General features: G+C 40.0%; 1 long non-coding RNA gene across 1 annotated transcript; it reads right to left on the bottom strand.

Annotated features, from left to right (window-relative positions):
• Positions 1-41,510: 41,510 nt before the first annotated feature.
• On the bottom strand, positions 41,511-68,623 carry LOC129014465 (uncharacterized). Its single transcript, XR_008494228.2, has 3 exons — positions 68,516-68,623; positions 67,812-67,866; positions 41,511-43,290 (listed from the first exon to the last, which is right to left on the bottom strand). It is a non-coding gene; the product is annotated as an uncharacterized LOC129014465 (long non-coding RNA).
• Positions 68,624-72,089: the final 3,466 nt, after the last annotated feature.

The following is a 72,089-nucleotide window of genomic DNA, read 5'->3' as shown; positions in this document are numbered from 1 at the left end:
TTTGCCTATATCATCTTAATATGCTTTGTTGGATATAGGCAGAACTATTTTACACCCCAAAGACATTTTGTAAAAAAAAATTTCCAAAAGGATCTCTTGGGCTGATTTTATAGTAAGATGATTCTGTTGTATAATAAAAAAAGTAACAGCCTTTAGCAATTAATCCATTTGATATTTTTCAATTTATATCCAGAAAATTAAGTGAAACTGACAAATATACCTTGGGGACCTGTTTGGTGGTGATGGGAGATATGAAGATGAACAAGCCATTCAGAGCCAGTGCCTGCGAGGAGCTGCAGTCTTAAGGTCTTGAAAAGAAAAATAATTATAAATCGTTTGAGTGATAGTTCAAGGCTGTTCTAGATGAGATGTCTCGAGGGAACTCACCGAATTGATTGATAATTGGAGATGTTTGGGAGAGGGAGAGATGCTTGAATGCTGTTGTGCTAGTTAGGGAGACTTTACTGAGGAGTTGGGCTAGGACATGGGGACTCCAGGTTCCTAGTCTCCTGGCAGACACACTAGAGTATCCTCCCATTGCTGGGGTCTAACAGGCAAAAGTTCAGGTCTGTTTAGTCACTTAGTAATCTCCAAACTTGCTTGCTCATCTGTTAAATGATGAGGAAGCTGCAAGGTGGAAAATGAGACCGCTAACATCTGGTGCAATGCTGAGCTATGGTAGACCCTTAATATATGTTGAAGTCTTCTCCCTCATTGCTGTCTCTTCAGGCAGGGCCACTGATAAGCAGAAAGATAAGAAGAAGAGCTCCACAAATCACATAAAGACATTCAATATGGTGTCTATATTACTATTATACTTGGGCTTATTATACTATTCTATATTATTTGTCTATGCTATTATTATACTTCTGTTTTCTGTAACCTGAAAAGATCCTGAAGGGAGCAGAAGAGACAGTGAAGATAGAGGCTTGACACCCTACTTGTCTGTGCTTGACTTCATGTGGCCATATATTTGCCTACAAGGGAGGAGCCATGTTGGGGGAAGATGGTGAGCAGGCTCCTGGAGGGGATCCCGGAGGATGCCTGTCATCTGCCCCCAGCCTGGGTCCATGCTGGTATCTGAGCCCTGTTGGAATGGTTGCAGGTGGAAGCAAAGGGAATGGTATTGATGAGGTCCTAGAAATTATGGGAACATGGGTCACGTGCTTCACTTCTCAGCTACGCTTTATGCCTGATGTGGTGGACAAAATATAACAAGCCTTTTCACTTTAGTTCAGAGCCAAACTCTGTGTACCTCTCATATCTTAAAAACTCCAAGGAGAAGTGCCAGTTTCAGGTAGATGTGGAGGCTGATGTGAAAGTCAGACCTCACAGAGAACTGGGGGAGTAGTGTTCTTACTGGCTGAAACAGACACAGGAAGATGCTGTGCAGGCACGAGGAAGATGCCACGCACCCCTCGGATTACTTGAGAAGAACTTTCCAGCATGCTGAGTGCCAGTAGATTAAGATTTTTGTTATTATGGCTTCATTTGGTCCCCAAAACAGATAATGTGCAGGTAAAGTCAGATCACCAGCCTACAGTGGGATAAATAAGGCCCAAGCAGACCCCTGCCACCTCTGCCTTCTGCCCCCACCCCAGCACACACATACAGGCACAAGCATTTTGCTGGTGAATAGCTCAGAGACATGGGGGAAAGGTGGTCTCTGGGTACTAGCTTTCCAGGTGCTGTAAGGTGAACAGGCCTTCGCTGCCAGATGCCTCAAACAGCAGCGTCCTTACTTCTAGGAAAGAGAAAATGTCATTTGATTATATTTGGTTTGAAAAAATTTTGGTAACCTCTATACAGATTGAGGAAGAGCCGGTCAAATGCTGTTGTAATGGTAATGAAAAGCAGCAGTTCTTTTTCTTCTTACTTGTATGTAAACTTTTCTCTTTTATTTTTGGTGAAATAATACATGCTTATTATAAATAATTTAAAAACACAGAAATTGAAAAATTAATAAGACATCCTCAATCCTAGAAAATGACATTTTGATGCATATCCTTTCATGCATATATAACTATATGTAATATTTTACACAAATGATGTCATAATGTTGCGTAACCTGTAATCTGTTTTTTTCCACTCTCCAGTATGAAAGGATATTTTCCAGTTGTCATCAACATAAATTTATATCATTTTGAATGGAAGCTTATGATTCTGTTTTATATATACATACTATAATTTGTTTAACCAATTCTAGTCTTATGAAACATTTAGTTTAGCCTTATAAACTTTTCAGAACATTTAGTTAGACGAAGACGAGATGAACATCCTTGGGAAAGCTTCTTTGGCTGCTGTTTGATTATTTTATTAGGTTATAGTCCTGGAAAGGGGATTGCTGAGTCACAGAGTATGAGCATTTTTCAGGCCTCTGATATATGGCAGTACTTTCAATCTGTGACCCATAGAACTTCAAAGGGGGTGCCTGGAAACTGCCCCAGGGGACCTCAGCAGGAAAGTCTGAGTGGTCAAAAAAACCCGAGGCCCTACACCTCGTCTCAACCCAAGTAGCTCCAGTTGGATCAGTTTGATTGGTTGGGCTCCATGTAAGATGTTGTTTGAAGAAATAATTTACTGCTCTGAAAATATGTGGATAGTGCTTGAAAAACATAGGTAAAGTCATATTACAAATGATTGCAACTTGGTGACACAAGTTGGCTGACAAAATGCATGCTTGCTTCAATCTGTGTTTCTGAATTGGTAGGTTGTTGATTTTCCAATGATTCAGGGAAATTATGTTCTTAATTATCGTAATAATGATGATGCTTTTCATTGAGATAAGAGGCCAAAAATTAGATTATCTTTAATCAGGATCTGAGGAAATGCTTATAAAGCAAAGATTGGAGGAACTTCCAAGAAAAGGACTGGACATTTCAAGATCCCCAGACAACTAATATCTTGTTCCAAGCAGTGGAGCAAAGGGCAGTCACTCCCCCTGACTCTCTCCTTTCTTTTCATCTCTTTTCCCCATTCCTGTACAAGCAAACACACAAGTAACCACACACTCACACAGGAAGCCATGACCTATCCTCAGGACAAATTGTCAACCACGTTGAGGGTCTACTCACCTGGGAACTCCGAGGCATTTCTAGGATGAAGCCAGAGCTCCTGCCCAGCCTGGCCAGCCCTGGCTAGGGACTTGGTTGGATTGTCAGTGTCCCTGGCCCTTGAAGAAGGAAAGCCTTTCAGATCTTTAGTCAAAGTGAAGGAACAACAGTTCTGCCTAACTAGTCAATTTTCCTAATGAGCTATTAGGAGCTGTTTTTGTGCTGAACACTCTGCCCTCATTATAACTGTGCTTTCCCAGAAGGAAAGCTCTCTCTGTCCATTGTAATGAGCAGAACGCTGGAGTGAAACACAGTTTTAATGAGTTACAGCATGGAAATAAAATAGAACAACTTGCATCTGAGAGCACCTCAAAGTATAGCTAAGGCCGGTGCATACCTTTACATCAGTGGAGCAAACCACTTGGATGTGACTTCCATCATTGGCAAAACTGGAAGAAACCAAACAGGCTTCACCATAAATGGTGCCCTGGCTGATGAGAGATAAAAAGATGGAGCTGGGAAATCCCCTCAAGTTTAAATGGGAAAGAAGGAAAATTCATTGTAACTCTGAGAAGTAGAGCAAGTAGTTCTAAGTAATAGACATGGCAGTATTTATGTTACTTTATAATATACAGTATTGACATCTGCCCCAGAGTATGCTGGGAGTAAAGGTAGACAGCAAGAGAGAAGGGATTTATTATCGAGATATAGTCAATTGTGACTGGAGGTCAAATGGAGATGGAAGAGACTAATAGTGTGATGGATCTGGCTCATACCAGTTTGTGAAAGCTGATGTTAAATTTTCAGGAATTTTTCAACGTGTTTGCTAAATATAGCCATTAATACTTACATAATCATAATTAATCATTATATTGTAAACAAACATAAGAAATACTCAAAACTCATTGCTTCCTAATTATTTAACTATATCTTACTAATAATTGTTCTCTCATGGTTATTTATGTCTATTGTATCTATAAGGTAGACAGACAGATATTCAATAATGTCACATTGGTAGCTTGAAATTGTCCATCATGGGAGTATTTACACCATGCAAATCAGCAAATGCTACAAGTCAGGACTTGATTTATTGTGTAGATTGTATATCTAAACTTAAAGTATTGGGAAAAATCTTAATAATGCAGATTGAACTCAAATGTGTGTCATACCTGTGGGTGTTACATTGTGAATGGCACACAAAAAAATTGAACTGTTTTTCTATTATGTGAAAATTATTCGATTCAGCCAAGAAGTCAGCCATGTCCTTGATGAGTGCATGATGTTCCTACACATCTGTTGTTTCATTTCTATCTTACTCACGATATAAACAGAAAATATCTAACAAAATTTATACTGGAATTACACTCATTTATCAATGGAAACCACAGGTTAGCTACGAATTTCAGAGGTGAGCAAGCATTCTGTAAGAATCAGTTGGCTATGTAGACATGTCAATAAAGACTAGTGTGTATTTCAATAAAGAATAGTATAATTTATTTGTAAATTATGTGTTCTGTATCTTTTAATTTTTATAATTATTATTTTTGAGACAGAATGTAGCTCTGTCACCCAGGCTGGAGTGCAATGGCACGATCTCGGCTCACTGCAGCCTCTGCCTCCTGGTTTCAAGCAATTCTCCTGTCTCAGCCTCCAGAGTAGCTGGGATTACAGGAACTCACCACCACGCCTGGCTACTTTTTGTAATTTTGGTAGAGATGGGGTTTCACCATGTTGGTCAGGCTGGTCTTGAACTCCTGACCTCAGGTGATCCACCTGCCTTGGCCCCCCTTAGTGCTGAGATTACAGGCTTGAGCCACCACACTCGGCCTGCTCTATATCTTTTATATATGTAAAGTTTATAATGATTGCATTTACATACATACATACATGCATATACACATACATACTTCTACATGGTTGTTAAATATTTGTCAGCACACAACCAAAGAGACCACACCCTCTCCAAGAAGAGGTGACTACTAAGCACACCAGCATGGTGGAATGGCAGAGCAAGGGTTCTGGTGTTAGGCTCACAAGACTAGCCTAGCATATGGGTTCTGGATTTGACTTGCTGTGTAGTATTGAGCAATCACTTATGCTTTCTGAATTTTAGTTTACTCATTTATAAAATGGAGATAATACTCACATTTAAAGGTTGTGGGTAAAAGAAAATGAGATCAAGTGTTGTATTAGAATAGGCGCTGACGTTTAGCAGGCTGTTATCAATTTATTATTATTATTTGAAAGCAAACGTATTATGGATTCAGTTTAGTTCCAGATATGTGGAATGACCTAAGGATTCTCTGATTTGTAGGGAGAGGAGAAACTTGACTATAAAAGCTTTCAAAAGGGCTGCTGTCCAAAATCACCAAGGAAATATTTTGGCACTTCAACTTAACTTGAGGAGCAGGGAGCAGGTTAATGAACATCTATCACTTGCCAAGGTTGCCTACATGTAATATCTTCCACTTCATGGATATTCTATAGGGGAATATGTAAAATCTATTTTCTAGTGATGGCTGAAACAATATCTTCCTTCCCATGTGTTTTAGAGCTTTGCATTCCTTCATCAAAAGTAAAGACTAATTTCCCTCCGTTTGAATCTGGGCAGGCTTGTGGCTCTTTAGAGCCAACAGACACATCAGAGGTGACAAAGCATAACTTCCACTGTGCTGCAGCTCATATCTCAGCAGTAAGAACAATCACCTTTGGAGCTCTGAGCCTCCATATAAGATGTTTAACTACTCTGAGTCACAATGTTGTGAGGACGCTAAGCAGCCTGGAGAAGCTATGTGTTGGTGCTCTCACCAGTAGCCCTAAACTTTGAGTCCTCCTAATCTAGGCTTTAGGTATCTGAGTAAAAAGACTTCAGGCAATTCCAGACTTCATTTATCAAGTCATGTTTAAACTTTGATCTTCCCAGGTGAGGCCCCAGACACCAAAGACAGAGACCAGCTGCCTACTCTGCCTTTTCCAAATTACTGATCTACAAAATCCATGAGTATAACCAAATGGTTGTATAATGTCACTAAGCTGAAGATGGTTTGTTATACAACAGTAGTTACTGGAATCAGAATTATTATCATTCACATTTTACAGACAAGAAAATTGAGGCTTGAAGAGGATAACAGCCTTGTAGAGTCATGTAGCTATTCATCGGCAAATTTGAAATTCATACTGAGGGCTTCCTGGCTGGAAACTCTATGCTCTTTATAGTATGCTACATTTTCCTGCCCATTGGAGGGGTGAGAACTGTTGCTCTGCTAACTAGATGGATCCCAGAAGGGCAGGGAGGAGTGGGGGAAGGAGAGGATAAGAGTTAGTCACTGTGGAGAATCCTGAAGATTGCTGGGTTCTTGTTAGAAACACTGGCTGGAGTGGGATAAGAGAAGCCAACAACTTAAAAAATGGAGAGGCTAGGTTCAGGCTCTGAAAACAATTCCCTCTCCTCTTAGCAAAAAGAAAAAAACAAGCAAATAAAAATTGTCATCTCAATCCTGGTGTTTTGGTGTTTGCAGCTGTCTCTGTTGTGAACACAGCGTATTCCCAGCTGGGGGTGGAATTGATGAGTCTGTCTGACAACATCCTCTAGGGTTATAATTCCTTGAAGTCTAGATGTCAGTGCTAAGGACTTATAGCATGTCACCCTCATTTCCCTGCCATCAAGAGACAGCAGATAGCCTAGTCTCTCTTGGAGGTCTTGGGGTTCATGAGGGGAGCAGTAAGCCTCCAATCTTGGTCTGCAGCTTCTGTGTAAGGCCTACTGAAAGCTGGTCCAAGGTTGTCTCTGGATATTACCCTCTCTGAGAAGGCAAGTCGTGCCATTGATAGGCATCCCTAGCTTTTTTCCTCCAGTACCTGTGTACACCTTTGTCCCATCTTCAATGGCGTCTTTGCAATCTTAAGTCTCTACAATATTAATATCATTTTCTTTTTAAGCACCTTATATACATCGACCACTTATCACTTTATGTGCTTCGTGTGTATTCATCATCAATGTACAAAATAATCCCATGGGAATGGCACCCTTATTTTCCCCATTTTACAGATGGGGAAAAGGTGCAGAGAAGATACATAGTGATCAACAGAACTGGATTCATTTGCAATATAAAAAACAGCTCTGAATCTTTATTATATATCTTTAGAACATATTGTTAAGTGACATCAGGAAGAAGAGATGAGAATTATGGATTATAATAACTTTCATTTATTAACTGCTTATTCAGCATCAGGTATTTGGTAATCCTCAAAGTTAGCAATCCATATAATAAAACCATCTTAGAGATGATGATTCAGAGGATCAGAGAGAAGTAATTTGCCTCATGCAACAAGACCTGAGTTTATCTGATTTCAAATTCCATGCACATCTCTACTAAACTTCTCCCAAGACAGGGTCTGTCCATTGGAACTTGTCAATCCTAGGTTCTGCCACATCATAGCTGCCTGTTTGTCCAAACTCATATGGTTCGATCCACTTATGTTGTCACATTTCCTTAAATACAGAGCCTACAGGAGGGAGCCAATGCCAGTTACCAAGGTAGCATAGAGGTGGCACCCAAACTGAACTGGGTCATTCCTCATTTCCTTAAATATGCTTAACTATACCCCTTTCCCTAGCCTCAAAATTTCCCTGAACTGAGCTGACTCCCACCCTTGAAGTGCTTGGTCCAGTCTAGTGTTGGTCTTTGGTTTGTGAAATCCTTGCAAGTTCCTTCTGTTCCTTTGAGGCTCATCTCTCACTTATCCTACACTCTGAAGCCTTCTTTCACTCTCCTAGACAAATATGGGTAATTCTTGTGCCTTACCCTAGAACCAAGTACATAATTCCTTTAAGACACTTAGTCTATGTCTATTTGCCTACCTCAGTCCCCGTCAGACTCAGGTTCTTGGGGACAAGGATTATATATATTTTTAATCCTCGACACCTGCATTATCTGGCATACAGGAGGAACTCAGATATTTTATTCATCTAAGTTTAATTAAATACCTAATTCTAAATGCTTTACACAGATAGACTCAGTTCTTAAAACAGCCCTATGAAGGAGGTACTCTTGTGTATCATTTACAAATGGGGAAGCTCAGCCACAGAAAGGAGAAGTTATTGTCCAGAGTTATGTAGCTAGTAAGAGGAAGATCTGGGATTTGAGCCCAAACACTTCTGGCTATTGGAACAGAGTCTGTGTTTTTAAACTTTTAACACACTGCTATCATTCCATGGCAGGGACAATTCTAAGCTTTGGAGAGAACAGTGACCAGAAGACAGACAAAGTTTCTGCTGCTTGTCTTAGCCCATTTTGTGATGGTATCATGGGAATGTCTGAGACTGAGTAATTTATAACAAACAGAAATTTATTGGCTCATAGCTCTGGAGGCTGGGAAGTCCAATATCAAGGTACTGGCACCTTGGGAGGGTTGTCTTGCTGCTTTATCAGCCACCAGAAGGCAAGGTGGTGAGAGGAAGAGGGAGTGAACTCACCATTTTATAACAGCACCAATTCCATCCATGAGGATGGAGCCCTTATAGCCTGATCATCTCTTAAAGGTCCCACCTCTTAATACTGTTATTGGTGATTGAATTTCTACGTGAGTTTTAGAGGAGATAGACATTCAAACCACAGCCCTGCTGTCTTAGAGAGTGGGGGAAATGCCAGATTATGCAAATACGTGTGAAGGGACACATCTGCTTACTGTGTTGTGGCTTACAGGAGCCAAGTTTAGGAAAAGAAGCATTTCTAGGAGTAGAAAGAGGAATTAAAAACGTTCAAGGGGCCAGGTGTGGTGACTCATGTCTGTAATCCCAGTGCTTTGGGAGGCCGAGGCAGGTGGATCACCTGAGGTCAGGAGTTTGAGACCAGCCTGGCCAACATGGTGAACCCTGTCTCTGCTAAAAATACAAAAATTAGCTGGGTGTGGTGACACATACCTGTAATCCCAGCTACTCAGGAGGCTGAGGCAGGAGAATTGCTTGAACCTGGGAGGTGGAGGTTGCAGTGAGCCGAGATCATACCACTGCACTCCAGCCTGGGTGATGGAGCAAGACACTTTCTCTCTCAAAAAAAAAAAAAAAAAAAAAAAAAAAAGGTTCAAGGGCAGAAGGGTAGTGGTAAAAGGATTCTAGAGCCCAAAGCCTGGTTCATATTGGACCATGTTCACCCAAGGCAGGAGCCAGCTTAGCTCAGAAAAGCCCCTTGTAAATGAATCAGTGTTTGGTTCACTGACTGTTTAACTGTTGACTGAGGGAGATCAGAGTTCTGCCTTGCACACTGGATAAGAGATTGCCCTCTGGATAAGAGCTGCTTTATGTATCTGAGTGGGGATGTAATAGTAAGTGATAGCCATGGTACCTTCATCTCAGCTTTTGCTAAATGGAGCAGCTTCTCTACTGGCAGAGCTATCTTCTTTTTCCAACCTTGGGTGTTCCATGGACTCTCAGCTCCACAAAGAAAGCCAGCCAAGATAAAGAAGACTGAACAGGAAGCTTTAGCATTAGAATGCTCTGGGGTGTGGCAGCACAGATGTACAATGGGAAAAAATCAAAACTAGAGCCTCAATCCTCATGCTTCCTGGGCAAGCTCCCCAGCCCTCCTCTGTTTCTTGAGGTTCTATTCATTAGAAGGGTTAGAAGACTTTTATGGTGGCTTATGCTTGCTGGTGGACTCCCAGAAGCTCTCACATACTGAGCTGTTGTTGGGGGAAGAAGAGGTTGTTGGAAGTTCTAAGGAGGATAGGGAAGAGGCTCTCATTCTTGCATGGTCAGCCATAGTCAGCCTGCTTTGAAGGCATCAGGGTAACACGTTGAGCAGAGGAACTGGAAGGCAGAGACCCATGTGAATTGTAGGTGTGGATGATCCCTAGAGATAAGAGTGTGATCACAGAAAACAACTGACTACGAGAGAGGCTGGCTTTAGACAATGTTGGAGTGCTGCCAATTTGAAATCTGTGAGTAGACCATTAGGATAGGTGCAGAGTGACCAACTCATTCTGGTTCAGCTGAAACTCCCATGTGCTGGGAACTCACTCAGTCCTGGGCAAACTGGTACAGTTAGGCACCTTAGGTACAAATCTCACTCTGAGGTACAGTTGCCAGATAAAATACTGCATGGATTCTACTTATACTCAACAAACAAAAAATTGTTTATCTGAAGTCGAAATTTATCCGAGTGCCCTGTGTTTTCAGTTGCTAAAATCTAGGCACCCTCCTCTGTGGTATTTGCAATATTGTAGCCAGTAAAGAAAGAAGGCAACTGTTATTTGGAGAAACTCCCAGATGGGATAGATTGGGTAAGTCTCTTTGTCTTCTTATGTTTGAAGGAAGCTGAACCTGGCCAATATAGTGAGGAGCATCTTCAACTCAGAACTGACAAAAGCATCAGTGGCAGGTTGGTCTAGCTGCCAAGTGCATAGACTCCCAGAGCCAGGCAGCCCAGAGTCCGATGCAGGTTCTGCTATTCACTACTTATGTGGTGTCCCTGGACAAGCTACTTAGTCTTCTGCTTCCATTTCCTTGTTTGAAAAATAGGGTATAGACAGTATCTGTGTCATAGAATTATTGTGATGAGTCAGTGATTGTATATCTAGAAAGATTTTGAAACGGCCTAGCATGTAGCATGGCTATTTATTGCCTAGCCAGCCTTCCTCCTCCTTTGGCTTATATCACTCAGGAGAAAGCTCCCTCCAGACCCTTGGGCCATGTGGGCCCCTGTGGCCATGTGACACAGCCTGGCCAAATGACATATTTAATCTGCAACTGCCCAGTGGGTTCACCTTGCCTATGGCCTAGACAGGGGAATTGCATTAGAGAAAGAGTAATTCATGCAGAGCCAGTTGTGCGGGTGGTGTTATTATTACTCAAATCAGTCTCCCTGAGCACTGGGAGATGAGAGTTTTTAAGGACAACTTGGTGGGTGGGGGGAAGCAGTGAGCCAGGAGTGCTGATTGATTAGGTAGGAGATGAAATCATGGGAAGTTGAAGCTGTCCTCTAGTGCTGAGTCAGTTCCTGGGTGGGGACTGCAAAATCAGATGAGCTGATTTATCAGTTCTGGGTGGTGCCAGCTGATCTATCAAGTGCAGGGCCTGCAAAATATCTCAAGCACTGATCTTAGGAGCACTTTAACCTCCAGCTACATGACTCCTAAACCATAATTTCTAATCTTTTGGCTAATGTTAGTCCTACAAAGGCAATCTCATCCCCAGGCAAGAAGGAGGTTTATTTTGGGAAATGGCTGTTGTTGTCTTCATTTTAAACTATAAGTTCCTCCCAAAGTTAGTTCAGCCTATGCCTAGGAATGAACAAAACTTAAAGCTTAGAAGCAAGATGGAGTCAGTTAGGTTAGATCTCTTTCACTGTTTCAGTCATAATTCTGCAAAGGCAGTTTCAATCCTCTAGAGTCCGTTCCAATGATTGGTCCAGGGAGAACCTGAAGCACAGGTCAGTGCAATCAGAGCCAATTCCTTGGCTCTTGTTAGGACAATTGAGGGAGAGGAGCCCTTTGCCTCTGTATGCAATCATATAGAAAGGCATTATGCTGGACCACCCAGGGTCCTGCACACGGACTGCCTGCCTGAGAGTGGGGATGATCCAACGTAAAGCAAGACCTGAGAATGGAGAAAAAATAGAAGCAGCTATTGTCATGGTTTGAATGTTTGTGTCCACTCTCAAATTTATGTTGAAACTTCATCCCTAATGTAACAGTATTAAGAGGTGGGGTCTTTAGGAAGCGATTAGGCCTTGAGGACTCCCCCTTCGTAGATGAGATTAGTGCCTTACCAAAGGGCTTGAGGGGACAAATTCAGCCCTTCACCTCTTCTGTCACGTGAAGACACAGCATTTATCTCTTTTGCCGTCTCTCCTTCCACCATGTGAAAATGCAGCAACGAGGCACCGTCATGAAAGGAGAGCCAACCTTCTACAGACCCTGAATTTGGCAGTACTTTGATCTTGGACTTCCCAGACTTCCAAGAGCTGTGAGAAATAAATTTCCATGATTTATATTGCCTAGTTTGTAGTATTTTGTTATAGCAGCACAAATGGACTAAGCTAGCCTCCCTAGTGTGAGTGCCTGCCTGGACCCTGCTTTTCCTTGCAAGTGACTGAGAGGACTGATGTGGCATGGCCTTGTGCATTGGAACCTCGAGGCTGTCACTTGTTTCCTGTGCAACCTTGGATGAGTTCCTGTACCTCTCTGTTCCTTGTTCCCTTGGCTTTACAATGGAGAAGGTAATAGCATCTCTTTCATAGAATTGTTCTGAAAATTAAGTGAGTTAATATACATAAGGTGCTTAGAATAGTGCTAGGCAGTAAATATTGGATGTTATGACCACTGGGCATTTCTGTTTTATGAGGCAATAAATCCTCTTTGGGGTTTAAATTGGCTTGAATGGGGTACCTGTCACTTGTTACCAAAAGAATGTTCATAAATAAAAATGCATTTTGAGGAGAATCTGGAGTTCTAGAATAACTTGCAAATCTCCCAGGGAGAACAAAGGGGATGTTTGTTGAAGAAGAGGAATGTGAATGACTGAGAGCCTTGGTTCTCCAGCTCTAGTGTATGTCTGGAGAGTTTGTGAAAACAGACTACGAAGTCCCACCTCTAGAACTTTGGATTTAATAAGTCTGGGGTGTTGCTTCAGGGATTTGCATTTTGGAAAAGTTTCTAGGTGATGCTGGGGGCTTCTGGCCTTGACATGTATACTTTGAGAGACACTGGATTACATAAAAGCCTGAAGCAGTGACATTTATTTAGTTTTATTTAGCAAAGTTGTATGTGTATGTCATGCCTACTGTGTGCCAGACACTGTTCTCAGTGTTTTACAAATACTGATTTAATTTTCATAACAGTTTCATGATATAGTCTCTATCACTATTTTGCAAATGAGGAAACAAGCCTAGGAAGATTAAATGACTTGTCTGAAGCTTGTTGATGGAAAGTTAGAAAATGTACCCAGCCAGCCCGGGCTGTTCCTAACCTTTATTTTAGGCTGCCTCTACACTATTCAATACAAAAAGAAAAGGATATGAAAAATACAGATGCTTAGGCCTCACCCTCAAATTGTGGTTCTCCAGGGGTGTGCAGAAGGCAGGGAGCAGCCCTAGATAGTTGTGCTGGCTTTCAAAAGCCGCTCGAGGGATTCTGAGGCAACGTGAGCCCTGAGGAGTGGAAGCCTCCTCTCTGATCCTAGCTCCTTGGCCTCTCACCAATTATGGATTTTCCCCAGGAAGGGCCTATCCTCTGTAGACTGCAGGGGTGTGGAAAGGTCTGGAGGGAAGAGGGCTTTTCTCCACTGCAGGTGTTGAGGCCTGTGGGGAGCAGCAACCAGGAGTCAGAGGTTAAACACTGCCTCTAACTAGGATCCGATAAGATCTTTAGCAACAATTAGCACCTCTTCAGCTCCTCAGAGCAGAGACTCTGCTTGCTTTATTTCATGACTTTCCTTCCTTGGCTGCCTGTTTCAAATTAGTAAGGAAAACTCAGCTCAGACTTGATAAAGCTGGGCCTGGGGAGTTAAGTCTTGGGCACAGCGTGACATTTCCACAGGGTTTCCACTGGCTCCTTGGTTTATTCTCACTGCTGCTCCTGCATTCTAGGGGCTTGTGTGTCCTTGTGCACAGAGCCAGGCTCCAGAGCTGGAGGAGATCTGTAGAGATACTCAGGTCTCATCTTGTCCTCCCAGTCACCATGGCATCTCCTGCAAAGCCACCCCAGCTCCCTTTACAAAAGAGGGAATTATGATGCCAAGAAGAGAAGTGACTTCTGAAGCCACTGGAGAACAGAGTCAAAATCAGAACACAGAAGGGATAAATATTTTTTAATAAAAATAATACAAAGGTCAACCTTTGAACGAGTCTAGATTTGAAGCCAAGCTCTTACCTTTGCTAAGTTAGTAGAGACATATCGCCTGGACTTCCCTGTGACCTTTGCAAAGTATGGTTTTCCCCTCGGGGTTATTACAAAGTCATTTTGGTCCTTGGGACTAACATAGCAAAAAATAACTCAGCTGGGTCATCGGCCTTTGAGTTTGCTTTTGTTTTTGTTTAAAATACCGCAACTTATGCTGCCCAGGAAGCAGATCAGACGAAATGGTCATGGACTTTTCTTCTATTCATGTGTTTGTTCATTTTTGTTTTCATTCATAATTGGTTTGTTGAATGAGAAGTTCACTTTGGAGCGAGAAAGCTGCTGAATCTGTAACATTACTTCTGGAGCTTACCAAATAGTAAAAGAACCACACTTAGGCCAGTGTATAGAAAGTTGTACTTTCTGTAGTAAACCAGAATTAACATTTCTTATGCATGGAAACTGTACTAGGTGTTTTAATGTTAAAGTATTTAATCTTCTCTAAATCCTTATGATGTAAGTATAACAGATAAGAAAACTGAGAGTTAGAGAGGTTAAATAAATTTCCCAAGATCATAGTGCCAGGTAGTGACAGAATCAGGTTCTAAGCCAGTCTATAGGCTGAATGTTTGTGTTATTTTTGCTCTGCCATGAGCTGCCAGGCATGTAGTTGGGTGATTTTGTATGCAGATATTAACATATATACATATGTATATGTATGATACGAAGAGGGTGGATCTAGAAAAGGAGTCATAGAAATTGTGTTTGAGTAGATCAGAGAGGTGCACTTTTCACATAAAAAACCTAAATATGCATTGGAAATAGGAAGGCACATGGCATGTTTGTAGATCCATATGTAGTTACGTTTGCCAGGAAAGGGATTGTGTGGGAAAATAATGGGACATGATGAATAAGAGAAAATGTACAGCTAGATAAGAGGAAGAATTGGATACTAAGCTGAAGATAGCAGACTGTGGGTGCTGTGGCTGTTGAGTGCTGATAGATGGCCATCTGTCACAATTTCATGCAAGGTTACAGTTCTTTCACTCAAGACTCAATAGACTTCACTTAGACATTTTCCCATGTACCCCCAGAGAACTGCTTCAGATTGCTGACATTGTCCCAATTTCTTATGGACTGATGTTAGCAGCAGCATAAGCTGTTTGCCATCGCCTTTCAGTCATAATAAGCATTAACACATTGGGAAGAAAACCCAAACAGTCTTGAAATTGCCCCTTAATCCCACCCTTCTGGGCAACCTGAACCAGGGACAACTCCTACATAATGAGTATCACTGGGGACATTGCAATCAACTTTCCTGGTCCCAGCAAACGATCTGTCTGATGGCCAACCTCTTTTGTTAGACATCCCTCATTCCCATCCCCTCCACCTACACACCACCTTGTTACCTCTTTGCAAATTCCTCTCCAGTTGATTCCTTCCACAGTACCTCTCAGCACCAGTTCTACTCCAAGCCCCTTTCACTTCTCCAACTACCCCATAAACGGCACTCACCCTGATGTTGACTCATTAACCCTCATGCCATGTATTTCCTTACTTAGTTGAATTCATTTAATTTCTTCGGTGTTGTTATCTGCAGGGAATTGTTTTGAAAGCCAAAGGATTAAAGACAAATTGCATGATGTCTTCTCCATACTGACCACAACATTCATCCCATAATATTTTATTTATGTAACATACAATTGAGAATATATGGGCAAGATTTTAATGGGAATAGGAAGAGCAGGTGTCACTGAAGGTAACAACCTCATGGCTCCAAGTGGAAGGGAAAAGGGAGAGGTAATTGTGTGAGCATATATTGATTGTTACCTCACAGTTACTTGTGAGCAGCCCCAGATTGCCTTGATTTAGTGTGTATGAATACCTTAGGTCTTTATAATGTTAGGTGGTTGTTTATCATTGTCCAGATGCATCCTGTACCCTGTTGGAGATCTACTTTAAGTTTTTTTATTAAAAAATGATTCAACTGTGAACCAAGTGCTGTGCTAGGTACTGGAAGAACAGTGGTATTATACAAGACATCAGTCATGCAATTAAGAGGGCACTGTAGTTAAATAGCATAAGGAAAATTGAGATACAATATGATACATGCAATGAAGATAAAAGGACAATGAAACCTGGTATAAACCTTGGTCTAGAATGGGTTTAGGGCAGGATTTGAGAAAGACTACCTAGAAGTTCTGATATTTGAGTTAGACCTTAAAGGATGTATGGGAGTTCCTCAGAAGTAATACTGGAAGATGGAAAGGGAGAAGGGGATGGAGAATATTCGAGGCAGAAGGAATAGCACGTATGAAGTCCTAGAAGAAAGGAAGAGCAAGGCTTATAGGGAATGGTGAGAATGCCAATATGGCTGAATGTAGGTATAAGAAAGAATGGGATAAAATGAAACACTACCCTCTCTAAAACTTCCTACCAACTTGTTGACCCTTCTTCTCTGTCTCTGCAGGCTCAGTCTCCACTGCCTGGTCATTAGAGGTTAAGGTCTTCAAGATTTGGTCCTATCCTTGCTTTTGTTCCACTCTGTGTCTTCTTCCTGGGCAACTTCATCTATGCCCAGTTTCAGTTACACAGTCAAATGAGTTTTTATTTCTGGTTCAGAGTCGGACCTCTAGCTCAGACCTTCAGACACATATATGCCATATAGGGTCTCAAAGCCACCATATTTGGCTCAAAACAGAACCCATAATTTTTACTTTCTTAACTAGGTTCCTCTTTCAGTGATCACCACTGCCGTCCATCCAGTTATACAAGTTGGACATTATCCTGAACATTGGCATTATCCCTAACATCCTTCCCCAACTCACACATCCAATTCAGCACAAGTAATGTTGATTTTACTTAAGTATCTCTCAAATCTATCCACTTTGATCCAGTTCTATCAAGTACACAGCAGTTAAAGCTACAATTTCTTGCCTAGACTATTGCTATTGCAATAACTCTAACTTGTCCTCACATTTCTACTCTTAATCTCACTTTTAATTTAAGCTCTTCAGTTTAGAACCAGGGAATCTCTTAGGAAGCTGAGCAATATGGTGAACTAGACATCATAAAAATTTCTCCCAGTGTAGAACAAAATACACTGGATTAAACTGCATGGCTGATCTGGCAGGGAAAAAGGAATAAGATAATTTCTTAGAAATAAGACATTAAATAAAAGTGCAAATCTGCAGGATCTGGCTCCAGCCAAGATAGTTTATAATCTGGATTTTAATGGGTCATGTATACCAAGAACAAAAGCAAAAAACAATGCTTGACTCAACACGGGACAGGAGTTAGAAATAGAGACACCTGGAATAAAGTGGAGACTTCCAAAGAATGACATCCTCAAATAAAATAGAAAAAAAAAAAAATTTTCTGCTGAAGGAGACAGTGGGGATTACATACAAGGTTTTTCCTTTTTTTTTCCCCCTAATATTTTCCCTTATCCTTTCATTATGCACCATTACATTCAAAGTTTTGAAATAACTACTCATAGAATGGGGAAAAAAGTATCCTTTAAGAATGACTGAAAACGGATGATCATTTGTAAGTCTTTATTCTAGACTTGAGACATGAAAAACAAAAAACAAAACTGGAAAGAAAAAATGGTGGATAGAAGACAGGACTACCATGTAGCTCCTGCTTACACAGACAACATCAGCTGGAGACTCACTTTGTAAACTTTTGCTGCTAGAACCACCACAGGAACATACTAGGAAAACTGAAATAATTCACAGACCCTTTGAGAGAAGCAGGTTCCTGCTGCAAATGCCACAAGACAGCTGAAAAACTCCTAAGACAAAAGATATAATCTCTTGGGAGCTCTATGGCCCTGCCCATCACCTGAGAAACCCGAGTACTTATCATGGCCATCATAGGGCAAGCAAGATTACCCCTTGAAAGCGCCACCTTGAAAGATTATACACCCCTCCAAAGTGCCATTGTATACTCTTTTGAAAGCGCCACCTCCTGGCTGGAGGCCAACAAACTCAAGTCATTACAGCAACTCAGAACAAACCTGCTCCAAAAAAGGAGAAAACAACAGCTACTTCCACTGCCTGCACCCTGGGCTAATGAGAGGTCCTGAGTTCCATGTGACAACTTCGCTGCTAGCATAACCAGTAATGTCTCCACTTTTATTCAAGATTTTAGTAATTTGAGTCTTCTCTTGTTTATTTTTTCTTGTTCAGTCTACTTAAAGATTTGCCACTTTGGTTGATATCTTCATAGAAACAACTTCTAGTTTTGTTTATAGTGTTTTTGAAATCTTTTATTCCCTTGTTGGTCTTCTCTCTAGTTGTTCTATCCATTATAGAGAGTGGGGTATTGATGTTTTAACCATTATTTTTGAATTATTTCTTCTTACAATTCTTACAGTTTTGTTTCATGAATTTTGGAGCTTTTTTGTTAGGATGAATTTTATATATATATATATTATTGTTATAGATTCTTAATTTATTAGCCTTTTAAATATTTTGTTTTCTTTAATAACTATTACAAATTTTGTTTTCTTTCACCCTTTTAATTTAAAATCTTCATATATTTAAATCAAATTGTGTCTCTCATAAATGACATATAGTTGGATGTTTATTTTATCAATTCTGCCAGTTTCTGTTATTAATGGAATGTTTAATACATTTATATTTAATGCAATTGTTGATAAGATAGGATTTATATCTACCACTTTGCTATTCATTTTTTATATGTCTTAATTTTTTGTTCCTGTATCTCTCTGTTGGTGTATTCTTTGGAGTTAAATAGTTTATAGTGAATCATTTTTCCTTCTAGGTATTTTATAGGGAACCATTTTTCCTTGTCATTTCTTATATCTTGAGCCATTTTCTTAGTAGTTGTGCTGAAGATTACCATTAGCATCCTTACAACATTTTAGTTTTGATTAATATCAACTTAATTTCAATAGCTTACAAAAACTTTGCTTTTATCTAGCTCCATTCCCTCCATTCCTCTTTATGCTGCTAGCATCATACAAATTCCGTCTGTATACATGTGTGGCCATGAATATAGATTTATAATAATTGCATGATGTAGTTTACTTTTAAATCAGGTAGAAAAAATAAGCATAATAAAAATATATTCTTTTATATAAACTTACATAGTTACCTCTATCTGTTGTCTGTATTTTTTTATGTTAATTCCAGTTCCTATTTTATTTTAGTCTAATGGACTCCTTTTAGTATTTCTTATAGGGCAGGATTATTAGCAACAATTTCTCTCAGTTTGTGGTTATCTAGAAATGTCTTACTTTCTCCTTCCTTTTTAGAAGGTTAGTTTTGGTGGATGTAGAATTCTTGGCTGACAGTCTTTTTCTTTCATCACTTTGAGTATGTAATTCTACTGCCTTCTGTTCTCTGTGGCTTCTTATGAGATGTCAGCTATTAATCTTATTGATAATTACTTGTGTGTGAGCAGTTATTTTTATCTTGCTGCTTTCAAGATTTTGTCTTTGGCCTTTAACAATTTAAATATTGTGTATCTACTTATACATTTCTTTGAGTTTATCCTACTTGGAATTTGTTGAGTTTCTTGGGTTTGCAGTATAATGCTTTTAATCAATTTTGGGAAGTTCTTGGCCATTGTTTCTTCAAATACTTTTCTCTTCTCCTTTCTCTCCTCTACTTCTGGGATTCCTATTATGCATACGTTGCTATGCTTGATAGCATCTTTCAGTCTGAGGTTCTGTTCATTTTTGTTCTTTCATTCTTTATTTCTCAGCCTATATAATCTCAATTAATCTGTTTTCAGGTTTGCTGCTTGTTTCTTCCACGTGCTCAAATAGGTTGTTAAATCCCTTTCCAATTTTGTTTTATTTGGGTTTTTGTACTTTTCAACTCCAGAATTTCTATTTCCTTCTTTTTAAAATTTCTCCCTTTAAATATTCTCCATTTCATGAAACATCATTCACCTGTTTTCATTTTGTTCTCTAAACATGGTCTCTTTTAGTTGTTTGAACATATTTAAGTCACTGTTTTGCAGTCTTTGTCCAATAAGTTCAATGACAAGACCTCCTTACAGATAATTTCTATTGATTTCCTTTGTCCTGTGTATGGGTCTTACATCTTAATGTTTTTGCATATCTCATGTTTTTTATTGTTAAAACTGGACGTTTTAAATAATATGTGGCAACTCTGGAAATCAGTTTCTCTCTCTTCCCCAGGTTTGTTGTTGTTGCTGATTGTTATTGTCTTATGACGTTTCTTGATTGACAGCTTCTTCAGCTTCAAACTTGGTATATGTGAGACAAAAAGAAACTCCAGGACACTAATCTTGCTGTTGTTTTTGCATTTCTTGGGTCCTAGTCAGCCTGCCTTCTTCTCTCCAACTTTCATAGTTTTTTTTTCTAATCCTTGTCTTGTATACACATTGCGATGTTTTGGTGATGTTTTGCAGACAGAATATGAAAAAAATATATATCCATTCTATTTTCCTGCAAGTAGAAGTCTCCTTGTCTCTTTTTATAAACAATTATCTGAGACATAGTTTTACATTTTCAGAGTGGTTATTTGGTTTGTCTCTACCACTACATAGTAATCTCCATGAAGGCAAGTGTCTGGTCTGTTCACCATGTTTTCCCCAGTGCCTGGCACGTAATAGGGCCTCAATACATATTTTTGGATCAATGAATATACACACCTGCTCTACAAATCTGAAGAAGGTGAAGTTGCAAGTTGATTGAAATTACATGTATTTTCTCATGTGATGTTGTTGGAAGCAAAAATCTAAGGCTCAACCCAAGAATTCTCCATATATGGAGTTTCTCTGTGGGTGTGCTTAGAACGTATCAGTGGAGAGTGTTTGTAGCTAGCAGTGAAGTCTGTGCTACCTGTGGACACTTCCTTAGGCCAAACTCCCCCATGAGGGCAACTACCTGAGAAGGGGATAGCACAGGAGTATCCAGGATACACAATACTATAAGGGCTACTTTGTCACTTCAACATGACATAGCAAAATGTCAAACCTCAGGGAGTATCTGGATAATGATTGGGTAGGAAGATACTTGCAATCTTCAAGAAGAAAATCAAACTTTTCTCACATGATTCTGAGAGGGTACCCCACAATATTTGTCAGGATTTCAAGGGTGGAGATAGTAGCAAACTACTGTTTAAAGCTCCATGAACAAACATCCCCTATAATTGTACAATAATGACTAGTTATGTTGGTCATAGTTCTCTTTTTTCTCTCCCTTTCTCCCTCTCAAAATAGGACATCAGGTATAGAAATGTGAAAGTAACATACATAGGGTCTAAAGTTGAGATATGGCTAATGTGTACATGTATATATATTTAATTTATGCACAGGAGAGAGTGATAGTACTCTCCTTTGGGTAATCAGGCAGTGCTTTGATTCACCAGGCATACAAAGTATGACAGGCATAGGAGTCATCTGAGGCTTAGAGACAGAGGCCTGGAAGAAGGCTCTGTGGTCTCTGTTCTCAGGAAGGTGAAGAGCTAGCATGTGCTTGGCTTAATGGGAAAATCATTATAAACTCCAACAATATGCTGCCCTTTTGATGAGAAAGGATAAACACAGTACTAAGAAAATTGGACTTTCTAGATGAACAGTTCTGATTTTGCTAATTACGAGTTGTATGACCTCTCAACTTCTCTACCTATAGTGTTTATCCCTGCATGGGAGATAATAATAGTTGTTGCTTCCTTGAGCTGGTCTGAGGATTATTGCATATAAGGTTCTCAGCTTAGTAAGTAGGTAAAGAATAAAGAAGAGGAGAGGAGAGTTGTTATTGATATGGTGGAATATTTGCTTAATAGAATTTTCAGTAACAGTAAACGATTATACTGATCATGCACACTTTCATGCTCCTGTGGCATTATGACACATGCTAGCAAGATGGCTGTGGATGTGGATGGAGGCCTAGCCACAGAATGTAGGCCACACAAACCGGACTATATGTGGTCTGAACCAGTGATCTGAGCTTTTTAATTTTTTTTTTTTGAGACAGAGTCTTGCTCTGTTGCCCAGGCTGGAGTGCAGTGTCGTGATCTCAGCTCACCGCAACCTCTGCCTCCTGGGTTTAAGTGATTCTCCTGCCTCAGCCTCCCGAGTAGCTGGGATTATAGGCATGTGCTACCATGCCGGGCTAATTTTTTGTATTTTTAGTAGAGATGGGGTTTCACTATTTTGGCCAGGTTGGTCTCGGACTCCTGACCTCGTGATCTGCCCACCTCGGCCTCCCAAAATGCCGGGATTACAGGCGTGAGCCACCGCACCCTGCCCAATCTGAGCTTATTCAGTAAGAGACTCTAGCCAATTACTCTGATTGGCCTCAAAGAAGTGCACTTCATCATCTGCAATTTATATGCCGTAAAACCCTCAGTGAAAATTGTTAGATTTGGGTGTTAGAGGCTGCAGTCCCTAGAAACTAAATAACCATGTCTGCATTTAGAACATCTGGCAAAGCATCTGGCAGCTAGCTAGAACCAGGCAGGCAGAATAGAAATCCTCGACAAATGTGACATAAGGTAGATTGCAGTGACTAAGCTCTCTTTCTCAGCATGTGTGGAATGGCTGCAATGAAACAGATATCATGCATAGATAAAGTCCACAGATAAGCTTTTATATTGCAGCTATGCCTGCCCTTCCCCTTTGAACTTTTGCACCAATTGCTAAAGAAGAAACTGTGGTGATCTGTTATTTTCCATAGCCTTTTTTTTTTTTTTTTTTTTTTGTCTTCATTCTGTAAGGGAAGCAAAGAAAACAAAACAAAAAACACTGACCAGAAGGCCAAAAGCAACAGGACGTGGTTCCCTCTACAGAATTTGACATTGTTGATTGCCAAATTCCTTATGAAATATTTTTCTCCCTGGCCTAACAAGGACATTGTTCTGTTTTTCTTCAAACAAACACTTTAATCACTTCTTTTTGTTTCCTTAACTGCATCCTCTTTTTCATCTTGCTCAGAAAATATGCTGTTCCTTGGTCTTCTCTCTTCACACTCCTCTTTCTTAAAGGCATAAACTTTGACAGTCATCACCTATTTGTAACATATTTGAGTTCATGCACTCACACGAACATTCATTTATACAACCCCCATATGTTTTCAGTTCTTACAAGAAAGGCGCCAAACAAAGTAGTGAAAGATGCTGCTCTCAAGAAAATGACAGTCCCAGAACTGATATTCACTGCCCCTCCTTAACCCTCAGTACAACCATACTGGTTATTTATCTGTTCTAATTGGTTGGTCTGTGTGCCATAGTAGTTTTTAATTATTTTGACCATTATAGTTAGCTATGGCTAGATAGGGTATATTAAATAACAGAAAATGAAAATGCTTAAATCCAAAGTTGACATCTGTCCTGAACTTTAATATCCATTTTGCTGGCCTAAAAGTTCCTATTGCTATCCCAAGTACGAACAACTATTTTTGACGAAATCCTGGTTTTTCAAGGTTCAGGTCCCTTTCCTTTGAAAATTTACATTCCAGAAGTAGGAGCTCAACGTTAAAAAATGAGCTGGCTCCTTATTTTGCAAATCAGAAAATATTCCTCTTTGAGGGATTGTGACTTGCTTAGTCATGCAGTTGACCAGAACCCAGATCCTCCAACCCCAAATTAAGTGTGTCAGTAGTTTTAAAGATTTGGAGGAATTTTTCAATTTCCTACCAGCTGCCCTGGCTTGCATATGCAATAATAAAATTCTTTATAACCTGCACATTGTGCACATGTACCCTAAAACCTAAAGTATAATAATAAATAAATAAATAAATAAATAAATAAAATTCTTTAGATAGGACATGGCTGTGCATTATCAAGAATGTGAAGACAACGTGTGTGAACAAATGTATCCTCTATAATGGCTGGGAGAATGGAATAATTCAATGTCATTCTTAGGCCAAACCTTGCGCTGCCACAAGTTTAATCTGCTTGCATTTGGTGCCATTTTGTTTGCCCTTTTCACATGGTGCTTCAGCAAGGCCCTAGCTGTTTTCAGTTTACCTGAGTGGATTTCCCAGGGACAGTATTATTTCACGCAGTGTTTTGGAAGTTTTTAGTATTCAGGCTTCCAGAGGCATGTTCCAAATTGTTTCATATACATGTGTACATACATGCTTACTCCCCCACGGTTCCCACCCCACACATTCAAGATACAAATGTCCTCTGCCAGATCTTGTCTCTCAATGTTTACTTAACAATATATGGTCACTGTACTGATTAGAAACATAGCAGAGAACAGGAGGCAGGAAGACTGACAACAGAAAGGTGACAGCTGACAGTCTAATACTAAGGGAGGAGGCAAAAAAATCATAAAAACCATGTCAGTGAAGGACCATCCTGGATAGTGACACATCACCCATCACATACCAATACTATATGACAGTAGAGGCCAATGTGGATATTAACAATGCAGAATCTCAAACACCAATGGAAAACATCAGTTTTCTATACCGTTTGTTTTAAAATGCCCAGATATATATCATACATTTTTAGGAAGATTCCCACTAAAAATGATTAAAATGCCTTAATGGTGTTTTACAGAAATACTAGTATAACAGTAATACTAATAATAGAAGAAGGAAGAGGAGAAATCTTCTTGTTTCTCTAAGATTACCGAAGTTTTTTCCCATTTGTATTGTCTAATGTAATCCTCAAATGAATCTGATGAAATAGGTGTGACTTTAACCATTTTTGTTTGAACTAACAGTTAAGGATGCAAAATAGTAAAACAATAACATGAAATAGAATTTCCTGAATCACCTTCTAGGATGGACCATAGAAATCTTTCCTTCTGGGGTGTCTCAAAACATGCAGTGTCCACATTCCTGGGTTTCTCAGATGACCATTTTGATGGACCCCACACCTCAGGTATCTAAGGCTGGTTGACTCTAAGAAAATCTGGTATAAAATGCTCCTCTATTGGCCATTTCTACTTCCTGGTCAAACAGGAAGTCCTTCTATGTCTCCTGCTCTCAAGGTCTTCTGGAAACTTCCATGACACAGTATTCTGACTTTGCATGGTTAGGGAATTCCTTCCATTTGACTGTGACATTCAGACAGTGGAGGGAAGGGGGTCAATGTGGGTGAGGACGAAAGCAAATAAGCAAATATTCCAGCACTTAATGCAAGAAACTGTCCCATTCTCCTCCCGTGGCCTCCATGTCACCACATCACCGACATTTCCACCCCATGTATCTACCCCTCATTGTGCTTCTTGAGCTGTTGAGGGGTGGCATTTGTTTTCTAATGCATGAGGGGTCTTATTCACCAGGCTGGTTGTCAGCTCTGACATGTGCAGTCATCTGTCATTTCTATCAAACTCCTTAGATCTTGGAAGTTAGACCTGTGAGTGGCCCCCACCCATCAGCCCTCTAGACAGACCTGGATGGGTTTGAACCAGAAAGGGTCAAAGTTTCAGCCTTCTATATGGGGCACCTCTTATGAGCTGAGTCATATCTTCTAGAATCCACCTTGTTACAGGTACTTGATGGTGAACATTGCAAGTAGATTTCAACCGCTCCGTGCAGGTGCTAGAAGATAGCACCTTGCCTTAAGCCAGTAATAAATGCTTCTGCCTTTCACCCCCAGGCAGACTGTTCTGAGATCCATTTCATTCATTTCCTTGGAAGCCCCAGTCCAACTAAGTATCAGTTCCCTGTGGTGATGGCCAACTGGATAATGCATTCATGCATGGGTTTTCCCTCCCTCTTTCACGCCCTTGTTCTTCCTCCTTGGGATTATGTCCCAAATAAACCACCAGGCCTTCAAACCTTTATTGAAAGCTTGGCACTGGATGGGTGGATTGGAGGAAGGAGGAGGAGTGGAGCCCCCACTAAGGCATTCCTGCTGCAGGTAAAAAATCTACTGTAGTAATAATAAAGAAAATAAGAGCCAATATTTACTGAGCACTTAACATGTACCAAACACAGTTGAGAACACTTTACATGCTCTAACAGATTTAGTGCAATGTGTGCATTTTACAAATGAGAAAAGTAAGTCTGTGTTTAAGTGACTTGTTCTGAGTACCACAGGGCAGAATTAGAGCATAAAGCTAGTTTCAGATTCAGAGCTAGAACCTAGATTGAGAGATCTGATGACTGCATGAGACTCAGGGTAAGTCTTCAGTTGTTTGGAAACCTTGGGGACGCAGAGAGGTCACTTATTTTATTTTATTTTATTTTATTATTTTTTGAGACAGAGTCTCACTCTGTCACCCAGGCTGGAGTGCAGTGGCACAATCTTGGCTCATTGAAACCTCTGCCTCCCGGGTTCAAGCAATTCTCCTGCCTCGGCCTCCCAAGTAGCTGGGATTACAGGCATGCGCCATCATGCCCAGCTAACTTTTGTATTTTTAGTAGAGACGGGGTTTCACCATGATGGCCAGGCTGGTCTCAAACTCCTGACCTCAGGTGATCCACTCACCTTGGCCTCCCAAAATGCTGGGATTACAGGTGTGAGCCACCATGCTGGCAAGAGGTCATTTATTAACTGCCAAAGACCATTCTGGTGTTAGCAATGTTTGGAACAGGTGCTTGGAGTTGAGGGTATCTGCCATCTCCTGTACACTTGTGCTGGTCAAATGCAATGAGCTCAGCCTTTCTCTGGTGTAGGGTGTACAGAGTCCCAGTTTAAAGGACCTCATTTCCGGGGTCTCCCATACGGGCATGATTCCATCCTTCACACCAGGAGAAGGCAGGGTATTTCAATGGCTTTAGTGCACACTCAGTGGCCAGAAGCTTTGAGTATCCCTTATCACACTAATATTGGCCTCAATCTCAATCTCTCTGTCTCTCAATCTCAATCTCTCTCTCAATCTCAATCTCTCTCTCTCTCTCACACACACACACACACTCACACACACACACTCACACACACACACACACACCCCTCTTTAAAACTACCAGTGGGAATACATTTAACCCTGTGTGTTAAAACGGCTAACTGAACTGCAAAACTCTGTCTCTGTAAACTAAGGCAAATATAACGCAGCATGGACTTAATGGCGTTAACCTACTCTACAGCAATCAGGTCCACAACATCAGAGATGAACTAACATCTTTCACAAACCTCTGCCTAGACCTTCACGCCTCACAGAATGCAGCGCTTCGTGTTGGGTAGAACCCACCTCCCCAGAAGCTGTCTCACACCTCCACTCTGAAATAGCAGCCGGCCATGCCACTGGCCAGTTTATGATACAATAGCTTCCTTGGAGCATGCTTATAAATATTTATAGCACCAAGCGAGCAGTAATGGGCTGCTATTCAAACACACCTGCTGGGGAAGAAAGAAATAAAATAGAAAAGAAAGAAAACACATACACACTTACACATATTCATGCCCACTATATGAAGGTCATTTAGGTATTTAGTCCTAGAGAGCACATCTACAGAACGATCAGAATAATCACTGCTTTCCCAGGGTCTGTGGTCCACACATGCAGTATCCTGGAGGAAGCAGGACAAGGACCCATTTTGTTTGTAAATGTTGCTTCCTCCGATAATGAACATGTTTGTTGAACTACAGTTGAAAAATACTGAAGTGAACAAAGAATAAGAAAAATAGTACCTTACCTATCTTACCTCCCAGAGGTAATAGTGTTAATATTTTGGAATGTTTCTTTCTGTGCTCTAAGAAATGCATAGTCTTTATGCTCTTTTGAGCCTTGCTTTATTACAGTTAATGGTATAGTATCTTTAAACAGTTTGAAAATCTTTTCTAATTTGATAGTTGAAAATGATCATTTGTTGTTACGATTTGCATTGATTTTATTATTGAGGGCTGCTTGCTAACTCAGTTAATAAAGATTTACTTCAGCACTACTGAGTGTAAAGCCTCTAGCATGGGCGATGGGAGGCAAAGATGCATTGGGCAGAATCCCTGTTCTCAAAATGCTTGCACTCTGATGGAGCAGAAAAGGAAGCTTTGCCTTCAGCGTGTAGTAATTATGATTTCTTCTTTTGTGGCCTGTGTATTCAGGTCTTTTAATAGTTTTTGGATGGAGATCCTGAAAATTCAGTGCTTATGCTTTCGTTCAGTGAGGGGGTCAATGTGTTAGTGAAAAGATGTTTAATTTCAGTCCCCTATCCTATCATCAAGTCAGCTTTCAGAATAAAGAAAGGTGTGCATAATATTGCCCGTGTGCTTTCTTTCAACGAATTTGGAAAACACTTGCCCTCAGAGGCCTGAAATCAATTTTATCAGAAATCTTAAAATGGGCAAAAAGGGGCTCAGCTTAAACCAAGTCAAAGGAAGGAGAAGAGGTCAAATGACTGATCCCAATTAACAATGTATATATGTGCCATGCTCTCTACATGTTATGTTATAGTTTTGGAATTCTTGGGAATAGCCTTTGGCAGTGTAATAGGTAAATAAGCTTCAAATTTGACCTTGGTTTATTTTTTTCCGTGGATTTCCAGGCACCTGCTATTTTGTCTTCTGCAGCTAAATAGTAAAGAGTTAGGATCATTAAAAACAATACCTTATTGAGTTCACCTTGCATGTCAGATTTAGTGCCTGAGTCCAGAGAAACCCAGAGATGGCAGAGAGGTGGTGGCTGTACCCAAGGAATGTCCTCCCTCAATGACCGAAGAACTGGACCAGCACTCACCTAACTGGGTAGTTTCAATGGCGTTCACAGGGCAAGGGCCATCAACAGATGCTAAAACAGTGAGGAAATGCTGATGTGTGATAGATGATTGCGAATTACCTAAGTAACACTCCATATACAACTTAATCTTTATATAAGAAGCATGCAACTTTACAATGGAAAAACCTGACTGCCACTGAGTGAGTGAACTCACCTTCACTAAGAGCAATTTAATCAGACATTACCTGCCTCCTGTTGTGATGTGAAATGAAATTCAGTGCCACCCATGAATATGGCTTGCTTAAAATATTCTAAAATGAATTAAATCTTAAGCTCTAAATTCCAGATTGCAGGAAATACAGGGAAGAGGTAAACAAGTTAAATAACACCATAAGAAGACAATTAGACAAATTCAGAATGTGGGACATTTGTACTAAATGAAATAGCTTGGACTCTTCATCTAGGTAACATTATGAAAACGGAAGTAATGATTCTTGATTAAGGAAATTTAACAAATTTAACATTATATGAAATGTGTGCTTCTTGGTTAGAATTAGACTTTTTTTAAAAAACCCTAAACTATAAAAAAAATTTTAAGAACAAGGAGGTAAGTTTGAATATAATCTGATTGCTATATTATATTAGAAAATCACTTAATTTTTTAGGTTTTAAAATGGTTTTGTAGGCATGTGGAAAAATGTTTTGGGAGATGCATGATGAGCTATTTATAGATGAAATGTCACGATGGTTTATCAAAAATATAGGTAGGTAGATAGATGGATATAGATAAATGATAGAAAAATAGATAGGAAAATAGATGAAGCAAAAGTGGCAAAATTCTAAAAATGTTGAATCTTCATTCATTTGCCATTACTTTTAATGGCAAAACCGCAATCACTTTTGCACCAACCTAATAAATATATGAGCAGTCATTATAATATAATGTCTGCTTTTCTCTATATTTACAGATTTTTGTAATACAAAGTTTTTTTAAGTACTGTCAGTATCAGGTGACCTCAAAATCCCTGGGGAAAAGAGAAAGAACATTTTATTGCTTGAAATTTTTTTAATGCCAAAATGGAAGCAGAAAGAGTTAATTCGAGTCACTTATTCAGAGATTTAGAAACAAGGTATGGTTGTGGATTCTCTGGCGAGTCACAGGAGGCCTACTGTTTGGGTGAAATGTTTCAGTTTTTCTGACAGTTCTCATCTATGTTTTTTCTCCAGATATTTCACTGCTCATGTTTCTTTGTTTCATAGCAGAGTGCTGAAGTTGAAAGTGCATACTATTTAGAGCCAGAAGTTGTGGGTTTGAATCCAAGCCTGTCACCTGTAGCTCCTGGATCTGAGGCAGACTAATTAACATTTTAATATTCACTTTCTTAAACTGTAAACATTGGCTATTAAAATTATTTGCTTCCCAGAATGACCATGCAGCTACGAGAATGCTCTGTAGAGTCGGCATCTATATTGTATAGGCTGAAATGTGCCCCCGTTTCACATTCCTATGTTGAAACCTAACCCCCTAGTACTTCAGCATGTAACTGTATTTGGAGATAGGGCCTTTAAAGAGGTGATTAAGTTATCCAATGTGACTGGCATTCTTATAAGAAGAGGCATGTTGGACACACTGAGAGACACAGGGATAGGGGCATACACACACAGAAGAAGGACCGTGCGAGGACACAGTGAGCAGGCGGCTGTCTGCAAGCCAAGGAGAGAGGCCTCAGAGGAACCTTGTGACACCTTGATTTTGGACTTCTAACCTCTAGAACTGAAAAAATAAATTTCTGTGGTTGAAGCCACCCAGTGGTATTTTGTTACGGTAGACTTAGCAAGTTAATGCATATGTACCATGGGCATTGTCATTTTCTTTTATTCTCTTTAATTGCTATGCAATACTGTTACCTTCCAGGACCTGTATTTTTTTTTTCCTTTTGTTTCAGATAAAGCTCTGTTGTGGACCCTATCCATCCTAGCAGCCTTGCTCAAAGGATGACCCTGGGAAATGCATAATCCTTCCAGGGTCCCTAAATCTCCTGATGGGGCAAAGAATAGTAGTTTTCAATTCTCACTAAAAGTATTTTTCAGTTTGTCTGTCAATCAGTCATTTTCAAATGTTTAATGAGTGCCTACTATGTGTCAGGCTGTCATGGGCACTTGAATAGTTAAAAGAAGAGAAATCAAAATTAATGCCAAATTACTCTGCAGCCGTTAGACAGGAAGGGTTACAGAAGGTATTTCCTTCTAAGCATTTTGGGGAAAAAAATACAGTTTCCACTAATTCTAGCAGTACTCCTCTCCCTCACTCAAATGGTTCTACCACCACCACCATTTGAAATGTGTACAGTCTTATTTGGAGTGCAAGCAGTTGGAATATCAGTCAATTAATACATCATTTGATCAGCAAATAATAATGTTCCATGTGAAACAGCAACAACAAACAAGAGTATAAGGCAGGGAACTTGCCCTCAGGGAACTTCTACAAATTTCTAAGAGATGCAAGATAGAAAATTAGAAGAGATGTCACAAGGCAAGACATGTATATTTAGTGCCATGCCATCACTGGGTTGATTACCTCTTGATTACTTTTAACTTGATTTCCCCAAGCTCTTATTTACTCTTTCTGCTCCCCCACTTCGTCCTCCCTTCCTTTTGTATCTGGCAGTATCATTGGCTCCTCCCCATCCTCCTGTTAATATTGAACCATAGTATCTTTCTACCACCTTCCATTCCACTCATGTGGCTGTTAAAGGTACACATACATCTCAAAGCTGTGGCGACATATATGAGAAAATGAAATTGAAGGGGGGCTGATTTATTTATTTATTTTTTTTTTCTTTTTTTTTTATTATTATTATTATTATTATTATACTTTAGGTTTTATGGTACATGTGCGCAATGTGCAGGTAAGTTACATATGTATACATGTGCCATGCTGGTGCGCTGCACCCACCAACCCGTCATCTAGCATTAGGTATATCTCCCAATGCTATCCCTCCCCCCTCCCCCCACCCCACAACAGTCCCCAGAGTGTGATGTTCCCCTTCCTGTGTCCATGTGTTCTCATTGTTCAATTCCCACCTATGAGTGAGAATATGCGGTGTTTGGTTTTTTGTTCTTGCGATAGTTTACTGAGAATGATGATTTCCAATTTCATCCATGTCCCTACAAAGGACGTGAACTCATCATTTTTTATGGCTGCATAGTATTCCATGGTGTATATGTGCCACATTTTCTTAATCCAGTCTATCATTGTTGGACATTTGGGTTGGTTCCAAGTCTTTGCTATTGTGAATAATGCGGCAATAAACATACGTGTGCATGTGTCTTTATAGCAGCATGATTTATAGTCCTTTGGGTATATACCCAGTAATGGAATGGCTGGGTCGAATGGAATTTCTACTTCTAGATCCCTGAGGAATCGCCACACTGACTTCCACAAGGGTTGAACTAGTTTACAGTCCCACCAACAGTGTAAAAGTGTTCCTATTTCTCCACATCCTCTCCAGCACCTGTTGTTTCCTGACTTTTTAATGATTGCCATTCTAACTGGTGTGAGATGGTATCTCATTGTGGTTTTGATTTGCATTTCTCTGATGGCCAGTGACGGTGAGCATTTTTTCATGTGTTTTTTGGCTGCATAAATGTCTTCTTTTGAGAAGTGTCTGTTCATGTCCTTCGCCCACTTTTTGATGGGGTTGTTTGTTTTTTTCTTGTAAATTTGTTGGAGTTCATTGTAGATTCTGGATATTAGCCCTTTGTCAGATGAGTAGGTTGCGAAAATTTTCTCCCATTTTGTAGGTTGCCTGTTCACTCTGATGGTAGTTTCTTTTGCTGTGCAGAAGCTCTTGAGTTTAATTAGATCCCATTTGTCAATTTTGGCTTTTGTTGCCATTGCTTTTGGTGTTTTAGACATGAAGTCCTTGCCCATGCCTATGTCCTGAATGGTAATGCCTAGGTTTTCTTCTAGGGTTTTTATGGTTTTAGGTCTAACATTTAAGTCTTTAATCCATCTTGAATTGATTTTTGTATAGGGTGTAAGGAAGGGATCCAGTTTCAGCTTTCTACATATGGCTAGCCAGTTTTCCCAGCACCATTTATTAAATAGGGAATCCTTTCCCCATTTCTTGTTTTTGTCAGGTTTGTCAAAGATCAGATACTTGTAGATATGTGGCATTATTTCTGACGGCTCTGTTCTGTTCCATTGATCTATATCTCTGTTTTGGTACCAGTACCATGCTGTTTTGGTTACTGTAGCCTTGTAGTATAGTTTGAAGTCAGGTAGTGTGATGCCTCCAGCTTTGTTCTTTTGGCTTAGGATTGACTTGGCGATGCGGGCTCTTTTTTGGTTCCATATGAACTTTAAAGTAGTTTTTTCCAATTCTGTGAAGAAAGTCATTGGTAGCTTGATGGGGATGGCATTGAATCTGTAAATTACCTTGGGAAGGATGGCCATTTTCATGATATTGATTCTTCCTACCCATGAGCATGGAATGTTCTTCCATTTGTTTGTATCCTCTTTTATTTCCTTGAGCAGTGGTTTGTAGTTCTCCTTGAAGAGGTCTTTCACATCTCTTGTAAGTTGGATTCCTAGGTATTTTATTCTCTTTGAAGCAATTGTGAATGGGAGTTCACTCATGATTTGGCTCTCTGTTTGTCTGTTATTGATGTATAAGAATGCTTGTGATTTTTGCACATTGATTTTGTATCCTGAGACTTTGCTGAAGTTGCTTATCAGCTTAAGGAGATTTTGGGCTGAGACAATGGGGTTTTCTAGATATACTATCATGTCATCTGCAAACAGGGACAATTTGACTTCCTCTTTTCCTAATTGAATACCCTTGATTTCCTTCTCCTGCCTAATTGCCCTGGCCAGAACTTCCAACACTATGTTGAATAGAAGTGGTGAGAGAGGGCATCCCTGTCTTGTGCCAGTTTTCAAAGGGAATGCTTCCAGTTTTTGCCCATTCAGTATGATATTGGCTGTGGGTTTGTCATAAATAGCTCTTATTATTTTGAGATACGTCCCATCAATTCCTAATTTATTGAGAGTTTTTAGCATGAAGGGTTGTTGAATTTTGTCAAAGGCCTTTTCTGCATCTATTGAGATAATCATGTGGTTTTTGTCTTTCGTTCTGTTTATATGCTGGATTACATTTATTGATTTGCGTATATTGAACCAGCCTTGCATCCCAGGGATGAAGCCCACTTGATCATGGTGGATAAGCTTTTTGATGTGCTGCTGGATTCTGTTTGCCAGTATTTTATTGAGGATTTTTGCATCAATGTTCATCAAGGATATTGGTCTAAAATTCTCTTTTTTTGTTGTGTCTCTGCCAGGCTTTGGTATCAGGATGATGCTGGCCTCATAAAATGAGTTAGGGAGGATTCCCTCTTTTTGTATTGATTGGAATAGTTTCAGAAGGAATGGTACCAGCTCCTCCTTGTACCTCTGGTAGAATTCGGCTGTGAATCCATCTGGACCTGGACTTTTTTTGGTTGGTAAGCTATTGATTATTGCCACAATTTCAGCTCCTGTTATTGGTCTATTCAGAGATTCAACTTCTTCCTGGTTTAGTCTTGGGAGGGTGTATGTGTTGAGGAATTTATCCATTTCTTCTAGATTTTCTAGTTTATTTGCATAGAGGTGTTTGTAATATTCTCTGATGGTAGTTTGTATTTCTGTGGGATCGGTGGTGATATCCCCTTTATCATTTTTTATTGCATCTATTTGATTCTTCTCTCTTTTTTTCTTTATTAATCTTGCTAGCGGTCTATCAATTTTGTTGATCCTTTCAAAAAACCAGCTCCTGGATTCATTTATTTTTTGAAGGGTTTTTTGTGTCTCTATTTCCTTCAGTTCTGCTCTGATTTTAGTTATTTCTTGCCTTCTGCTAGCTTTTGAATGTGTTTGCTCTTGCTTTTCTAGTTCTTTTAATTGTGATGTTAGGGTGTCAATTTTGGATCTTTCCTGCTTTGTCTTGTGGGCATTTAGTGCTATAAATTTCCCTCTACACACTGCTTTGAATGCATCCCAGAGATTCTGGTATGTTGTGTCTTGGTTCTCGTTGGTTTCAAAGAACATCTTTATTTCTGCCTTCATTTCGTTATGTACCCAGTAGTCATTCAGGAGCAGGTTGTTCAGTTTCCACGTAGTTGAGCGGTTTTGAGTGAGATTCTTAATCCTGAGTTCTAGCTTGATTGCACTGTGATCTGAGAGACAGTTTGTTACAATTTCTGTTCTTTTACATTTATTGAGGAGAGCTTTACTTCCAAGTATATGGTCAATTTTGGAATAGGTGTGGTGTGGTGCTGAAAAAAATGTATATTCTGTTGATTTGGGGTGGAGAGTTCTGTAGATGTCTATTAGGTCCGCTTGGTGCAGAGCTGAGTTCAATTCCTGGGTATCCTTGTTGACTTTCTGTCTCGTTGATCTGTCTAATGTTGATAGTGGGGTGTTAAAGTCTCCCATTATTAATGTGTGGGAGTCTAAGTCTCTTTGTAGGTCACTCAGGACTTGCTTTATGAATCTGGGTGCTCCTGTATTGGGTGCATATATATTTAGGATAGTTAGCTCTTCTTGTTGAATTAATCCCTTTACCATTATGTAATGGCCTTCTTTGTCTCTTTTGATCTTTGTTGGTTTAAAGTCTGTTTTATCAGAGACTAGGATTGCAACCCCTGCCTTTTTTTGTTTTCCATTTGCTTGGTAGATCTTCCTCCATCCTTTTATTTTGAGCCTATGTGTGTCTCTGCACATGAGATGGGTTTCCTGAATACAGCACACTGATGGGTCTTGAGTCTTTATCCAGTTTGCCAGTCTGTGTCTTTTAATTGGAGCATTTAGTCCATTTACATTTAAAGTTAATATTGTTATGTGTGAATTTGATCCTGTCATTATGATGTTAGCTGGATATTTTGCTCGTTAGTTGATGCAGTCTCTTCCTAGTCTCGATGTTCTTTACATTTCAGTATGATTTTGCAGTGGCTGGTACCGGTTTTGCCTTTCCATGTTTAGCGCTTCCTTCAGGAGCTCTTTTAGGGCAGGCCTGGTGGTGACAAAATCTCTCAGCATTTGCTTGTCTGTAAAGTATTTTATTTCTCCTTCACTTATGAAGCTTAGTTTGGCAGGATATGAAATTCTGGGTTGAAAATTCTTTTCTTTAAGAATGTTGAATATTGGCCAGGGGGGCTGATTTAAAAAGAAATGAAGGCCAGAAATGACCCAGAGTAAAAAAAAAGGTCATAGCATTAGGTCATAGCAGCCAGTAGCAGCCCATGCAGGAAAAAAAATCATTGGAGGGTGAGGGTGGTTGAAAAGAGAACTTAAAATAAGCATTTATATTTATCTTTGTTAATGGCTGGAGAGTGCAAGGGTTCTGGAGAGGGCCAGCACTATCACTGCAATGTACAGAAGCTGAGCCACCATTTCAGCCTAGGGATCATTTTTTAAAACTGATAAGAAGGGTTTGTGAATGACTTCTGTTTCTGGATCAGAATTAGAAATTAGAAAGGGTGCATAGTTATTACTATTCACGTGGTAATAGTAATCACATATGCGTGGTAATTAGGTTGTCAATTTGGCATTAGCAGGTAAGAGAAAGGGTAAACTTGCTGGGGTGCGTTAGACTACACTTGGGGCAACAGAAGCTGAATGTAGAGAACAAATAATTCCTGTGCCTCACTAGGGATGCCCCTGCCAAAGGGGAAGGGAAGCCCGGGCCTGAGAGGTGTGGGATCCTGGGACAAGGGCCACTCAGTCAGGACCCATCACACACCAAGAAGGCTCATTCCCAATCTGTTTCTCTCGCTCACTCTCTCTGGCTCAACAGTGACCCCTCTTTTTAAATATATGTTTTCTTCCTGATCCACTCTACTCTCTATAGCCTGGTTTCCTTGGTCTCCTCTTATTTTTCTGCTCTCATTCCCAATCTCTTTCTCTCTCACTCACTGTCTCTGGCTTGATAGTGATCCCTCTTTTTAAATATATGTTAAATATATGTTTTGCTGCAGTTCCACTTTCCTTTCTATAGCCTTGTTCCCTTGGTCTTCTCTTATTTTTCTGCTCTCTTAAATCTTCAGTACACACTGGGCTTTGCTTTTCTTGGTGCTGACTGCAGCTCTAACTCTACATAACCCTTGGACTAGCATCTCTGCAACTGGGTGGGTCAATTCCCCAGTGATCCAATCACAAATCCCCAGGCAAATTTGCAGAGTCACAGCTTATGGAAAATTTAGGGTCTGTCTGCTTGTGAGACAGAAAGTAGACTTGGCAAATCTCTTTAGAAGCACTTCACTGGAAACTGACACATCGCTTCTTAGTGAGTCAGATCCAGCTGTGTTATCCTCTAGTATTGGGCTAGCATGGTTTCTTGAGTATGAGATGAAATTGTTAATTTCCCTTTAGTAGGAAAACTTTATGAAACATGGGCAATGTAAACATGAGCAGGACCCTTAGCTTGGTGAGATGCCTGTATTCTCAGAGGTGTTTAGGAAACCACACAGATGTGGGGGGGGACAGTGTATTCATATCAGCTATATCTCCTTAATGAGTGGGATGGTGCTAGGAATCTCCTATGCAGCTACAATTATTTTTCTTTTTCTTTGCCTCCCTCCACCTTAATGTATACATTTGCATTCCTTAATGTGATGTGAGTCCACTGTAATGGGCTCCATTCACTGAGGAGTCTACCTTGCGGCTGAGCAAAATGAAGGTGAGTGGTCAGAGGCCTGGCAGGTGATTCAGCGGCGACTCAAAAAGGAGAGGTTCACAGAGAGGATGGGAATGGGGAGCAGCACCCCACATAAACCTCTTAGAATGATGCCAGGAGAGTTTTTATTAGGGGATAATGAAGTCTGACTTTGTGGATACCAAGTGACTACCAGCAGATAGATTCTTCTTAGGGTGATGAGTTGGGGGTGGGGGTGAGTGATTATCCTAATTGTCCTTATTCTTAAAACAGACTAAGAATGCTTATACCTGGCTTCTTTTCCACTCTCAAAAGCCAGCTTCTCAGAATTCAAACTAATAACTGTGTGTAAGTTTAGATAAGTAGAAGTCTCATGTAAGGCTATTCAGCACAGCAACTGTGAATCCAGATGCTGAGGTTGGATAGACCTGACTGCCACATGCACTGTAGTTTTAGACAAATTGTTTAACCTTTTAAAGCCTCAGATTTTCCACTATAAAGTGGGCATTGTTAAGACTTACCATCCAGTGGTCTTGCAAGGATTAAGTGAGATAATGCACAATTCCTGGCACATCGTACATGACAGTATGCATCAGAGTTCATAAAAACTAATTTGAGCCTTGGTGTCTGTGGTGGTCTTTGGAAAATAAGGAAGAGGACAGGAGACAGGCAGATGGTTTAGGAGACTGGGCAGGACAACCTTTGTGATGTGCATCTCTGTGCAGTTTCACTGGCCCTGTGCTCAGAAGGTCTTATCAGGCAGGACATGCCATAAGCTTAAAGGGCCCCCAGGGGCCCATCTGAGGCTAAACCTTTCTTTGTGCAAAGTTAATCCCTGACAGCATAGAAAAGCAATGAGAAAAAATTGCAAAAGGAAAAAAAATGTGACTTAGTGAGTGATGGAAATAGAAAGGGGCGGGCGGAAGGTGTAAGAGAAAAGCAACAGCTCTCCAAGGACTCCAAGGAGGGAGCTGGAAAAGTGTGGTACATGAACAGACACTGGGAGGGCAAGAGAGGGCTTACCTGTTTAAATAAATCAGAGCTGGCATTTATTGTAACGATTGCTAGAGACAATAAATACAAATCACAGATCAGGCCAGGTACGGTGGCTCATGTCTGTAATCCCAGCACTTCGGGAGGCCGAGGAGGGCAGATCACGAGGTCAGGAGTTTGAGACCAGCCTGGCCAACATGGTGAAACCCCGTCTCTACTAAAAATACAAAAAGTAGCCAGGTGTGGTGGCGTGCACCTGTAATCCCAGCTACTCAGGAGGCTGAGGGAGGAGAATTGCTTGAACCCGGGAGGCAGAGGTTGCAGTGAGCTGAGATCGTACCACTGCATTCTAGCCTGGGTGACAGAGCAAGACTCCGTCTCAAAAAAAATCAATCAATCAATCACAGACCAGCTATTATGGATTATATTACAAAGACTGTACTAATAGCAACTGCCTGTGGTATCTTTAGTGTCCTTGTCTTCTGCTCTTCCCTGCTATCCCTGGTGACCTGTTTGGAGGATTTGAATCAGCCTTTCAAGGGTTTTTCCTGAGTCTCCCATTTCTCTGTAGCACTCCCCACCTACCCTTTGTCTCCTAGCTTTCACTCCACCTCACCACTGTACACACCCTTGCACACAGAGACATACATGTTCACACACACATACACATGCCCATTCTCACTTTGGGCACTTCTCAGATTCACTGTATTTACATGGGGAGCTCTTTCTTCACCATGTTCATAGGAGGCCATTTGGCCTGAGATGTGTTTCCTTATACCAAATGCCATCTTCATCAAACCTGCATCTCTAATTCACCTTCAGAGAAAATCTCTCAGGCCTCATCTATAGCAATCACCATTCGCTTTTTCTACCCCCACAGCTGGGTACTTCATAGTTACTGGAACTTAATAAATATGAAATAGGTTGAATAATTGACCCCTTATCACCATTTATCAGAAGCAACTTTTCCTACCTCTAAGTCTTCCCTTAAAAGGAAGGGCCTGCCACTCAGGCCTTCCAGTTCTCTAAGCAAGAAAAGCAGTGTCCCTGGAGATGATAAACTGTTCCAAAAGCTTCAGCCCTCACATGCCTGCTTCCCTCTTTGTGAGAGTAGAGAAGAATGAGAAGCAGCCCATTAATTCAGCAGTAATACAGTGTTTTCCTTTGCAATGTCCTTGATTTTATTTTGTAGTGATTCTTCAACATCACAGGTTAAAGAGGTACATTTGCTATGGGATGTCTCTATGCAAATCGAGAGAGCAAAACTATTTAGTCCCCTTCTCTTTGTCCTTACTGAATCTCTTCCTTTTCCTTTAACACCACTAGATCCTCAGATTTCCTGTCTAGGCTCCACTCTCTCAGTTTGCCTTAGTGTATACATCTGATGGGCTCTAGTACCTGGCATTGGCTTATGACCAGCTTTTCAAACACATCTATCATTCTCAGTGCTCTGATGAGACACATAGGGCAGGTATCATCATCATCATCAACATCATCTTATAAAATCTCAATCATTTTACAGTTATGAAAACTGAGACCAAAGTAATTGGGATAAATTAATCAAAATGCAAATTCAGACTTCTGATCTAGATTTTTTCCTTATTGATTTCCTTCATCTTTAATGCTGAAGGCAGAGATGGCAAATATATGGTATTCTTGTAGCCACTTTCTACTCTGGTACCCACTATAACTGTTCTAGTTCTCTTGTTCCTTCCTAAAGTGCCTTGGATGGCTTAGAAACACTTGTAATATTGTTCTGGATAATCACTATCAATTGAACAAAGATGGCAAGTAAATTAACACACAATTTTCACTCTTAGCCGAGGTCAGAACTTCCCAAGTGATATTGGAAGTAAGAATTCTACAGAGCAAAGGCTTTGAAATGTCATAGGATGACTTAGTTGGAGGAGCATCAGGGGCAAATGCAAGGGAACTAATTTGTTTTTTGAGATAGAGTTTCACTTTTGTCACCCTCCGCCTCCCAGGTTCAACTGATTCTCCTGCCTCAGCCTCCAGAATAGCTGGGATTACAGGTACCCACCGCCAAGTCTGGCTAATTTTTGTATTTATAGTAGAAACGAGGTTTCACCATTTTGGCCAGGCTGGTCTTGAACTCCTGACCTCAGGTGATCCACCCGTCTCAGCCTCCCAAAGTGCTGGGATTACAGGTGTGAGCCACTGTGCCTGGCTACAAGGAAACTAATTTTAATGAATGCCTATGATTTTTGTAGACTTTGTGTTAATTCTGCTTATAACCTATTGAGATAAGCAATGTTATTTCTGGTTTTCAGTTGAGGAAACTGAGGCTCAGCATTGAAGTCACTTACCCAAACATGGAGTCAAGCAAGAGATGGAGTCTGAATTAGATGCAACATGTGAGCCAGAAGCTCTGCCATAAATCTGCCCTCACCCACTCTCTTCCCAGCCCTTCAAACTGAACTTCTTTTCATCTTATTGTAATAGCATGCATCTCAACATTAAAAGAGAACAGCTATAAAAAAAAATATGGGGCAGAGAAAAGAGATAAGTACAGTCACAATGTCAGGATTTGTTGTGTGTGATCTTGTGTATAAAGGTATGAAGCCAGAATTAGCTCTTTTTTCCCCAAGAACTGTGTGTGTTTAAGTATTATCCTGCACAAGTATGTAAATTTTAAAACCCATTTCTCAATCCTTTTTCTATTTCCTTGAAGATACCCTTATAATACCACTCATGTGTGTGTGTGACAATTTTCCCTTTGCTGCTCTGCAGTTAGTGGATCAGGATCAACGATTGTGGCAGAAGGAAGAGGAATAGAAAAGAATATCAAAGGCTCTATCAGCCTCCCAGTATTGATGAAACACTTTCTGTGTATCTTCCATTGTTCTAGGCACTGGGGGCACCACAGAGAGTGTAAGACAGGGTCACTTCTTTCTGAGACATTATAATGAGCTGAATTTCAAAGACCTTAATATGTGGTAGAAAAAAATAATGTCTGAATTAGGAAAGTAATAGAATCACAAAAAGCTAGGAGTTGAAAGGGACTTTATATTACTTGCCACTGCATCCCTCACTGATGGATGAAGGTGAAATTGTATTTTTGCGGCTTCACCGACAGGGGGCTCATGCTCCCTTGTAGTGGCACAACTTTACTCCATGACTTGTGCCTGGTGACCCTAGTTCTGCTGTCAGGGCAGCTTAGTAAACGTCTCTTTCTCCTCATAAGAATGCCTGATAGATTAGAGGGTGGCTACTATCTCTTCCCTTAGCTGCTTCTTTTCTATCTACTCTTTCTTCAACCATTTCTGTGGTCATGTTTCAGAAACTTCACCATCCCTCCTCTGGATCCCCCCTAGTTAGTGTTAATAAGACTACTGAGAAAGAAGTATTGGGTTAAGAGAGACTTTATTTGTTTGTGCAGTTTGCAAACCAAAAATTTGAGGCAGACTTCAGTACAAAACAAAGATGCATTCCCAGAGAACAAAGAGAGGGTTATGTTTTATAGAAAAAGTTCCCACCCAGGTTCCCACATGGGACCACTTATGCAAATGAGGGATGTACACTTGCTTAGTCCTGACTGATTGATGCTTGTTGATTTCTGATTGGTGGATGCAGGTCACAGCCTATAGGTTGATTCAGGCAACGTAAACAGAAACAGACAACTTTGAAAGTCCCGAAGTTATGTGTGTGTGGGTTTTCCTGGGATGCTGAGTACCTGTGTGACCTTTCTTCAGCAAATGGCTGCTTGGTTGTGTTTTACATTTAGGCCCAGTTCGCCACTCAGGATCCATCTTTAATGATTCACTCTTTTAGAGTTTATGTTGGCCAGAATCCTCCTTAAATAAGGTTGAGGGAAACAAGTGCAGTCCTCCAAGGTTGGCTGACTCGGGTACAAGATGCTGCACCATTTTTCCAGCTCTGAACACTCTTCCTCTTTTATTGCAGGCTAAGTTTGTGGTAATATTTTAGAAGCTGCAAAATACCATTGGCATCCATTAAATGCATGCTGGTAAGCTTTAAATTATTTCCTCGGGGTGGGATGTGAGGTTAAAGGCACTTTAGGGTAATTTTAAAGTATTTTAAGGAAGTGAGTCATCAAACTTGAGTGCTAATTCTGGTTTTACTACTATTTGGCTGTGAATCCTTGGGCAAGTCCCTTTTTCTGGGCTTCAAGTTAATATCCCTGTTAAATAAGGCAGTTGAACTATTAATATATGATCTTTCAAGTCTCATATACTATTAAATTTCTGAGCAAAGGCTAAATTCCATCTCCTGTAAGAACAATTGCATTTTTGAATCCACATGCAAAATTTCACATTTGCCCCATTACGTTTGTCCCATTTATTCCAGTATGTTTTGGTCCAGGTTTCCAAGCTTTTAAGAACTTTTTGAATTACAAGCCCATAACTGAATGCATTGACTCTTGTGCTTCACAATGTTTCATTGGTAACAGATCAGCCATTTAAGAAGCTCTTTTAGAATATTGTCTGACCAACTTCCTTCCTGATCTTGACTCTTTTCAACCTCGATTCCTCAACTCAGCCTATTCTTTGCTACCAATACTCCTTAGTTTATTAGCTGGCACTTTCTAGAATCTACCCTTTGCCGGTTTTTGAGAAATTATGATTAAAATTATGTCTTTAGTCTCCAGGCTTATCTCCTTTTCACCCTTCTCAGTTCCTCAGAGTTCCCTGATTAAAATTTATCACGTCTACAAATTCTTGATTCATGTGTGATAAACACTTTGTCATTTAATTTTTGGCTGTCCAGCATTCAGTTCTTGTTTTTGAAGAGTTCCCTTGTTGCACATATTAGTGGTAGATTGCAGTACCACACACCTCCCACAATAGAAGCCAAAGTGAGAGCTTTCTCTTATCAGCACCACAGCCAGTATAGAAGCGCACTCCGTACACAGTCAGATAGTTCTGTTCAGGGCTCTGATTCTGGAGAAAATGACACAAAGATGAAGGAATGTTTGAAGTGAGTTTCCAGCAGCTGTGATGGTTTTCCTTGGTGGCTGTAGCTGTCTCCAGCTTGAGGGTATCTTTACCAAATCTCCTATAACACAGGTGCTATATATCCTGCTATTGATTTTCAAGAGGTCTTGCCATTTTCTAAGCCTTCATCCTCATCTTCTCAGTTCTATGAAACTCCCCTATATTTCCAATAGATTCCTCCTATAATTAAGGTAGTCAGAGATTGTAATTACTATTTGTAACAAAGAATCCTGATAAAAACATCTCTGTAGACACTGCAGGATGTAATCATCACCAAGACACTGCCACCCAAGAACATCTCTTCTTGAAGAAGATTGTGTGTGCAAAACAGTAGCTACATATGCATACCCCCTGGGTGCATAGGCCCAAACCGCTCCCATTGTGAGCCTTGCTTCTGCTCAGGCTTGGCATTCCCAAGTTAACCCATCTCTGACTTTTTTTTCCTGTTCCCTACTTTTTGGACTACTATGCTGCTGTTTCTTTCTCTGTGTATGGTGGTCTTAAGCCAACCACAGTCTCAGCTTTGACCCATCCTTGTTCCAGGCTTCCTTGTGCTGTTTGTCAGTTACTTCACTTTCCCAAGAACAAGAATACCACAGCTGTCCTTCTGGCCTGAATTGAGTCTCTCTTCATTACTCCTTCCCTTGGCAACATCAACCAGTTGCATAGTTTTAAATATCAACCTCTTGACAGTGATTCCAAACTTTACATCCCCAGCCCTGACCTTTACCCTGAATTCCAGGCTCATATTTCCAACTGCCTGATCCACATTTCCAATTAGTTATATGATAGACCTCTCAAACTTAACATATTTTAAATTAAGCTTACGGACTCTGCTCCTAATCCTGCTGCTACCACAGCTGCCTCTGTATCAGTGGCTGGCTACTCTCTCCTTCCATTTCCTCTGGCAAAATACTTTAGGATTATCTTTACCTGTTCTTGTTCTCTTACACCTCACATTGGATCTCTCTGGAAAGTTTGTTGGATAAATCTTCAAAATATATCCGTAATCTAATTTATAAATTTAGTATAATACCTCTCCAAATACTATTAGATTTCTTTCAAAAGCTAGCTAAGTTGATTATAAATTTACTTGGCAAAACAACAAGCAATAGAAGCTCTTCTGAAAATGAACAATAAAATTATGTTAGTTCAACTAGATACTAGAACACGTTCTTAAAACCTTTACAAGGAAAACAATGGGGATTGATGCATGAATAGCACAAAAGACATTAAAACAGAATAGGAAATCTAGAAATCACATTTTATATAAATTTTTTAAATGCAATGAAACTAGCACCTAAATCAGTGGAACAGAGAGCAAACCTATTGGAGGGAACAGAGATAAAAGCAAGATGTCTTTAAATATGCCTTATTTTGTATATTTGACATCAAAACTAAATAATATCCCACATAATGACAAAACCAAAATAAAATAGAAATAAAGCAATTTCTAAAATTAAAAAGAAAAATAAAACCAATAAACCTTAAAATGTCTTGTATTTTTGACATAAGTATACAGAAAAGAATTATTTCAAAATAATTTAAAACAAATGATTTTTGTGCTACACTCAAAGCACAAAATAAACATACAAAAAACTACCTTAAATTGGTTTTCATAATTGTGTTGCTAGTACGATATTGGTAGTGTTTTAAAACACATACATTTATATATACACTTTTACATAGATGTTAAGATGATGAGCCTGGAGCAATCTGCTATACAGAAAGCCAGCAAGCTATCAAAGACTGCTAAGAGAATATCAAAAGGAGACAGGATCCAACTTGAAGATGCTCCCTTTGACCAAATATTGGGCATTTTCAGCATCAAAAAGAATAATCAGATTTCTGCTTCTAGGAATGTATAATAGATGCACTTTTCCCTGTTCCTTCTGCTAAGTGCAAGTAAAAACACTGGAATTGTATTTTAAAAATCCATAAAACTCTAAAAGATGGAGAGAAGAAGTTAAACTTACTGGTGACCTCAGGACCAAAGGAACAACACTGTCATGAGTTCCATGGGTTTTCTTTTTGCCTCATATATCCTAGATTTGGAGGCCAAGAAAACAGTAACTTGAAAGAATCAATAAGTGCAAGTAAAAAAGCTTCCCATCTCCAAAACAGAAAATACAAGGAAAGAATTAAGCCCTAGTGAACCTACAATCACATTTCAAGTAAATGGTCTAAATACACCCATTCAGAGATTGGCAGAAAAGAAAAATCATATGACTATATTAATTGAAGCAGAGTATGTAACAGAAATATGCAACAAAATTAAATGCATATTTATGATTAGAAACTCTAAAAGATATAGAGGGGAATCTTATTCAACTTGATAAAGAACAGCTGCGAAGAACTGAAGTTAATATTATATTTAACAGTGAACGATGGAATGCTTTCTAAGCTTAGGGACAAGGAAACCATGTCTGCTTTCACCACTCTTATAAAACCTAGCATTGAAAGTTCTAGTCATTTCAACGTAGCAAGAAAAGGAAGTAAAATCATATAGACTGGATAGAAATTATATATATATACACACACACACACACACACACACACACATTTTTTTTAGTTAGCATATGACATAATTGTGTAGAATATCCCAAACAATCTACAAAAAACCTCTTGGAACTAATAATGAATTTAGCAAAGTCACAGAATACATGATAAACATATGCAATTCAGGTAGGTTTTAGCAATAAGCATGTAGACACCAAAATTTAAAATACAACTCCATTTATAGTTGCTCAAAAAAAAAAAGAGAAACACTTATGTGTAAATCTAACAAAACATATACTAATATTGCGTGTTGAAAAATACAAAATGCTGGTGAAATAAACCAAAGAAGATCTAATCAAATGGAGATACATACCATTTTCATGGATTAGAAGACTCAACATGATAGTGTTAATTTTTCCTAAATTGATATAAAAATTTAATGTAATTACCATTAAAATTTCAGGAATTTTTTTGTATCTATAGACAAGATTATTCTAAAATTTATACAGTAATACAAAGGACTAGAATAAAGAAACAATTTTGTAAAAGACAAATAAAAGTGAGAGGAATCAATCTACCCAATCTCAAGACCTGTTATATAGCTACAATTCTATGTAACATTGACAGAAGAACAGACACATGGATTAATGAAAGAGTAGAAAAACCTAGATATACAATGCACAAAAATGCCCAATTTATTTTTGACAATGGTGAAAAAGTAATTATATGGCAGTGAGATAATTTCTTCAATGCGTGCTGGGGTAATTTACACACCCATAACCATAAAAGAAAAAATTCAAAACACAAAAATGCTTGTGAGGATGTGAAGAAACTTGATCACTCATACATTGCTGGTGAGATTACAAAATGGTACAGCCATTCTGAAAACAGTTTGGCAATTCCTTTAAAAAAATTAACATGCAACTACCATATGAACCAGCAGTTGTATTCTTGGGCATTTATCCCAGAGAAATAAGAACTATGTCACACAAAAATCTAGACAAAAATATTTATAGATGCTCTATTAATAACGTCTCCAAACTGTGAACAACCCAGATGTCCTTCAAAAGGTAGATGCTTAAATAAACTCTGACATCCACACCATGGGATATTATTCAGCAATGAAAAAGAATAAACTTGATATACACAACAACCTAAATGAATTTTCAGGGAATTAATGCTAAATGAAAAAAAAAACAGTCTCCAGTGGTTATCTATTATATGATTCAATTCATATAACATTGTTGAGATAATCATAGAAAAGAAGACTAGCTTAGTGTTTGTCAAGGATTAAGGCAGGAAGGAGGGCAGGAGGTGAATGAATATGTCTATACAAGGAAAACGTGAAGGGATCCTTGTGCTGATGAAGATGTTCCATATCAGGAGTGTATCAATGTCGATGTTCTTGTTGAGCTATTTTACTGCAGTTATGCAAGATATTATCACTGAAGATAACTGGGTAAATTGTGTATGGACTATCTATATTATTTCTTATAACTGCATGTAAATTTATAATTATCTCAAAAAGTTTGATTAAAAAGAATAATTATGATAATGCAGTAAAATACATCAAATATTTTAAATCCATAAGTTCATAATGATACAAAAACAAAAATCACATTGGCCACGTTTGGGGGATGCTAGAAAAACATGATTCTGAAATCTGGTAAAAATAAGGCATATAAGCATTTATCTACTTTTTCTGTTTAAATTTTACCTCAAAGTAATCAAGTACTTGATAAGGAATATTTTCTCTTTTAGAATTTAAAACAAATAGGCAAAAAAGAAATGACACTATTGCAATATTACTAGTTTGTAACCTTGAATACATAAAGGATGAATGCAGTGCTTCTTGATGTCTTTTATGAACATCAAGTGAAAAGTGAGGAAGAAATTCATGATAGACCAGTGTGACAATATCTGTATCCACTGTTCAACCTTAACAAAAAGAATAAATCAGACATTAAGCACCTTTCCATGAAAGTACATAAACCATCTATGAAGTATTCTTCCAAAAAAAAAAAAAAGAATCTTATCAAGGATCTAAATCTAATTGCCAGTTTATGAGACATTTAGAAGTCAAAGAAATACATTAAACAACAGGACATATTCAGCAAAATGTAGAATGTGGGAAAATCTACAATAATAATAACCTGATTTCTTCAAAAATAAATTTAAGGAAAGTTCGAAAAGCAAAAGAGAAATCTCTAGGTGATCAAATCTTAGGAGACATCAAAGAAACCCAATGCATGGAGCTTGTGTGAATACTGATTTCAAAAAAATTTGTAAAAACACAAATTATGAGACAATAAAGGAAATTTCAATGCTGATTAGATATTTGATGCTGTTGAAGAATTATTAAGTTTTTCAGATGTGAAAATGGCAATATGCTTACGTTTTTAACATAGTGTATCTCTAAAAGTTTTGAACAATATGTGTGGATTAGTATTTGCCTCTCACTAATTCAAAAGTAGGAAAAAATGAGTGTAGAAAAAGCAAGAAGCAGGATATGCCATGAGCTGAAGTTTTTTGACAGACTCTCACTCTACTTTTCTATTGTTGCCATTTTTGTATATGTTAAATGTATGTCTAGAAGGCTTTACTTCCTCTACTGCTAACCTTCTGGTACAGTCTACCTTCATTTCTAACTGGAAGCATTGTAGCATAATCCTAACTGATCTATCTCCTGGCTTCGACCTTTGCCCTTCTTCCATCTCCTTGCATCTGTCTGCAACACAGGAGCCATGACAATCGCTTTAATACCCAAGTCAGATCCTGTTGTTTGTTTCTCTGCTCAAAACAGTGCTTTATATCACTAGGAGTAAAAGTGAAAGTCCTTACACCAGCCTATAGGGACGCTGCTCTGCACCATTGGCCTCTGGTAACCCTCTGATTGGCTCACTGCCTTTTCATCTCCTTCCTTATCTGATGCCACAATCCTTCATTTGCAATATTTGTTTTGGCCTTTCCTGTTTGCAGATCACTCTCTCAGACTGGAGAAATGGTAAGAAGAGGTCTATACAGAGTTCTGCCAGGGTCCTCTCATAGGTTAATAATATACCATCTCCATCCAAGAAGATGCTTGTAACTCCCTTGTTCAATTGCCTTCACCAAATGAAGCTTCACAGTTTCTATTGTCTGGTTGTGGCATTTTTGACAGTATCAGTTTGCTGTGGTTCGGTCCCAACACCACATCCTCATGGGGTTGTTGTACTCCTGTTTTATGTGTCTCTTAGCTCATACATCCTTTTGCCCATGTTTTTATCTTTGGCCTTTTGCAATCCGAGCTTGTCAGAGAGCCTCTGTGAAATGACACTTGTTACTTTAACAGCATTTTTTATCTCATTAGAATTGTTCATAATTGTCTCATCACAATTTCTCTTCTTGGAAATCCCTATTTAATGCTATCCATGTGCTCCCATGGATTCTCTGACTGTGGGAGATTCGCTACCATTTGTTCGAACTCTGAAGTTTCAAATCCAAGACAAAGAATTAAATACTGTTTTGAGTACGTGCTGTGTGCCAGGCACTGTGCTGGATTTGTCACATGCACCATTTCATTTAGTTCTAAGGATAGTTGTAGTAACAAACAGAATCATTTGTATTCCCTTTAAAATCAACAACAAAAGGAAATTTGGAGTCTGCCAGTAAATGATTGAAGGTGATGTATAAACCAAGCAGTAGAATCAGAATTCGGATTCAAATCTCAGCTCCAAGATGCAAAACATTAAGTGGTACACTTGAAGAATGTATTTCCTCTCTTTCATAAAGAAGTTAAAATTTACTTTGCCCCCTGATCTTGTCTCCTCTACTTCACCAGGTAGGTCTTCCATCAGTCAGCCCAGAATCATAATTCCTCTATTTTTCTCATCCCCACTATTTCATTGATCCTTCTGATAAAATAAGTGAATTATCAATGAAGTAGCACAAGGACTTACAAGATATCCCCCCCAGCCCCCCTGCCTTTTTTTTTTTTTTTTTTTTTCAGAAATGGTCTTCTAGCCGCTCCTGGACAGTGAAAATACCTCTTACTCCTTTATGTCTATTTGATAATGTATATTAAGAAGGAATAAGCTATATCTTTAGACTATGTGCGAGCATAGAATACTTGCATGGTATTGTATTTGTTCTCCCTTGTTTAAAAATAGAATCTAAGGCCAGGTGTGGTGGCTCACGCCTGTAATCCTAGCACTTTGGGAGACAGAGATGGACGGATCACCTGAGGTCAGGAGTTCGAGACCAGCCGGGCCAACATCGTGAAACCCCGACTCTGCTAAAAGTACAAAAATTAGCTGGACGTGATGGTGGTCACCTGTAATCCCACCTACCAGGAGGGCTGAGGCTGGAGAATCCCTTGAACCCAAGAGGTGGAGGTTGCAGTGACCCAAGATTGTTTTATTGTACCCCAGCCTGGGTGACAAGAGCAAACTCTGTCTCAAAAAAAAAAAAGAATCTAAGCCCTCTCCCTCTCCACTGGGCTCTGTCTTTTCTCCATGGATCTCTACTCTGTGGCATACTCTTTAGCTGCATACTCTTACTACTTCTTACATGAGAATAGACATATCACAATTTTCAGTTAGTTTTTATTCTAAAACAGATTCAGAAGTTGCTGTCTTTACAGTTATGTAGTGGAAAGAGTGCTGAACTCAGACAATCTGAGTGCAGTGATAGTAGCTAATGTTTATTGAGCGCACACTATATGCCACACACAGCTCTAAGTGCTTTTTATCAGTTATCTTATTTGAACCCCACAACAACCTATGAAGTAAGAAACTATTTTGTAGGTGAAGAACTGGATGGGCAGAGTGGCCAGGTAATGTTCCCACTGTTGCATAGTAAGGAGTAGTGAAGCTAAGATCAGTGCTCTGTGGTCCAAAGCCAAAAGCTGAGCTCTTATCCACCTCTCTATTCTATACTTCCTAGCTCAGTTATCACTAGTCTGATCCCTGGGACAAGTCACTTAACTTCTTTGATACTCTATAAATGTCGACAATAACAATTTTCTCATCAATGAACATAAAAACTTTCAGTATACTGAAAGTCCTTTATAATCATAATGTATTACCATCACATGAAATTGGCAATACCAATAATAACAATGGCAACACTTATTTGAGATATATTATGTCTCACCATTATCTGTAGTATTTTAGACCTCATTTGATTATCACATAGACTGTTTGGAGAAGGTAGTGTTAGTCTTACAATTTTAAAGACAAGAAAAATAGATAAGAATGTGTAACATAATGTAATTTATAAAATTACATGCAGAAATACACATGCTTTCTGGATGTCCTATTTCTGACCATAAACCTTTAGAGAACTCCCAGTGAAGGCAAATAGTGTTGGCCCTTTCTTGGTGCTTGGATGATGCCATACACCCATGATTTCATTTTTTCCATATGGGTCATGTCAGCAGGTGAGAGAGTCAGTGACAGGTGCCTCTTTCCCTACCCACCCGCCAATCCACAAGGCAATATGTGACTACACACAATTGTCTCTTAAAGAGTCAGGCACATGCACTGTCATCTCTCCAGGAAGTTTTTCAGCCTTGTCAGAACTCACTTTCAGTGACAAGACATAATGGACTTGGGGTTTCATTAAGTGCCAGAGAGCTCTGTGAAAAATGTGTAGATTTTTGTTTGAGCAAGAGCGATTTCAGACAGGAGGTAAGATTTACTTGACCAATGGAACGGATTAGAATACTTCTAGCATGAGGCCTTGTCCCTAGCCGTTTTTTCTTTCTTCTGTGCCCTGCAGAAATACCCCTAAGGCCCCAGCATTAAAGAGGCAGGGAGGATGAGCAGGAAGGGATGGTCAGGGGACACAGCTCATGCAAGGAGGGTTCCAGCCCTCAATGGAAGGCTTTTTGGTCTCCCAGAGAAAGGGGATAACTTAAGATCAGCAGCTCAGTACGGTTAAGCATAAGGCACATGCTTTCCCACCTCTCTAAGTACAGATGGCCAAGAGAGATTTCCAGTTTTCTGGCAAAACCTGGTAACACTTTATCAGATCCTCCTGGAGGCAGGGAAGTAAAAGGTAGGGAAAACTTTGGCATATGTCCAGTGGAAGTCGTGTACAGGGGAAAGCACAGTTAGAAGGGTCCATGCATGTGTGTTTATAGGAAATGATCATTTTCTCACTGTGAAGGAAACATACGAATAGTACCTCCTACGTAGGGTCTGTCTGTAAACTTTCTTCATCTTTATCTACTACTCATTCATTCAAGTCATTCAATCATTTGACAAACTATTTTCATCTCAGGTCTTCTGTATGAGCCCTGCTCTAAGTCCCTCCATGTTATTGGCTTCTCTTACATGCCTGCTGTTCCTTATATAAATCCTGATTATAGTACTCATCACCCAGTACTCTATTGATTGATAATTTACCTGCCTGCCTGATTCTTTGGGCTGTGAAATCCTGAATACTACAGGATCTTTTATTCTGTATTTCAAGCACCTGGCCATGCCTGGCGTCTAATAGGTTTGTCACTCAGTTGAGTTGAATAAATATTCATTTTGAAAGTCCCTTAGATACCACAGCTTGTGAGTCTTAGGGTAAAATCGCTTTCACAGTTTATTCCTAAATTCAGTGGTTAGATCAGCACACACCTTTAAGGGGCAGGTCCCAGGATTCATCTCTTTCTTGATAGTCTCTGGAAGGGTCTCAAGTTCTCATTCTTGTGCCTGCCCGTGTGGCTTCCTCCTTGTCCACTGCCTCTCTGCTTTGTTGCTGCAGGCTAGGAGTGAAAGCCCAAGTATGGGGTAGATGCAGATGACAGCAGGAGAGGGGAGGAAGAAGCAGAGTGCTAACTATCCCTGCTTGTTCTCTTTCACTCTTCCCACCATTTTCTTCCCTTTCACTGTTGCCAGTGGGGTGGAGGCTCGGGTCTTCACTGGGCCCTGTCAGTACCAAGAAGCCAGGAGGAAGCAAAGTGGGACTAGCTCTGCCTTGCACCACCTTGTCCTGTTCTGTTGGTGCTAGATGAGGGTGAAGGCACAGCTCAACTCACTAATGCCCAGGGTAAAGAGGGCATGGAGCCCTGACTTGAATTGTCATGTTCAGTCTTATAGGTAGATGGATCCCACTGATTTTATACTGGTGTGGGAATTAGTGTGCCGTTGTCTGTTTATATGGGGTCAGGGATGGGAGTGGAATAGAAGCTCAGCTCCTCTTGGTCCTGTGGATGGACTGTAGTTATTTTATTGGAGTGTGGCTTGAGCAGGGCAGGTACTGCCATAATGGTTTTCTGTGATTGGATGACCCTTTTTCTGATCCTTTGGCTGAGGGAAACAGGATTTTCTTGAAGCTTTTTTGTCTGTGTCTGTGGATGGCTCTGACTTGGAGGGTTCTGCAGTGCCCTGTACAGGGTATAGGAGAGGCAAAGAAGACACCCAGGGAACTCAACCACCTTGTTGCTCCTCAGGTCGACAGCATTAGGCAGTCTGCCTTATTCTGTGCCCCTTAATGGTTTTCTGGTGTTAAGAGAGAGGCAATGGGGAAATAGAAATACTTCTTGGGCAGAACTAGCACTCATCCTAATGTCTAATAAATAAATGTAACAACTTGAAATTATGGCTCAACCTTGCAAACTACTATAAGCAATGTGAGCAAAGAATATCAGCCCAATTTCCTTGCAGTTCTAATTGCCATGGGTCCACTGTCCTAGCATCCTACAAGACCTGGCCTCCTTGAGGGCAGATTCTGTGTTTTGCTTATCTCTGGATTCTCCTGTCTAGCACTGTGCTGGGGAGGCCCAAGCCATTGGTTTTGAATGAATAAAAACAAAGCCTCCTTTAGCCACACTAGAAAAGGCTGTGTGTTAGCTACATTTCCTGATGTGCTTTTCCAGTCAAGAATCTAGATCGATTCTAACCTTCTTTGGTCCCCAGTGGATGTGCTACCTGGAGGCAAACAGGATATGCAGCTTCCTGCAGGTGACTTGGGACCCTGAAGCTGGCACACTCCGTAGGTGGCTCCAGGCTGCTGCATAGCATTGCATCCTGCCACACAGTCCTCCAAGTCCTTCAGGGGTGTGGTGTGGTTAACTCAGCAGGCAGAACAGCCTGACCCAACCCATCTGGTTATTATCTACATGAGGACAATTGGAGCCTCTTCTAATATCAGTGGCCATAGGGGGCCTGGAAGGCAGTTTGCAGGTGGTGGGCCCCTGGCTGTGGTGTCACAGTTGTTGACAGTAGACACCACCAGGGGGTTGCCTTTCTAGGAGAGAGGAGGCAGAGAAGGAGAGAACCCAAGACAATGATGGAGAGACAGGAAGGCAGAGAATGACAGGCCATGACAGAAAGACAGAAGAACAGAGCAAGGAGGAAAGACACAGATGTTTTTCTTTCATTTTACCTTTTCTCCAGTGGGCTCTCTAGACCGCTGTGGGTACTTTTGTCCTTCTCAGCATGAAATATATTTGGCTGCCCAGGAATAAAACATCAAAACCTACCGTATAATTAGTTGTAGGAAATATTGATGGAACGCCAGAAGCATGCTAGATGCTGTTGTGAGCCAAGGGTGGAGCCACTCTCCTATCCAGAGGGGCTGCTGCTGTACTAGGCAGGGACGGGCTGCAGGGAGCAAGGGGCAGTTACATGCAGGCTAATACTTCTGAGGCCTGAGTGAAGTATTTACTGCACCACTACTTGAGTCAGTGAGGCTATTATTAGTATTAAATAGGCAACATTAGAAGGGAAAAATGGAAACCAGAGAAGGCCTGGTTTCAGCTGGTGATGGGACACTAGTCAGATGTAATCAAAACAAATTGTCTTAGAATTAGTAAGAAATGATAAATTATTTTTGACTGTGATCCTTGGGACTCTGGGCTGTCACTCATAACACTGAATATCTTTCTCTCCAGGAAACAAGCACCTCCTCTTACTGCTTCTGCCTGCTGTGCTCTGAGTCTAGCTCTTGAAAAAGACACACATCCCCAATCCAGTACCTTCTTCTCTTTCCGCTGCTCTCTGCAAACTCACACCCAGGCAACTCCTTATTATTCTTCACACAATTCTCCGAACTTCAGGAAACAGCATGTGACTCTATGCTGTCTGAGATAATTCCCTAAATATTTTATGTACACTGAAAAGCATTCAAGGGTAGATGCATGTTTGAAAGGTTTTGTGTGCCTCGCAGTGCCTGCGCCAGTGCTAGGCACACTGGGTGCTCCATGAATGAGGGCCAAGTCCTGGCTTCTGCTCTGTCCTCATCCTCATGTCTCATTTCCATCCTGCAGTAGCTGTATATTGTCTGCCTTTCATAGTGCTGGTTTGGCTTGCATTTCTAGAAGGACAGTGGCAGGAAATTAAAACCTGTCACCCATCACTGCAACTTGTGGCATGTCCTTGATAAACATAGTCACAGTGGCACACAGTTTTCCTAAGCAGGAGAGGTGAGAGCAGCCTGCAGATGTCAGGATGCCTCTGAGAGTTTCTGGCAGAATGAAAATGTAGGAGCATCACGGCAGCTGGCTACATGCTGGCGATTCCGGACCTGGAGAGCCTCTCCTCCAGAGGGGACACCCTCTTTTTGAGGAGCAAGGTGCTTTCTGTTTATAATGAAGCTCACTTTATTATTAAGTATAACAAGCAGTGGTAGCATAACTATTCACGGTTGTTACCAGGGTAGGCAATGCTTATGGAGCACTTAATTATTTCCAAGGTACTGGGCTCCCCTTTTTACTTTCCAAGCTTTATTAAGGTATAATTGATGGGTTAATTTATTTATATTCAGTCTCTTAGATTTTCCTCACTACAGATCTATGAGTTGCTAGTTCCACTGCATGGATGATGAAATAAAGGCTCAGAAGATTTAGGCTATTTACACAAAGAGACACTGGAGAGAATAGTGTGGCCATGAGCAAACCTGAAATTATGCCCTTCTGGTACTCATATATTTGAGAACACTGGTGCCCCAGGTGAAGTTGGGGTGGTTTAAGGTGGTTGAGTTGATGCTGGGGGAATGTTCTCAGGGGAGGCTTATTCCAAGGATGGCAGTACCCTCTGGAGCCTCAGGAAAGCAGATCAATGCCTATGATAGTACTCAAATGAAATATAGTATAAAATAATAGGGAGTGTACTTATTTATACTGCATGCCAGCTTTTTGCTGTTGTCGTTTTTAGCATATATTATCTTGGTAAACAGAATCCACAGTTTGGTGAAGAGGTATAATTTTTCTCCACATCACAATCAGAGAAAACTAGATTTGATGAAACTACAATGCATCTGAGGCCAGGCTGCTAGAAACAGCAGAGCCACTCCTAGACTCTATATCCAGTGCTCATCTCTGGCCCTGCTGAGAAAGCCAGGCCTGAACACCTCTGTGCTGGAAGCTCTTTACAATTCTCTGACTTCCACAAGAAAAAAATTCCTAAGGATTGTTGCTCTGGCTTCAACTCAGCCTTCTTGTGTCCTTGTCTCCAGCTTCATTTCCTCTGTTTTTCCTTTAATTTCCTCCAGGAGAAGTGCTGTTAGAAGCATTGTCTGGGTCTCTTTGCTCCCTTCTCCCTGGTTTTGCAACAGAGTCACCCCCATGTGATGTGGCTCACCATCTCCGTGCTCAGGAGCCTCTAACTCCTCTCGCCTGTCAGTAGGAGGAGAGGAAGTAGGGAGGACCAGGGAGAATGATGGCTCGTGTTTTCTCAGAGCAATGCTGGCAGGCCTTCTGAGGGAGTCAAGGACAGTGCATTTTAGCTGGTTGTGTTACTTCTGGAATAAACCAATGAGCCAACATTGGAATGAGATGGGTTGTGTATTATCCAAGCCTAGGACACATATTTCAGGCCACATAGTGTATCCTTATAGGCCAAAGCCATCCCAGGGTAGCCCAGACCATACTTGGCAAGTTGGGTCCTGTCTTGTGATGACTGAGTATAAGACAGAGACTCAGTATCATCCAATTTGACAAGTATTTGCTGAGTGCCTGATCTGTACCTGATCCTGTGCTAGGTACTTGGTTGAGGGGCTAGAGATGAGTGGAGTCTCTGGAACCAAAGGAATTATGATTTATTTCCTGACTTCTTCTCTGAAAAAGTAGAAAATGAGAACACTATACCATATTCCAGAAGTACATAGCAGAACATTCATAGAGAAATTCATCTTCCCAATAAGATGATTTCCACACTGACCACCAAATGAAGTCCCTATGAAAAGAGCTGGATTGAATCACTGGAAAATACTGAAACATGTGCACACATATGTACACATACATGCATACACATAAACACATGCAGACTACACGTGTGTACTCACACTTAAAATGCATGTGTATAGACATGTATGCAAGTGCACACATACATAGAATACACATATATGACATACATGTACACACGTGCACATATACACATACATACAAATATATAGGCACATGCAGTCATGTCCACATAGGTACATGCATTTAAGTGCATGCACATACACACACCCATACAAACACAATGCCACAGAGTGTTTCTTTTTACGCCCCCATAGAACAGGCTGCTACTTGACAAGAAACTAGCACAACTCCAGTATGTATTGGGCACGTGATAAGTATTTACTGAATACTTATAAATGAGTAAAACCTAGGAGATGATGCATTGGAAGGAATACTAATAAGTAAGTGCACTTTTGTTTGGAATACACGTGATGGTAGTTGATATAGGTCATTACTCCAGACAGATCAATTGAAGTGTTAATGATACATTTTTTTCCCAGCTTTGATGAAAAATTGGCGACTGTGAGGAATAAATCCTTAGTTGGTGTTTCAGAATGTACATGACTGGCTCTCTATATACTTTTGTGTTCTAATACATATCTGAGGGAGATATTTTTCCTCTTTGTGAGCTTTGGTGGACACATGCCGTTCTAATCTCTTCTTAATGTTACAATTGTGACATGGGCCTGGAGAAGGAATCAGGTGACCAGAAATGGGTTATTATGAGAAGAGGCAGCAAAAAACCACAATGAATGCAATGAATGATCATAATGCCCACAAAACATAAGCATGCATGTGCACACATGTGTGCACTCACACACGCATATACACAAACCTTTCTTAGAAAGCAGCTGGTTTTGGAGAGGTCCTTCTTATTCTTGAGTACTTACTATGCGTTCTAGATGCCAAACCTTTAAACCTCATAGCATCCATGCTAATAAGCATTATTAACATTATTTTATAGGTGAGGAGACAGAGACTCAGAGGATAATACCCTTCCCCAAATCACACAGCTAATTAAGTATCAGAGCAGGAATTGCAGTCTAGGCCCCCTTCCTCTCCTCTGTGATGCTGACTCTCAGGCAGGAGATATTACTTGGCTAGTCTTTGTTTCATATGTTTCAGAGGCAGCAGTTCCACTTGGTACCTTCTGGGCACCACCCGTATCTTTTGGTAAGTATGGTTATGTGTGTACTCACTTAGCATCTCCCAGAATCCCTAACCTCTTAAACTCAGGGGCGTCATCTGAGGAATCTCTGCATTTTGCCTCCTTTTTTTTTGAGACAGAGTCTCACTCTGTCTCCCAGACTGGAGGAGCAATGGCACAATCTTGGTTAGCTGCAACTTCCACCTCCTGGGTTCAAGTGATTCTTCTGCCTCAGCCTCCCAAGTAGCTGGACTTACAGGCACCTGCCACCATGCCTGGGTAATTTTTGTGTTTTTAGTAGAGACAGGGTTTCACCATATTGGCCAGGCTGGTCTCAAACTCCTGACCTCAGGTGATCCACCCACCTCGGCCTCGAAAAGTGCTGGGATTACAGGTGCTTGCCACTACGCCCGGGTAATTTTTGTATTTTTAGTAGAGACGCGGTTTCACCATATTGGCCAGGATGTCTCGAATTCTGCCTCCGTTCATTACTCAGAACCTGGTACAGGTTTCTGTAGGGGTGTCCAGTAAGCATTTTAAATGAATCAGTCAATCAGTGGAAAGATTTAGGGTAAAATATGAGTGCAGTTCCCTTAAATTGGTTTGAGGAGGTGAATTATTTTACTGGAAACCCCATATTTGAATGTAAGTCTTAGAACAGAAGACAATGAGGTGCTTAGTTGAAGGTGGGCACCAGGAAAAGCTGGAGGTTGGCTTCAAAATGGTATTTAGAGTGAAACAGGATGGGATTTTATGTAGAAAAATGGTCTCACATAAATGTGGTAATTATAGGTTCTGCTGTCTCTCCACATTGGAGAACATTTGGGCACTTTCATAATTTTCTTGCTTCCAAAATAGTAACAGGTGCCTTTTTGCTGCTGGGAGCACTGAGGAAAAATGACAGTAAGGTCTCTTCAGTGTTCCAAGAAAGACCGAGAAAGACCTTGGAGAAGTACAAGATGTGACCATTATCATAACACCACTATGATAGCTATTAGCATTAGCAAAATTCCCCATTTGCAGTGCCTGTTTGAATTCAAAAGCTTATTAAGAGACCATGGTCTAAATGTCATTATGTACAAAGGACATGTGTCAGTCAACAAGCAAGTTCAAATGAAAAGGATCACTCATGGTTTTAGAGCTCATAGCTAAGTGATCTGTGGAAGGAACACATTAATCAGGTAATATTTTAGCTAGATATAATTTACCAAATAATGATGCTAAATATAAAATTATTTACAGTCAACTTTCAAAGAACCCCAATAGCCTGTCCTAACTGTGGTAGTTGGGGAAATTTGCTGTTCTCTATATTGCTTTGAATATATTAATTATTGTTAGCAATCAAGATTTTTTTTAACAGAGAGATTTTTCTTATAACAGTTGGTTTAAACAGAATTTTTATCTGTACAACAGATTGAAAGGATACAAAATGTTAGAAGCAAAATGATGCTAATATTGGGCATCTGGTGCCCCCACTACATGGTGCAGCACTTCACGCATCATCTCTAATCCATACAATGATAGGAGCTGTCATTATCCACCTTTCACAGATCAGAAAACTGCAGCCTGGAAAAACCAAGTGCTTTAATTAAAGTCACATAGCTTGAACGGGATGGAGCTGGAATGAAAACCCAAGAGTATCCAAATCTAAACAAAGCACTCTCCCTCTTACCCCTTGAGAATGGTGCCAAGCAGTAAAGTTCTCTTGCAGGTGATAAGTGTGAAGTCCTCCTCCTCACTTCCATTTTTAAGAAGTCAGTACCATGGCTTAGCAGGATTTGAGGATACATTGACATCCTGTTCACAGACTGTCTCAAAGGTCTGGAGGGCCCCACAGATCAATGCAATCAGCTCTATCCTGAGGAACTCACCAATCCTAGATGGGGAGGTAGAGAAGTAGCCTAGACATACAATCCCACTTCTTTGGGAGGCCCTATAGTCAGAGTGCCTCAGGGAACTAAGGGAAATGAAGAAACAGACTGGAACCGAGATGTCAAAGGAGGCTTCTAGAGCAGGTGACACTCATACAAATCAAAAAGATGAGTAGGGTTAGGAGGGCCACCAAGTTGGGAAGGGGTCCTCAGGCATAGGAGGTATCACATGCACTGTGCTGAGGTGCCAGAGCACTTGGCACATTGCAGAATTACAACAGAGCTTGTTGGAGCTGCTACAGATGTGCATGGGAGAGCAGAAGGGCATGACAAATAAGGGAGACCTTGAGAGGCCAGAGAGACAGAGAACAGAACATGGCACCCTTGAATTCGATGAGAAGCAGCTTGATTTCCTTCTGTAGGAGAGGAGGATTCAGATTTCACATGGCTCTTTCCCCTCACACACGCACCTCTCACTATATGCAAATTAATACAGGTATTGCCAAATAGCCTTTCTTTTTAAAGCTTTCTTACTCTGGCATAATAACTATAAAGAAGGCTTGCATGCAGGAGGAGCAAATTGATTTGGGAGCCACGTGCCTGTCTGCCTGAGCCTGGAAAGCAAGGCTTCTTTCTTCTAAATGATACACCTTTTCCAAAAGCTGTCTGCTGACAGCTCTGACAGTCCCTCTGTCACCACGATGGCATTTCAGGTGTGGGGAGTGAGCAATGAGAGGGACCAGCACCCAAGACAGAAACACACACACACCCAGGGAAGGTAAATGATTGTACACAGGACATTTATCTCTGAGGTTGTTCCCCCAGCAAAACCAATTACTGGCCTTTTCTTTGGAAACGTGCACTGAGTATCAACTTGTTGGGGGCTGGAGTGAAAAGATGCTAGGATGCGTCTTTGTGATATTCATGAGTCTGCCGAGAGTTCCAAAGCAAAGAATTTAGTATTTCTGGGCTTCAGCAGGTGGGGAGGGTGCAAAGCACATTTAAAAAGAGCTCTAAGAAATGGGGTGTTGAAGTGGCACTTTTATAAAATACACACTTAGGAATTGCAGGCAGAAGTCAGAGTCATTCTGGGAGAGAAGGGGGAACTGATCACATGAATATAAGACCTGATAAAGGGCAAATTCACTGTCCTCTAGGGAAAACTGCAGGAGGTCTTTTTGCTGAGCTTACATGCAGGTGAGGGAAGGCTACCCGTCACCTTCCATATTAATTGGGACACAGAGCCAGCTGTTGTCCTAAGGAGTTAAGGGACCCATGTCAAGCTCTTCCAGAAAAAAAAAAAAAAAGAGTTACCCAAAAGTATATTCATTCTTAAGAACCGTCACCGAACTGAGCCAATAACAGGGAGACTAGGATGCTTATGGAGGCAGAGCTGACACTGTGGCTTCTGTTGCCTTGTCATTTTGAGTTTTTTTCCATCCCCAGGCCTGTCCAGAGTGACAGGAATCTGTTATCAGTGATATGGCCTTGCCCTCCATTCACCACCACCATCTCCCTCAGGGTTCTCCGTGCAGATACCGCCTCCCGTCCCTTCAGGGCTGCTGCACTTGGTTATGCAATTTCTTTGCTGCATGGAGGTATCAGCCAAAGAGACCCCATATCCACAAGGTATTGCACTTGCCCAGAGGACCTGCTTTTTCCTGATATGCTCATAGAAGCTCTAAAGTCTGGCACCCTGCCTCTGCTTTTCCCCTTGCTTCTTCCATATTCACAGGGGTGAGCAGAATAACTGGACCGGGGGCACAGAAGATCTGGAACACACTGAGATCCTTGCTCTGCTTCCTAAGGGTTTCTAAGGGAACCAACCACAACTCTTGGGTAATAAAATCAAAGACTCCTCTTATACACACAGATATCCAAGCAATTCTTTTATTGTCCCTTTGATTGAAATGGACTCGTCCCCTCTAGGAATCAAGGGGGATATACCAAACTCACATTTCTTTAAGGAGCAAACAGTAGAGCAAATCAGTAGAACCTCAAAATTGTGTGAGAACTGATAGGGTTCTCAGGGGGCTGTCTCTCCTGGAAGTTGTAGTCTAGAAGCTGGCAAGCATACTTATCCAACACTCAGAGTATTTACTTTTTATTTACTCATCTATTTATTTTTATAAGGCAGTTCTCCTAAACAAGATGTGACTTTTCCCCAGGCTTCACTTCCCCACGCTATATTAGGTGCACTTTGAACATTTGCATTACTAGCCAGATTCCTGGAAACATTTTAACGTGGGTCCCTTGTCTTTGTTCACTTCCGTGGTTTTACAGATAGAGAAACTAAAGTTTAGTGAGGGAAGGTGTTGCACCAAGTACACATAGCCCCATCATTGGAAAGGGTTAACTGTTGAACTGGTTTTTTGACTTCTTTGTTCAGCACTATTTCCTTCTCTTAGAGGTGCTTTCTGAGTCTTGAGATGACCACAGAGTTTTTATAAATGGTCTGAGAGGGTACAATTTGATCTTGACCTTAACTATCTTCATGTTTTCACTGAACCCTAACAGGCTGCATGCCTTCTCTTTCTTGCAAAGTAGAAGGGGCAGGGAGAAGACACCTCAGCTTGTTTCTTATCACCTGAAGTTCCAGGGAAATGCACAATTGGAATGAGTCATGAGTGATACTTATATCAAGGGTGCCTCCTTTTCTCTGAATGTATCTCCTACTGGCCTCAGCCTAGTGTTCCCTGTTGTGCGTCTACCTCCCCTAATCTGTCTGGCCTAATCAGCTTCCGGCAGGATTCTTTTTGTCTCCTGATCTTGCCCTGCCATAGTCTGTTGAGCAGCCGGTGTCTCTTCCTGAATGATCCAGTTCCCAGAAGTAGCATTCTTGGGGTTCATGCACTGCTTTCAGCTTCTGCTTCCTTTTGGCAACCTGTTGTTCTTTTCCCATGGCTGTCTAGATGTAGTTTGTCTCTTTGCATTGCTTGAATATCTACTGAGTGCCAGACACCAAACAGGGGCATTGCCTATGTTTTAGTTTTTAAATTCCAAAATAACCTCATCAGGCTAAGTGCTACATCCAAAAAAACCAAAAAAAACAAAAAAAAAAACAAAAAAAAACCACCCTCCGATTTTAGGGCCTTAATATAATAAATATTTATTGCTCTCTCATGCAGTGTGCAATGCATATGTACCAGGGTGGAACTCCTGGGCACCTTTCAGATGGTGACTCAGGAATCCAGCCCTCTTCAGTCTTAGGACACCATCTCCTTTGGTGTACCACATGACCTCCAAGGCTGCCAAAGAAGAAGAGAGTATGTGGAACACATACAGATGCTCTTGCATTTTGGCCTGGAAGTTAGCCACATCACTTCTACTTATATTCCACTTGCGAGAACCAGTCACGTGATGCCATCTAGATGCAAGGCAGGCTGGGGAATGTAGTCCCTGGCATAGAAGTTACTTCTCAGCAATAATTCTGCACCGGAAAGGGGCATAGATCCTTCAGAGTCCACTCATTGTCTCTGCCTTTAGTTGCCCATGAGAAAATGGGCCCAGGGAAGTTGCCTAAGGCTACATATCTTATAAATAACAAAGTTAGCATTGGAACATTGGGGAGAAGATTGTCAAGCATACTAACCTAATATGACAACTTCCCTGAGGCCTTTGGATTTTCTCGTTTCATAATTCCCAGGAAAATTTGATTAAGGCTAGGGACTCTCAAGCCAGACTGTCATGATTTGAAGCTTGGTGCTGCCACTTATGAGCTGCGCAATAGTGGGCAAATTACTTTCCCTTTCTTAGCCCAGTTTTCTCCTTTATAAAATAGACACAATAATAGTATCTATATCAAATGCTGCTTGTAGAATTCAATGAATATCTTGCACATAAAGAACTTAGATTGCTGCTTGGTGCATAGACAGTGGTGTGTGTTACCTGTTGCTGTTTTTGCTGTGATTTACTCTCCCACATTGGGTTAATCTGCCTCAGCACTGAAGCCCCCATTCTGCCACCTTATACTCATTCTTGATGCACGTTAGCTTAGCTGCAACCACTACTGTGTTTCACCCAGCCCTACAACACAGCTGCTTCTTTTCTCCTTGAGCTCTAGGCCACTAGAATAAGTCTCCCTCTCATCAAGAATATTTATAGTATTTAACCAAATAAGCAATCATTTTTTTTCCTCTGAAAGTAAGTGGTATCTTGAGCTACAGTAATCTCACCTTCTTAGTGGTCTTGCTCTGGCTTCAGCCCAACAAATATTTCTTCACTATATCTGCTCTGAATTAATTATACAGTATTATTATATGATCTGCATATATTTTATTCTGAAAATGGCTGAGTTTTAAGAGTAATAAGATCAATGTACTCTTTATGAAAACTGTAAAATACTTAGAGATTCAGGCACACCTGAGGACAGATAGAATAAGCAACTCCAATTTGTACCAAGGAATTCAGGCTAATAAAAGGAAAAGACTCCTTCTGACCTTTCATTGAGAAGCTGTTTATGAGAATAATATTCAGCAGGCACTTAATTTGCTGCCGTCACCTCGCTTGGGTAGAAAAAGACCTAATGTTGAACTTTTAAATGTTAAAGGGGTCATTCATAATTAAGTCACATGCTAGGAATTTTTCATATGAATGCTACATGGTTCCAATGTCACTGACCTGCACCCCCATGTCTGCATACTCCAAGGAGCACAATGGCCCAGCCACAAAATAGATACCATGGGGCCGTGCCATAACCTTTTCTTTATGCCATGCTTTCCTTCGCCATGGGTCACAGCATGATATCCATTGTGGGCCCACAACACTAGGCCATTGAGGACTGTGCATGCAGCCCACTTCTTAAATTCAGAGGCCATTCCTGAGTGAGATTGGAGCCTCTCCCCAAATTCAAGGATGCATGAGCACCCCATGTCCAGTGCCTACTAAAAAATCTAAAATCCAAAGTTGGGGCTCTCATTCCAGTGCTCTTTCTCCTATTCCAAATTTTCTTATTGTGCAGTTCTAGTGCTAATTTCTTTTGCCTTTGTGCACATATATATGTGATTCTCTAGCTATGTGCCTAAGGGTGGAATCACTGTATCATCAGGGCCTCCATACCTTCAGCATTAGGAGATACTGACAAAATGTTTTCAAAAGTGATTTTACTAATTTCTATTTCCACCAGCAGTGTATGAGAATTTCTCTTGTTCCATAACTGTATCCCACTTAATGAATAATTTTTTTTGTCATCCAATGAATGTGCAAAGCTGTTTTGTTGTAGCTTTTTCATTTTCTAATCTTTATTTTTTTAATTAGCCACTGGAGTTTCTCTTTTTGTGAGAGTCCTGATCTACTGTTAGTCAGTTTTCTGTTAGTTTTCTGTCTTTATGTTGATTTATTGGCTACTCTTTTTTTTTTCCGTTTTTTTCTTTTCTTTTTCTTTCTTTCTTTTTTTTTTTTTTTTAGATGGAGTCTTGCTCTGTTGCCCAGGCTGGAGTGCAATGGCACGATCTTGGCTCACTGCAACCTCCGCCTACTGGGTTCAAGTGATTCTCCTGCCTTAGCCTCTCGAGTAGCTGGGATTACAGGCACCTGCTACCACACCCAGCTAATTTTTTGTATTTTTAGTGGAGACAGGGTTTCTCCATGTTGGTCAGGCTGGTCTCGAACTCCTGACCTCATGATTCATCCACCTTGGCCTCCCAAAGTGCTGGGATTACAGGCGTGAGCCACCATGCCCAGCCTATTGGCTATTCTTTATATATTCTGGATGCTAGTTCTTTACTGATTATGTATGTTACAAAATAGTATTTTGTGTTTTCATTCCTTCTGTGGTGTCTTTTTTTGGTAAAAACTTTATTGAGATATAATTCACATGCCATACAATTCACCCGTTTACATTGTACAATTCCATGGTTTTTTGTATACCCGTAGACATTTGATCATCACCACAATCAATTTGAAAGATTTTATTGCCCTAAAAAGAAACTGGTACTCTTTGTGAGTCACCCCCTATTTGCCTCGAACAATCCCCATCCCTCCCCTCGCCGGCTCTAGACAACCACCAATCTGATTTCTGTCTCTACAGATTTGCTTATTTTGGACATTTTATACAAATGGAATCATACAGTATGTGGCCTTGTATAATAACTGGTTTATTTCACTTAACACAATGTTTCAAAGTTCATTCATGTTGTAGCATGCATCTGTGCTTCATTAGTTTTGATTGCCAAATAGTATTGCATTGTAACTCTGGTATCTTTTAATTAAAGAGAGGTTTAAAATTGTAACCTTTTAAATAAAATGGCTCAAAATAGATAGGAAAATGAATGCCTGAGAAAGTTCTTCTGAGTCTTAGAGTGTCCATATCTTTTGACTTCCTCTGGGGCATACTAAAGTGAGGACAGGGCAAGAACTTGAAGATGTGCCATTTAAAAATGAAAACTCCATCTTCAAGGTTTGGGCTTGGAACCCTGTGCTAATGACAAAATCCCTGCAGATTTCAGATATGCCAAGCTCATCTTGAGTATGACAAGGAGGACAGTTGCTTATGTTGTGCACTGAAGAAAAAAATGAGAAAATGAAATAAGATGGCGAGGCATTTACCTTAGCAAAAAATGTATAGGCTTCCTTTTAACTTTCTTCAGAAAAGAATATTTGAAGATGCAGATAGTGAAAAAGGAAAAAGATCCACTGCTTCAGAAATGTCAACAACTACCAGTAATCCTTAGTTAGAGATAAAAATCTCTTAAAGAGGTGTAGGAGGGGAGCCCCTCATGCCTGTTCTGTCCATGGCATAGTCTTCTCACCTGTTCATGTTTGAATCATAAACCCCCATCCCCACTATCACTTCTCAGTCTATTTGACCAAATCCAAACCTATTTCCTCCCACTTCCAAATCACTGCCTGCCATTCAAACCCGTGTAGGCGAACTCCAGTTGGCATTTGGTTTTGAATTAATACATATTAGTGGGTGGTAATACATTTCTACCAGTGCATATATTTACTTGAAATACAATTTTCCATCTAATGCATTTTATTCACATCACTGCATGGTAACTGCATCCAGAATAATATCTTTAATGATTATTCATTACTGGAATAATATATCGGTGCCAAACAGCAGCTTTTAAGTGGCTTCAGATTTTTTTCTTTAAATTGAACATGTTATTATTACACAGATAGAATAATCCCATTATCCCTACTAACTGAAGATGACAGCTTTCCAGGAGGCTATTTGACAAAGCTAAATTCAGGTGGGAACCAGGCCTTCCTCTGACTAGGGATGGGGTGGAGGTGGGAGGTGGTTAGGGAGCTGGTCTTGGGGAAGGTGCTGCTTTGAATGTGAAGACAAATGTGTGATGAACAGATGGAGCAGAAAGCTTGTGTGCATGTGAGGTATAGTTCAGAGTAAAGTGTGTGTGCTGTTTAAAACAAAAAGTGAAGGTAAGGACAGAAGTGTCTTTTGAAAGCTGTGAATGAGTGTGTGTGTGTGAGAGAGAGAGAGAGAAACATGGGAAGGATGAGAGAGAGAGAGACATAAACAGAGAGAGACACACAGAGAGATGGAGTAAAAGACACACACACACACACACACACACACACACACACACAGATTGAGAGAGAGGGAGGGAGACTGAGATTTTTCTGTAATAGCAAAAAATATGCAAAAATCTTCTGGGATTATAGAATGATGTAGCAAAGCATCACATTTCATGGAGAAACTTCAGGATGAATTGTTATGATCTGTGGGAAGGCAGGATTATGTCTTAGAACATGAGGCAGGAGGAATCATTTATTGAATGGCATTTCTGTTGTGTAACTTTATTTCTAAATGATAGTTATTATCCCCATTTTCTCAGATTAGGAAACTGAGGCTCAGAGAAATCAGATTTAATTGCCCACAGTCATCTACCTAGTAAGTGCTAGAAAGACAATTTGATTCCAAATCCATGTAATTATAAATCCTGTGTTACTTTCACTGGATTCAGAATGAGGAGTGGTTAAGACTATTAGCTGCTAAAATCCTAGTTTTATCACTTACGTTTGCAGACTGTAGGGCTTTGGGCCAATTTCTTGATTTGATGGTTGCCATTTTTCTACAGGAATATTGTAAGGATTCAGTGAGAAAGAGCACATGGAAAGTCTCAGATCATAAATAATTGTTCAGTTATTGCAAATATGTTCTTTATTTTCCCCCCACCCCAAGACCACTGAAACCAGAGAGGAGCATGCCCTGCACCACCCATGAAACTTTGTGAAACCATGCCTCCTCTGCCTCCTCCTGTCCCTGGATCCACGGTCCTTGCCTCAGGCAGGCTTAGAGCTGAACTAGATCTGCAGCTTTTCTTTGTGCCTAGTGTTCACCACCCATCAGCACTTTGGAGGTCATAGTCTGAGGGTTTTTACTGAACCTCAGAGAAGCAACCTAGATCATCTTCATTGTTTCATAGTCGTTTTCACGTTAGGCTTTCCTGGGAAAGGCTTAAAAAAATGAGAGCACCAAGGGCTCATTCAAAGAGGTGAAACCCTAAGGTACTGATATTTTTAAATATCACCTGTCATTCTAATATTCACTATTGGTCTTTGATTTAGGATTTAGTTTATAGATGGGAAGATCAGCAAAGCAAACCTTGAAGGCTAATGGACAGTGAGGGTAAAAAGCTGTCTTCATTTTCTGTTACCTAACACTCTGTTACAGAGTATCTAAAACTGGGCAATATATAAAGAACAACATTTATTTCTTACCATTCTGGAGTCTGAGAAGTCCAAGGTCAAAGGTTGATCTCAGGTGAGACTTTCCTGCTGGGGACTCTGCAGAGTTCCAAGGTGTTGCAGGGCAATCACACGGTGAGAGAGCTGAGTGTGCTGACTCAAATCTCTCTTCCTCTTCTTAGAAAGTCACCAACCTCACACTCATGATGAACCATTAATTCATTAATCTATGAATCTATTAATGAGAGCAGAACCCTCATTGACACAGTTACCTCTTAAAGGCTCCATTTCTTGATGCTGACACGCTGAGGATTAAATTTCAGAATGAGTTTTAGAGGGGACACATATTCAAATTATAGGTGAAACTGGGTGGAGCCCAATAGAAAGCCTTTGTCTAGATGGTCTTAAGTCTCTGATCCAGGTGTCTCCAATGTGAGAAGCCAGAACAGAAGCTAGCTTCTCACATCCAGGTGCTGAGAACTGAGGAAGAGTTATTAATTTTCCAGTGCTGCCAAGAAAGAAGCCAAGACATTGCACATGCAGTTTTCTTTCCTCTTTTTGACTTAGCTTTTTCTTTTTCTACTATTTCCTATATAGATTAAAAAATTTAGTTTGTAAATAACCATACAGGAAAATGGGCTTTTTTAGTGTATATTCCAAAAATTTTAACACATGTATAGATTTGGGTGACCACCTCCACAGTCAGAATATAGTTCCATCACCTCAAAAAAATTTCCTTGTGCTATCCCCTTGTACTCGCACACTCCCCCAAACCCAGCCCCAGGCAACCACTGGTATGTTCTCTGTCACTGTAGTTCTGTTTGTTTGAGGATGTCATATAAATGTGATCACAATGTCTATAATCTTTTGAGACTGAATTTTTACATTCAGTCTTTGAGGGTCATCCAAGTATGAATGATTTGTTCCCTTTTATTGCTAAGTAGTATTCCATTGCAGGAATGCATAGCATTTGTTTAACCATTCATTCACTGAAGGGCATTTGGATGGTTTCCAATTTGGGGTGGTTATGAATAGAGCTTCTATAGATATCTGGCACAAGATTCTTTTGTGTGTATGAATACAAGCTTTTTCTTTTCTCTAGAGTCATATGGTAATTGTGTGTTTTACTTCATAAGAAACAGATAAACAGATTTTCAGAGTGACTATACCATTTTTCATTCACAGCGGCAAGGTATGAGAATTCTAGTTGCTCCATATCCTCCCCAGATCTTGATATTGTATTTTTATATTAACAATTCTGGTAGGTATGCAGGGGCATCTTATAATTTTAGTTGGCATTTTCCTAATGGTTAAAGATGTAGAAAATATTTTTATGTCCTTATGTCATCCTTAAGTAATCTTTGAAGCAGTCCTTGTTTGTCTTTTACCCATTAAAAATGTGCACTGAGTTTTCAGAGTTCTTCATGTATTCTAGTTACAAGCTCTTTGTCCAGTACACAATTTTCAAATATTTTTCTGCAAGTCTGTGGTTTTTCTTCTAATTATCTTAACACTGTCTTTCACAGAGCAAGATTTAAAAAGTTTTGATAATAACTATTTTTTCTTTAACAGATTGTGCTTTTTGTGTCATATCTAAGAATTCTTTGCCTAACCTCAGGTCATGAAGGTTTCCCTTGTGTTTCCTCTGAAAGTTTTATACATTTATGTTTTGTTTTTAGATGAATGATCTATTTAAGGCATGAAGTTTAGGTTGAAGTGCATTTAAAAAAGACCTTTTTGCATACAGTGTGCAACTGTTGCAGTTCATTTGTTGAAAAACAAATCAACAAAGAAGAAACTATTATCTCTCTATTGAAATCCTTTTGCACCTTTGCCAAAAATAAATTAGTTATATTTGCATGGGTATATTCCTAGATTCTCTATTCCATTCCATTGGTCTGGGTGCCTATCCCTTTGCCAATACCACACTCTCTTGATTACCGTAGCTTTACATTAAGTCTTAAAATTGGATGATGTAATTTCTCCAACTTTATTTTTTTAAAATTGTTTTAGCTATAGTAGATTTTTGCCTTCCATATAAACAAAGATATTTTGCTAGAATTTTGACAGAGATTGCATTAAACCTATAGATTAATTTGCAAAGAATTAACATATTTACTATTTTGAGTTTTCCAATCAGTGAACATGGCATAACTCTCCATTCATTTAGATTTTCTTTGATTTTTCTCAGCAGTGTTTTGACATTTTTTGTGATATGGATCTTGTGTGTGTCTTGTTTCATTTTTTTGGAATATTGTAGAAAATGTTTTATTTTCTGAAACTGTTTTTTTTTAAGTTTTGGTTTCCAATTCTATATTGCCAGTATACAGGATCATGATTGATTTTTGTTTGTTAACCCTGTAACCTGTGACCTTAATAAACTCACTTATTAGCTTTGAGAGATTTTTTTGAGATCTCTTTGAATTTTCTGCATTGGCAAATGTCAGATTAAAATAGGGACAGTTTTATTCATTCCTTTCCAATCTGTAGACATTTTATTTTATTTTATTTTTGCCATATTGCATTGGCTACAAATGTTATTACTGTGTTGAATAGGAGCAGTGAATTTAGAAATTCTTTTCTTTTCCTAAATCTTAGAAAGTATTTTGTCTTTCACCATTAAGTATGAAAAGTTATGAGTTTTGTGTAAATATATTTTACTAGGTTGAGGAAGTTTCCTTCTATTCCTAATTTGGTTAGAGATTTTTTCATGAGTGAACATTGAATTTTATCAACAATGTTATGCTTTTTCAGCATCAAATGATGTGATCATGTGGCTTATATTTTTTAAACTATTGAGATGGTGGATTACATTGATGGGTTTTAGAATATTGATTTAGCCTTGCATTCCTGAGATGAACTCTATGTCGTTGTGATGTGTTACACACACTCTGTCTGTCAGAGATAGGTAGGTAGGTAGATAGATATTGCTCTCTATATATCTATCTATAGAGAGAGCTATCTATATATATCTATATGTAGATTATATATAGATATATCTCTATCTATATGTAGATTATATATAGATATATCTCTATATATCTATATGTAGATTATATATAGATATATCTCTATAGAGATAGATATCTCTATAGATATATAGATATATATCTCTCTATAGATAGATATCTCTATAGAGACAGACCTATATATACACATGCATACACATATATATAAATATATATATATATAGAGAGAGATCTACCTATCTATAATGGACTAGTCCTTTCAGTTTTTAACAAGATCTCCAAGTGAGTCTAATGCACAGAATTCCTGGACTACATGGACATGCTTTGGTTTCTCAATTTCACTTCATCATTTGGAATTTCTAAAGCTTGAACACTGATGAGAGGAGAGTGTGACATCATCACAAGTCTCAGACAGTAGCAGCCACCTCATGCAGCCAGACAGATAGACCCATAACACATATCCATCTTCATCACTCAGATGGTTCAGCCTCATTTATCATGGCAGCTACAATGGTCCAGCCTCCTGGGAGGGAGGGACTGACACCACCTTGGTGTTTTTAACAGTCTGGAAGCATTGGCTGCTGGAATCACATGATCTTATTTGAAAGGAAAGAAATGTGTCTCTTGGAAAGAAAATG

Source organism: Pongo pygmaeus, chromosome 16 (genome assembly GCF_028885625.2).
Source record: "Pongo pygmaeus isolate AG05252 chromosome 16, NHGRI_mPonPyg2-v2.0_pri, whole genome shotgun sequence".
NCBI classification, from domain to species: Eukaryota; Metazoa; Chordata; class Mammalia; order Primates; family Hominidae; genus Pongo; species Pongo pygmaeus.
This window is presented reverse-complemented; position numbering and strand designations above follow the sequence as displayed.